The sequence below is a fragment of the Balaenoptera physalus genome (assembly GCF_965194825.1).
Source record: "Balaenoptera physalus genome assembly, chromosome: X".
Lineage (NCBI taxonomy): Eukaryota > Metazoa > Chordata > Mammalia > Artiodactyla > Balaenopteridae > Balaenoptera > Balaenoptera physalus.
In genome coordinates, this window is record NC_138903.1 from 61,849,612 (window position 1) to 61,920,409 (window position 70,798).

The 70,798-nt window shown below is 45.4% G+C and overlaps 2 protein-coding genes across 6 annotated transcripts; one reads left to right on the forward strand and one right to left on the reverse strand.

The window, feature by feature from the left end:
• Positions 1-1,989: 1,989 nt before the first annotated feature.
• On the forward strand, positions 1,990-26,363 carry GCNA (germ cell nuclear acidic peptidase). Of its 2 annotated transcripts, none has more exons than XM_082446030.1 (8): positions 1,990-2,421; positions 9,777-10,261; positions 13,139-16,308; positions 17,463-17,538; positions 21,914-22,058; positions 23,255-23,393; positions 24,387-24,591; positions 24,901-26,363. In XM_082446030.1, exons 3-8 carry the CDS (start codon positions 15,900-15,902, stop codon positions 25,148-25,150), a joined length of 1,224 nt encoding a protein of 407 aa, XP_082302156.1. In that variant the 5' UTR covers positions 1,990-2,421; positions 9,777-10,261; positions 13,139-15,899; the 3' UTR covers positions 25,151-26,363. The 2 variants fall into 2 exon arrangements, with proteins under 2 accessions (XP_082302156.1, XP_082302155.1); XM_082446029.1 differs by lacking the exon at positions 1,990-2,421 and having other exon boundaries at positions 9,735-9,823; positions 10,225-10,261.
• A 110-nt stretch (positions 26,364-26,473) lies between these two features.
• Positions 26,474-52,037, reverse strand: CXCR3 (C-X-C motif chemokine receptor 3). 4 transcript variants are annotated; one of them, XM_082446034.1, is made up of 3 exons: positions 45,777-52,037; positions 38,852-39,371; positions 26,474-29,104 (listed from the first exon to the last, which is right to left on the reverse strand). In XM_082446034.1, exons 2-3 carry the CDS (start codon positions 38,876-38,878, stop codon positions 28,016-28,018), a joined length of 1,116 nt encoding a protein of 371 aa, XP_082302160.1. In that variant the 5' UTR covers positions 38,879-39,371; positions 45,777-52,037; the 3' UTR covers positions 26,474-28,015. The 4 variants fall into 4 exon arrangements, with proteins under 4 accessions (XP_082302160.1, XP_082302158.1, XP_082302161.1 ...); XM_082446032.1 differs by lacking the exon at positions 45,777-52,037 and adding an exon at positions 30,279-32,311 and having other exon boundaries at positions 26,474-29,283; positions 38,852-38,899; XM_082446035.1 differs by lacking the exons at positions 38,852-39,371; positions 45,777-52,037 and adding exons at positions 30,279-30,362; positions 31,819-33,761.
• Positions 52,038-70,798: the final 18,761 nt, after the last annotated feature.

A 70,798-nucleotide genomic window follows, 5' to 3' on the forward strand; every position in this document is an offset into this window, starting at 1 on the left:
TTCTGTTGGCCAAATGCTTAAATTATGAGATGTATGGGTTTTTGCCAGAGAAACGGGCACAATCTAGAAAGCCTTTGCTGCCCCCGTTTGTTTTGCTTGGTGTGTCGGGAGTGAGTGCCAGAATGCTTCAAGTAACTAATTTCTCTTTATCTCCGGAGTTTGGAGGGGTCTGGAAGCAAACATCATAGTTCAGGGTTGCCTGCCTGGCACTTTTGGGTTGCTGCCTCACTCTTATCAAGGGGTCTGACCCCTCCCCCCACCCCCCTCCCGCGCCTCCGCGTTGTTTGGAGGGAGGCTAAGGGTCTTAGTTGGGCAATTCAAGCAAGGAATGGGGCTCGCTTATCCAAGTCCTCACAAGGATGAAACTTTGTTCGGGAGGATTCGACTCGGTTTTTCCCTGTCGCCCCAAAAATTAATTTACGGATCGCCAAACTACAGAAATGAGCTTGTACCCTGTGCGTGAAATGGTACGTTCCGGAAATATTAGCGATACCTCGTGGAAGTGATAAGCTTGATTCCGGAAGCACTATAACTGGGCGCCAAGTTTGAGTTCATAGCCGCAAAATCTCCTGGTTACTGCACTGTGATAGGTGGGTACAGGGAGGGCGGGAATACGTCAGTTCCTACCCGCCCCCCCGCTGAGCCTGGGCTCTATAAAAGCGCTCGCGTTTGACGTGTTTCATAGTTGCTCGGGACCTTGCACACTTTCCACTTCCAGTCTGAGGAGAGCGGCGGCGATTCGATCGGGCCAGAGGCCGCAGAAGCAGGTAGGTGAAGGGAGAGTACCGAAGCGGAAACAATCTTCACCATCTTCACCCTCGTCCTAGTTGAGCTGACTTCTGGACACTGTCCATGAGCCTTGAGACTGAGATTTTGGCAAAATACTTTGCCCATTTCCACTTAAAGCTTTTGGAAGAAGGAATTTTTTTGTGTGTGTTAGTGATATTAACTCCGCAAAAGAAAGGTGGGGGATGGGGGGCAGAGATACCAGTTGGTGCATGAGGGAGTAGAGGCCTGGGAGGTGGTGTACAGTTGTAGGGGGCACTCTAGGCCTGAGTGGTGGAAGGCCAGCCGGCTGATAGAGGTTGGAGTAACGTGTGGAAGTAGGGGCAGGTGGAGGGTGGGTAGGGGTGTGCGTGGGGGGGGGGGTCGATGCCTGATCAGCTAGGGGCGAGAGACGGGCATGGGAGGGGGGAGCGGAGGAGTCAAGGCCTGATTGGTGCAAGGCCGGCTGGGGGCGCTGGGAGGTGAGGTGGGGGGATGGGTCTAGGACATGGTGCAAAGCTGCCAGGAGTGGGGAGGGGTCGAGGCCTGTTGGTGTAAGACCTCGTGGGGAGAGAAGGCGAGAGTGGGGGGGGGGAGTGGAGGAGTCGAGACTTGATTGGTGCAAGGCTGGCTGGGGGCGCTGAGGTGGGGGAGGGGCCTAGGCCTCATGGTGCAAAACTGATTCCAGGCGGGAGTGGGGGAAGGGTCTAGGCCTGTTGGTGTAAGACCTTCTGGGGAGAGGAGGCGGGAGCAAGGGGATGGAGGGGTGTGTGTGTGGGGGGTGAGTGGAGGTGTTGAGGTCTGATGTGCAAGAGGGAAGAGGGGTCTAGGCTTGATTGGTGCAAAGCTGGCGGGGGGGTGTGTGGGGGAGGCGGGGGAGGCGGGGAGGCGGAGTGCGGAGTGTGATGGTAAGCGGAGGGTTTGAGGCCCCGCTGGGGCAGAAGGTGGAGGCGTGGGGGGACGGTGACGTGATTCCCCGTGTGAGTAGGGGGATGGGGAGAGTGTGAGTTGGATTGAGGTGTGTGTCGGGGTGTGGCCTGGTCTGTGTAAGACTGGCTACGAGCAGGAGTAGGGAGGTGGTGGAGGGTACGGGGGTGGCGGGGTGGGGGGGGAGCGTGTGAAAGCCTGATGGAAGACTTCCTTGGGGCATGAGGCGGAAATAGGGGGAATGAAGATGTGGGGAGAGGGGAGGGCCGGTGGCGATGTAGGGGGGGGTGGGAATACATTTGGGGTCAGAAGAGCATTGGGTCGGGGACGGAGTAGTACATGCTAAAGCCTTACAATGGGGAGAAAATTGATCTGGGGTCTGATAAATGAACGATTGTCCTCCCCGCACATCTCTGTAACACATGGCGGTTGAGGCGGCTTAACATCAGGGGCCGCTATGGGATTTGGGCTTTCTAACGGATCAACGAAGAACCTTGGTGGGGCAAGGTCGGAGAAAGATCGGCAATAAACAAATTTAAATACTTCTCATTTCATAGAGCAAAGTTTTGGCTTTAAGTTAGGGTGAAGAAGCTGCTCAAAGGTAAATGCAGAATGTAGAAACATCTAACTGGTTCTGGTTTCCTTTCAAACGTATATCCTTGTCCTGACTACAGACGTGGACATGTCTGAAGCAGAGGATGTGCATTGGAAGATCCAGGATGATGATTGGTGAGATTTGAAAAATTCTATTTTCTCTTAGTTTAGTCTTACTCTGTTGGCAAAACGACTTTCTCAAAAAGTGTATGTTTATGTCACTTAGAGTCTACAGAGTGTATAATTTGGTTAGTCATAAAATGAGAATTGTGAAAAGAGAGCTTAGAATCATGGGAGTCCAGCTTCTATCCAATGCATGAATCCTCTGTATAACAGCTCTTTTAGTGGTCAGGAGTGTACAACTTCATGAAGCAACACAATGCAGTGTTGAATATGTGTAATTTCTAGAAAGTTCTTCATTCTGATGAATTTCAAATCTGTCCTTTTGTTACTCCCAGTGTTCGCAGTGCTGCCCTCTTGAGGTACACAGGTGAAGTATTTTTCTTCTCTGGGATAGGCATTTTAAGATAGTTGCCTCATCTCCTCCAAGTCTTCATTCTCCCAGAACACTGCTCTGTTTTCCTCCTTCACAGGTAAGATAAGCATACAGACAAGTGTCTGGTATGGGAGAAAGTAGAGACCATAGAATAGAGAGTCTGGAAATAGACCCAAATACATATGAAACTTTAGTTCATGATGAAAAAAATGACATTTCAAATCAGTGGGGAAAAGATAGATTCATTGAAAAATAATTTGAAGATAATTGGTTGACCATTCGGGAAACAATAAGAATTGGATTCTTACCTCATCACTCCTTATACCAAAATAAATTACACTTGGATAAAATATTTAAAAATAAAAAAATGGGGCTTCCCTGGTGGCGCAGTGGTTGAGAATCCGCCTGCCAATGCAGGGGACATGGGTTTGAGCCCTGGTCCGGGAAGATCCCACATGCCACGGAGCAACTAAGCCCGTGAGCCACAACTACTAAGCCTGCGCTCTAGAGCCTGTGCTCCGTAACAAGAGAAGCCACTGCAATGAGAAGCCCGCACACCGCAATGAAGAGTAGCCCCTGCTCGCTGCAACAGAGAAAGCCCGCGCACAGCAATGAAGACTCAACACAGCGAAAAATAAATAAAATAAATAAATTTATTAAAAAAATTAAAAAAATTAAAAAAATTAAAAAATGAAACCATTAAAAATGCTAGAAAATATAGCTGGATTTCATTTCCAGTAATTTTGGAGTGGAGAAGGTCTTTCTAAATTTGATATCTAACAAAAGCATAAAAATGACAACAAACTGGAAAAATATTTTTATTACTTATGATAAAAGGCTATCTTCCTTAATCTACAAAGAACTTTTAAAAGCAACAATTAGGGAGTTCCCAGGTGGCCTAGCGGTTAGGATTCCGGGCTTTCACTGCCACGGCTGGGGTTCAATCCCTGATCGGGGAACTGAGATCCTGCAAGCCACGTGGTGTAGCCAAAAACTAACTAAATAAAAGCAACAATTAAAAAAGGTGAACAAGCAGAAAATGAGCAAAAGTTTTAGAAGGTAGTTCTCAGGGAAAAAAATACAAATGGCCTATAGACATTAAAATTTATTCAACTTTTAATTTTATTTAAAGAAATGAAAGAATTTTAAATGAGTGAGATACCATTTTTCATATATCAGATTGGCAAAGATTAAAAAAAAATTTTGATAATACCCAGTGTTGGCAAATTTGTAGGGAAATTTCATACAGTCATGGTGGGACTATAAATTGGTGCAACCTTTTTTGGAGGGCAATCTGGCAATGTCAAAATTTTAAATGCCCATGTCCTTTGGCCCAGTAATTTCACTACTAGGACTTTTTCTTTCATTTTTAGGACAATTTTATTTAATTTCTGTATACATATACTCACATATACATAAGTGCAAAAATGTGGTTGCATCATACATGTTCTTTTTGTAGTTCACTCTTATTTTCTCTTGACTCCTTTTCCCCTTCTCCTTCCTTTCCCCCTTGTCCCTTCTCCCTGTAACTCATGCTCATTAGATCATATACAGACATACACAGGTTGTTTTGGTCTTTGTTCAGTTCTGTGGATGAAGGATGTATGATTAATTACTAGCGCACAGAGAAATGCATACGAGGATGTTCATTGCAACATTGTTTGTAATAGCACAAATTTGGAAGGAGTTTAAATGCCCGAAGGGTGTATTTGAATAAATTACGGTTCATCCAGAACAAAGTGATAAGAGCTATATGTGCTGATAGGGGAAATACTAAGGTATATAAAGTCTAAAACTGCAACCTGTAGACCAATCCATATAGCATAATACCATTTATAAGAAGAAAAGCTTTGTGCACTTGACTTGTGCTGGTATGTGCTTTATGCGTAAGAACTTTCTAAAAGAATAAATACGAAACATTGTTTATCGCTGGGGAGTGGGACTGTTGGAAGAACAGGGACAAAGTGTTCCTCTTCCTTACTCCTCTTTTCAGTGTGTTTTAATCAGTCACAAAACTGTCTGGTAAACATTATTTCATGATAGTCAGTAAAGTGGGGAAGATTAGCAAAAGAATGCAGCAAACATTTGGAAAACATACATCTTAAGAAGTAATAAAAAGAAATGCTAATTTAAGAATGATTTACCTCTTAAATTAGCACATTTAAAATATTTAGTCCTATTATAGTAATATTCCTGACACTGTAAACTAGTACAACGCTTTGGAAACAATTAGGGAAATGTACCAAGAGCTATAAAATTGGTCATACTTTTGACTGAGTAATTTGACTTCTGGAAATCAATCCTAGGAAAATCCAATTTATGAAAGTAATTAAATGCACAAAGATGCTATTTGCAGCATTCAACTAAAGGATCAAAGTAATGTGTATGTGATCAAAAATGCACAAGGTAAAGTCCGAGCTCTCTCAATGACCCTCAGTCACTTGCCCCAAATAGGGAGTGCCCAGGGCATTTGGTTGGCATTAGTTCTCCTGAGAAGTAAGCAGGTATATTCTGCGTTATAAGTCAGCCCCTTGCAAACTTGGTTAATAGGAGTCACTCCTCTAACATTTGATGAAGAATTGAGAAACCTGAATTCCTGAAGCTACAGATGCAAAGCCCAGATGCTGGACTTCTGCTTGGAGATTGCTCTTGAGGTTGGACAACAAACTGCCAGTCTCTCCACCCGCCCTTGTTGCAAGTCAGGACCATTATGTCTCAGGATCCGGGCACTGTATTTTCATTAATGCAGACAATATTGTTAGTTGTTTGTTTGTTTTTACTTTGGGCTGACTCTGTACCTCAGACTGTCACATAGATGGGCATATATGTGTAATTAAATTTTTAAGTGGAGAAAAATATTACTTAGTGAGATCTAATGGGCAAAAAAATCCTTTAAAAACAAGGTTCTGGGCTTCCCTGGTGGCGCAGTGGTTGAGAATCCGCCTGCCAATGCAGGGGACACGGGTTCGAGCCCTGGTCTGGGAAGATCCCACATGCCACGGAGCAGCTGGGCCCGTGAGCCACAATTACTGAGCCTGCGCGTCTGGAGCCTGTGCTCCGCAACAAGAGAGGCCACGATAGTGAGAGGCCCGTGCACCGCGATGAAGAGTGGCCCCCGCTTGCTGCAACTAGAGAAAGCCCTCGCACAGAAACGAAGACCCAACATGGCCATAAATAAATAAATAAATAAATAAAAATTAAAAGAAAACCAAAAAACAAAAACAAGGTTCTATGGGGGTGTGGGTGGGAGGGTGGAAAATAATGAAAGGGGTCCTGGGAACCACTTTTTGAGATTCATTCATTTATTCAACAAATATTTATTAAGTACTGGCTTTGTACTGAACAGTATGAAACAGATACACTTCCAAATCCTTGCCTAGCTTACTGTCTGGAATGGGAGATAGAAGCATGTAAACAGGCAATGACAGTATAGTGTGATAAATGCCATGATGGGGGAGAAGTACATGATCCTGTAGGATCTTGTTTAATTTTCACAATAGCCCTATGAGATAAATGGTTCTTTTACAGCTGAGGCCTAAGAGTTGCATTTACAGAAATCTAGGTGAGAAGTGATGGTGGTTTAGAGTAGAGTGGTGATAGTGAAGTTGGAGAGATTTGGATGAATGTAGGATATATTATCAGTTCAGAGACTACCCACATTTTAACATTTCTGAGATTGGGATGCATCGTATGTTTGATAGCATGTCATCATTTAGTAGTGTTTTTTCCTTTCTTAGAGGTACATATAATAATGTATCAGGTTAGATGAAATACACTCTAGAAGTAGAGCCAAAAGGTCTTGCTCTTGGATTGGACATGAGAGTTGAGAGAGAGCAAAATCAAGGATGACTCCTAAATTTTTGATTTGCATTTCTGGTTGGATGGTGGTGCCATTGACTGAGATGGGTAAGACTGTAAAGGAACAGGATGAAAGGAAAAAAATGAAAAAATCTGTGTTGGCCATGTTACATTCTTTTAAAATTAATTAATTAATTAATTTATGACTATGTTGGGTCTTTGTTGCTGCGTGTGGGCTTTCTCTAGTTGCAGTGAGCAGGGGCTACTCTTAGTTGCGGTGCGCGGGCTTCTCATTGCCGTGGCTTCTCTTGTTGCAGAGCATGGGCTCTAGGTGCGTGGGCTTCAGTAGTTGTAGTGCGCGGGCTCAGTAGTTGTGGCTCGCGGACTCTAGAGCGCAGGCTCAGTAGTTGTGGCGCACGGGCTTAGTTGCTCCGTGGCATGTGGGATCTTCCCAGACCAGGGCTCAAACCCGTGTCCCCTGCATTGGCAGGCGGATTCTTAACCACTGTGCCACCAGGGAAGTCCCCTAATATGATTTCTTAGTCCTTTCATGATAGAGTTCTGGTTAAGCAACGAAGACCCAACGCAGCCAAAAACAAATAAATAAATAAATAAATTTATTTTATAAAAAATTAAAAAAAAAATCAGTGACATGAGTCTTGAAACACTGTCTAGGGACTTGTATTCCTGGTCGTAAATTTTACTTGAGAAGGGTGTCTAAAATCTGCCTTCTTTTTGACCTCCTATTTCTTCCTTAGTGCTGTCCTCGGACCTTTTCACTTTTCCTGTTGGTTACTAGCCAGGCTGGAATTCGATATTTTCTCTTTCGGGATTAGAGTGGGACTCTCTGTTGTGTAACTTTTTGTGTCATGTTTCCAATCCCTGATTCCTTTTGCCTGACCTCTAAAAAAAAAAAAAAGTGTGTGCGATATATTGATAATAGGTTTCAAATAACCAAGGTCACGTTTTGACCCATACCTAGGAAACCAAGAGTTTTCTTTCTTTTTTTTTTTTTATTTTTTAAATGATGCGATCTTTTTTTTTTTTCTTAAATTTATTTACTTATTTATTTATTTTTGGCTGTGTTGGGTCTTCGTTTCTGTGCGAGGGCTTTCTCTAGTTGCAGCAATTGGGGGCCACTCTTCATCGCGGTGCGCGGGCCTCTCACTATTGCGGCCTCTCTTGTTACGGAGCACAGGCTCCAGATGTGCAGGCTCAGTAATTGTGGCTCACGGATCTAGTTGCTCCGCGGCATGTGGGATCTTCCCAGACCAGGGCTCGAACCCGTGTCCCCTGCATTGGCAGGCGGATTCTCAACCACTGCGCCACCAGGGAAGCCCGAGTTTTCTTTCTTGATTAAAAAAAAAGAAAGGGACTTGAAGCCTACTACTGAATAAGTCCAGTGTACAGTGATCAATAAATGAATAGGAAACTTAATCAAGGGGGTGAGCCAGCATGTGTCTTGAAAGAATGTATATAAAAGGTATATAAGCAATCCAGTAATCAACCTCAAGGCCAAAATAAAAGTCCACAAGAAGTGGGTAAGGCTAACTTTTTATATGTAAAACCTTATAAATGTTATGTAAAACCTTATGTGTGTAAAACCTTATAAATGTTATGTAAAACCTTATGTGTATAAAACCATATAAATATATGTAAAGCCTTATAGCTATTATAAGGCTTTCTTCAGCACTTTGGTTTCCTCTGTTAGCTCTATTGTCACAGTAATTCATGATAAGATTACCTATGGGTAGGTCCTACAGCTGGAGCCTGGCTCCAGCATGGAAGTGATGCTTATCGCAGTATGACTTTTCTGAGCTGGATCTTGAGTCCAGTCAAGATAGCTGACAGTGTTCAGTCAGCTGCTACCTGGTGAGCTAAAGGATCCCCAGCTGCGGGCTTCCCTGGTGGCGCAGTGGTTAAGAATCTGCCTGCCAATGCAGGGGACACGGGTTCGATCCCTGATCCGGGCAGATCCCACATGCCGCGGAGCAACTAAGCCCGTGAGCCACAACTACTGAGCCCACGTGCCACAACTACTGAAGCCCATGTGCCTAGAGCCCATGCTCCTCAACAAGAGAAGCCACCGCAATGAGAAGGCCGCACACCACAACGAAGAGTAGCCCCCACTCGCCGCAACTAGACGAAGCCCGCGTGCAGCGACGAAGGCCCAACGCAGCCAAAAACTAAAAAAATAAATTAAAAAAAAAAAAAAGGATCCCCAGCTGCAATGTGTTTTGGTGTCACCTCAGATAGTACAGTTTTCCCTCAGTATCCGTGGGAGATTGGTTCCAGGACCCCTCTCAGATACCAAAATCCTGGATGCTCAAGTCTCTTATATGAAATGGTGTAGTAATTGCATATAACCTATGTACATCCTCCTGTATACTTTAAGTCATCTCTAGATGACTTATAATACCTAATACAATGGAAATGCTCTGTAAATAGTTGCCAGCGTGCAGCAAATTTAAGTTTTGCTTTTTGGAACTTGCCGATTTTTTTTTTTCCTGAATGTTTTCCATCTGACGTTGATTGAATGAGCAAATGTGGAACCCGTGGATACGGAGGGCCGACCATACTGCCAAGCTACAACAACAGGCCAACTAGGCTGCTGCCGGTGGGGGTAGGATGAGTACTAGGGCCTCTGGCAAATTGCGAGGCAGAGAAGCAAGCGACCCAACACCAAGGTTCACTGCAGGGAGCAGTTGCAGCTTTGAAATCACACTCTGTTTGCTCCCCAAGAAACGGACTTCAGCATTTGTCCATTTACTCAGGTAGCAGTCCCGATCAGTAGACCCTCTTCAAGCAGCAAAGCCCCAAAAGGTGTCCCCCTTGCTCTTTTGCCCTTTTGATTTTTAACTGTAAACTCTGCATCCTCAAGTCCTTTCCCCTGTGGTCCCTTTCTCAGAATTCACTTTCATATCTTTAAATAGAAATATACCACTTGGCAGAAAACAGGCTTCTCACTGATAGCTAATGATACTCAACTAACATTCTTGTGCAGTACGGACTGAGCAGCTTGTGCCTTCTAATTTTTCTTCTCCTCCCCTATTGTGATCTTCATTTCATAAGCCTTAAAACCTTTTTGCATTTCAGAAACTCTGATTGATGGTTCTTTTCATTTGAGATTTTTGACATTTGGTTGCTTATGACGTTAGTAGCCTTCCTTTAAAACAGAATGTATTTTATTTTTCAGTTCCATTCTTACTGTGGACTCAAGCAGTGATGAAGAACTTGATTACTGTAAGTAGAGTCCCCTCAAAGCAGTAATTTACAATTTAAAGCATAATTTAGCCATGTCTCCGTAGAGATGACTAAAATGTGATTTGGGACATTTGGTGTAAGCTGTCCTAGGTTTGTCTCCTCTAGGTCTCGTTCTAGATTGGCAAAGCAAAGTTTATTTCCCTACTGTGAGGAGCAGAGGAAGTTCTTTGTGCTTCTTTTCCAATTTGCTTCCTTTACTTTTTTCATTCAAGGTCTCCTTACTTTTATTTCTTCTCTCTCATGGGAGATGTAAGAGTCCACCATAAATTTTGACCAGCTCTAATTTATGGACTTTGGTTTTAGGGAGTTAAAGACATGGGTAACCAGATTTGATCATGCTTCAGATGCTTTCTGATGCCCTCTTTCTTTCTCTGTTTCAGTTGTGTCTGGACTGAACGTGCAGAAAGGGAACATCAGGTGGGTAGGAGAATTAATGAAATTTGACGTTTTTAAGGAATGATGTTCCTGGTAAGATGACTTAAGAATAAACATCACATTTTCTCTGTGAATCCTATGTTCAGGGTCATAATGGGTGTTTGGTCTCACAACTGGGTTCAAAATATTAGATTTCTTATCCTTGGCCCATTATTTAATTGGTCAGTTTCTTCTTCAAAATGTCTCTCTGAACCATCCCTTAACTTCCAGTCTCCACTACTAAGGCCTTTATCAGTTTTTACTCTTGTATCTGTGTGGAGCTTTTTTTTTTTTAAATAAATTTATTTATTTTATTTATTTATTTTTGGCTGCGTTGGGTCTTCGTTGCTGTGCGCGGGCTTTCTCTAGTTGCAGCGAGTGCAGGCTACGCTTTGTTGCGGTGCGCAAGCTTCTCGTGGCGGTGGCTTCTCTTGTTGCGGAGCACGGGCTCTAGCTGCGCGGGCTTCAACAGTTGTGGCTCACAGGCTCTAGAGCGCAGGCTCGGTAGTTGTGGCGCACGGGCTTAGTTGCTCCGCAGCATGTGGGATCTTCCTGGACCAGGGCTCGAACCCATGTCCCTTGCATCGGCAGGTGGATTCTTAACCACTGCGCCACCAGGGAAGCCCCCGTACAAGAGTTTTTTAAGTGGGCTCCTAACCCTGATTTCTTCCTCCTCTGATCCAGTCTGTATCCCACTTCCAGATTAATCTCCTGAGACACTGCTTTGATCATATTAATTGTCTATTCAAGTTGCTTATCATAGGGAAATCAAACTGGTAAGCCCAGTAGTTAAAGTCCTATGTGATCTGGCCCTAACCTAACTGTCAGCATTGTCTACTACTTTTCCTATTTAGGAGCCCTCTGCTAGATGAAGGGGTGTTGCCCAGGTGCCAAACTATAGGAAGTGCTAAGAAAAAAAAAATTCCTGGAATAAAACTGAAATAACTGTGGTTTCCACATCAACTCCTTGAATTCCTGTAGAAATATGAATTGATCATTCCTGTCCCCCACCCACCCACCCAAGGCGAAATAGTGCTGTCAAGTGGGAAAATGTTTTTCTAGCTAGTTCTGATTTATCTCTGTTGATTATTTTTGCAGCATGCAAGCCACCAAGCTTGACACCAATGTGTGAAAGTGATTTAAAGTCTGCAGTTGCAGTTAGCTGAAATTCTAGAACTGAATAATGCATTGTATAAAGCTATCTATTAGAAACTATCAGTTTTATTATTTATACTTTTACAGTTAGGTTTATTGAGGAATGACTTAACATACAGGAAAATTAACCCTTTTTGGGTATACAGTTTGATGAGTTTTGACAAACGTATATGGTAGTGTAACCATCACCACAGTCAAAGATGCAGAATTTCCATCACTGCCCCTTACATTTTAAATGGTATGGCATGGATCCTTAGAAATATTCTGGTTTACAATATTATACATTATAGAGCCCTTGTTTGATAATAAATTTAAAAGTATCCAAATTTTAAGTAGAAAAATTGGTTTCTTCCTGCCTCCACTAGGTAGATGTTGAACAAATATGTAAAGAAAATCCATTTCAACGGGTCTCCCAGGAGTGCCCACAGATCTTGGTCCAGTCCCAGGAGGCTTCTATATATGGGATATTGTAGGAAGGGTGGGTTTGGGGAGGAAGGTGATGAGTTCAGTTTTGGGTATGCTGAAATTGAGGGGCCTATTAGGCAGGGCTGATATTCAAAACATTTACAGCCAATAGATACAGACAGGGATTAGTCAGGATGGCTGCCTGACTGGTTCGAATAGACACCATCAATAAAACAGTTGGTGAGGCTGTACCTGTGGAGACTGACTAAAAACCGGCCCTCCCCACAGGATATCCAGGTAGGAAGCTGGCACTGTGGAGCGAGAAGTCAGAAGCAATGTTGGGCTGGCGGATGGATAATGTTTACCCAATCCTTAGGAATTAATTGGATTGGCATGAAAGGGGTGTGGATTAAGCCTGGGAATGAGTGAGGAAGAGAATTGAGTGAGAAGGAGTGGGCAAAAAAGGTGAGAAGAGAACCAAAACCAAACAGTATCCCAGAAATCAAGAAAAGAGAGAATTTTAAGGATGGAATGAATGGTTAACAGGAGAGCAAAGGCCCATCAACTTGGCAGCTTAAAAGTGGTGAATATGGTGGAAATGGATGAATGGATTTGTGCCTGTAACGGGTGCAGACAAGTCCTCTAACAGTGTTTTAAGTAGTTTTCTGTCTCATCGTAAAGGTATATCACACTTATCGTACACTGTTTGGGAAATACAGAAAGGTGGAGAATTTCAGCCTTCTGGAACCTCTGACCCAAATACCTGGGCCAGCTGAGAACGATGGTCCCAGAGGCGTGCTCACCACCAGCATCCTGGGTGGCACAGGGATACTGCTGAGTTGGACTCCTGCCAGAGCAGTCCGTCAATTAGAGAGGGCGGTGCTGGCTTCGGGCTGCAAAGAGTGGCGCCCAGGAGAAATCTCCCTGCTGAGGCTGCCTCTCTGTATCTGTGGCAGGGGGATCTCAACGTGGATAAAGAGAAACGGCAATTAACTAGACCTCTCCTTAATCAATTTCCCCCTGCGCCAAAACTATTTGAACACATACCGTCTGACAGCCCACTTCACTCTCTCCGTACTTGACACATTCCTCCTTTTGAAAGGATTGAGACAGATGGAAAGGTTTGGTACGAAGATAGGAAAGATGGAAAATCAGGAATAACAATTGAGTAGTTGCAGAGAAGGGGAACAGAGTTACTGTGGGAAACCAACAAGTCATTTCAAAGTGATTATGCTCATTGGAGCAAAGGTAGAAAATGCCATGAAAAGAAGAATGTTGCATTCATGCTTCTCTTTTGTTTTTCCCTGTCTCATCACTCAGCTACATGGTGATCGACTCAGACTCTGATGATGGATACGTCTGTAAGCAAAAGAGAGCTAAGATAGCTGAAATACATATCGATAAAGGCAAGTATACTACTAACTTAGAGAAGGTGCAGCCTCACCATGCACAGTCATCTCAGGATGAAAGTCAGCAAATGTTCTATTCTGAATCATTTCGTAGCGAGTGCCACTGTTTTTTCGTCCTATGTGCTGGACGTGGATATGGCTGGGTTCCCCGCACCGCCTGGTCAATTTCCTAACATAGCAGCAACTGTTCTTGCTGCCTTAGACCCCAGGCATCGCCCTCAGTAGAGTTCTTAGCTACCCAGCGTTACATCACGGGAGCAGAGGGAAGTCAGGAACTCAGCCTGATTAGCGTGAAGGTTGCCCTGCTCCTCCGCCTTCCGCTCTTTTCCTCTTTCTCTGTGTGTGGGGATGACAGAGAGGAGGAAGGAGGAGTAAGAGACAGGGGCTCATTCTTTCCAGCCTGATGGAGACTCGTGTGTGAGGCTTACGGGCCAGCTGACAGTGACTTCTCAGAGGAATGCTTGTTTTCTCTGTCTAGCTGTTTGTCTTTGCCTTTTGCTACCCCCTTTATATTTTCTAGAGAGTCCTGTTTTTCTTAGAGCCTGTTTCCCATAGCAGGTCCATGCCTCTTTGGATTCAGAGGCCCTCATCACCTTTCGGGAGGCACAGAGTTTTACTCGCGGTTCAGAACCCGCTCAGTGGGTGTGAGACTTGGAAGACTAGGAGCTTCTTAAGCCTTTGGGATAGTATTTTATTGATCTCCGTTTGCTAAGTACCTGGTGTAGGGCATTAGACACAGGCACCTACTTAAAGTACTGGCACCCTTAAAAATACTGGATACTTCTTTGATAACTACCTCAGATATACCATTGATATCAGAGAAGGGAAAGGAGAGGTGGCTTGGAACCCGCATTTCCTACTGTTTCACCACCTGTCCCCTCTCATTTCCTTTTTCCCTCCTCTCTAGCTCTGAGTGGATTGCCTGAGCAGGACAGAGGTCCAGGTGCAGAGTAGGGGGTGTAACGTGACAAGCTACTGTAATGCAGAGGGAGCCCCGAGGGAGGTAGCTTTAGAGTAGGGGCCTGAGTGACAAAGCCAGAGGCCAATTTATCACCATAGGCCACCAGTTGCTAACTCTTTGAATCAGAAGATCCATTGTCTTTTGAGGATGAACTTTCAACTAAGACTGCTCTGACTGGTAGCATCCATCCCAGTAGTGGGATGAAGAATGCTTCAACAGGACTGTCTTTGTATGTTTCTTTACTCTTCTCCACATGCCATTTCTTTTGCTATGGTAATGAATTTAGGCAGTTTTACAGAAAAAAAAGGCCCAAGGAGCTTAAACACATACTTCCAACCTCACTTGTAACCTTTGTCAATGTACAGAGTCATTTTTTATAGATTGTAAGCAGTGTGTCCCTACTTTTTATTTATTTATATTTTATTGAAGTAGAGTTGATTTACAATATTGTGTTAGTTTCAGGTGTGTTAGTTTCACAGCAAAGCGATTCGGTTATACACACACGCACATATATATATATATATTCCTTTTTTCTATTCTTTTCCATTAGAGTTTATTACAAGATATTGAATATAGTTCCCTGTGCTATACAGTAGGTTCTTGTTGTTTATCTATTTTATATATAGTAGTGTGTATATGTTAATCCCAAACTCCTAATTTATCCCTCCCCCCAACACCTTTCCCCTTTGGTAAACAGAAGTTTGTTTTCCAGGTCTGTGAGTCTGTCTCTGTTTGGTAAATGAGTTCATTTGTGTCCCTACTGCTTAGAATTTCAGCTGCAGGTGGGAAATCTTTAACTCTTCTAGGAAGGATGACTTTTTACCATAGGAACACCCACTGCTTTCTCTTTCCTTATTGCATATCTGAAATTTTTTGATAATTAATTTAAATCATAGATGAGACTCAAAATATATTATCCCAAATCTGCAATTTTAGGATACAGAGTTTTTGCACCATAAAGATATTTTCACAACTTGCTCATGCTGTGGTTTATATTTTTTACATCCAGAATCATAGATACCTAGAAGTTGAACTCTGAGCAGACTGCAGAGAGCTTGAGTCTTAGACACGTTGCCCCTTATATCCAGATGAAGGGATGGATCCTCAGTGAGGGCAGGGACAGTCTCAGTGTTCCCAAGGCCTCTCAGTGCTGGCATCAGAACTTAACTCCTCACTCTCACATCAGTGGTTTTGAGAGCTTCGGACTTATGGACTAGTTAAAACAAGAAATTTTGGTGACTAACATAGAGTTGGCAATTTTTAATTTGTCTAATGATGGAAATAAACTCCATCTACCATCTGTCACCATAATTTCATAAGGTAAAGAGCACCAAAAGTTTAGTCAGGACATAATCTCAAAATAAAGGACAGTCCTTTAAATTATAGAAAGCTAGCTTGATAGGGGAAAAAAAAAACAAACCCACTTTATTATTCTAATTTCTCTTATTTTGCTCTGGCCCAGTGAAAATATACACGTTTCGGACCTGTGGGAACCCCTGAGCACCTACAGAGAATGTGATTTGAAAATTGCCTCTGGGTTTGGATTGCTATTTTATCTGTCACTGTTCTCAGTAAAATAAAAAAGTAATAGAGGGAAAATCGTCTAAATAACTGATTCTTACCTAGAATTCATTACATCACAGTTCCTGACTTGTTTAATTTGTGCTCAATAATCTGAACTTGAGTTGGGGGTGTGGGGTGTAGAGGGAGTATGTTTATACGTCATTGTGTCTCTTGGATTTCAGATGAGATTGTGGAAGTGTCTGATACCGATGAGCAGCCGCCCCAGGACTCTCCAATACTTATCAGTGATGATGATGATGATGATGATCGTAATGACTTGGAGGGCCCTGTGCTAATAGAAGATGATTCGTGTGATGAGGACCAAACTCCCTCAAATGAGACAAAGAGGGATGAGTTTGTTATCTCCCAAAACAAATCATCTCATGATGTTGGTAAGCAGGATCTTGGGGAAAATGTCTGCCAGCCACCAAATGACGATCCTAAGGCTGAGCTAGAGATTTCAAAGGGAAAGTTGTCAAGTGATGAAGAGCCTGTACTTGTGGTGGCACAACCAAGGAAAAGGAAAAATAAAACCAAAAACATACCTGTGACACCTGGTAAGCCAATCAAACCAAGTATGCCTGTCCCACGAAGGCTAGCGCCACAAGTGGGTGCCCTTTCCCCCGGATACGTCTGTCTTGTCGAGTCTGCTTGTCCTGTCTACTAACCCTCCGCTATGTGTCAGCAGCTTCCTAGTGGCCGAGGGAGGCAGCCATCCCAGTGAGAAGGCTCTTTCTGGGGAAGGGTGAGGAACACCTGTGTCGTCCTCATGCTCCAGTGTCTTAGTATCTGCCGTTCCATCCATTGGCAGTGCTTTTTCCCTGCAATTTTTTGTCCTGAGGATATCCCATTTTTCTTAGGATCCACCCCAATTGCCACTTGCTGTAGGAAGCCATAAGTCCGAGGTGCTCCTCCCTCCCAGGTTCCCAAAGTTCCTAGACCCTGTCACTAGTAAAGCACTTACACAACTGTGTTAAGTATGTTTCTGAATCTGGCCTCCCAGTAGATAGTGAGCCTTTTTTTTTTTGTCTTGGCCACATCACATGGCATGCGGGATCTTAGTTCCCTAACCAGGAATTGAACCCGTGCCCCCTGCAGTGGAAGCACAGAGTCTTAACCACTGGACTGCCAGGGAAATTCTGATGGTGAGCCTCTTGATGGGAGGGCTCTCACTCATCCTTTACTCTCTCCCGGAGTCTAGCCTGGTACTTGGCACGTACTAGACGTTTAATAAGTTTTTTAGATAAATGAATGAAGGGCACTCACTCCTGATACGTGAATTTCTGGCTAGAGCAACCGGCAGTATGGGTGCTAGACAAAAGGGGAAAGATTTGGCTTGCACATTGGATGAAGGTGCCGCCTGGGATGGGGGCCATTTTCCTCAGAGTGAGTGCGTGAGCTATGCCACACCATTCCTGGTACTGCACGTGCCTCAGTCGCCCCCACAGTCTAACCTCCAAAGGCATATTCATGTAGCCTCATAATAGTCCTCAGCGCCTAGGACAGAATCCTATCCTGCTTACTCTGCTTACTCGCGTGGGTGAAATCTTGCATGCGGACTAACGGAGGAGGGTGCCCACTTCCGAGAGAAGCGTTGAGTGTATATGTGCTGCTCTGGGCTTGGCTGTGAGGGCTCCTCCTGAGATTACCTTTCTGTGAGTTGCTGGTTGGTACCAGTTTTCAGGGTACAAATGAACTACTCCCTTTTCAGTTGTTAAAAGAGAAAAGGAGCATGGGACTTCAAAGAAGAATCCCAGCGCAGCAAAATTTGAACAATGCGAGCCTGGGTATGTATGTACTGCTCACGGTCAACGGCACAGGAGTTGACTGCACAGTTGTCACGTGCAAAGCTGTCCACTGGGCACGTGTGGGGGTTTTCAAGGGGATGAAGAAGTCTGCTGGGGCGGGGGGGCGGCACAAGTTTTACCTCCCTGAATGGGGAGGGCAGAAGCGGCAGGAGGAGGAGAGGAGGAAGGGAGTGGGGAGGAGCCTCGGTGCCCCCCCTCCCCCTCCCCCAACAGAGCCGGGCGTGGGCGCTCTGCACAGATCTCAGCAATTCCGGGCAGACTGGAGCCCTTTTGCCCTCCCCCGCGACAGGAGCTCTGGCCTCTGAGGTTTCCTTTGTCCTTCCACTCAGATTAAACAATGATGTGTAGCTAAAGATCCTTTTTTTCAGGCTAGATACAGCCTCATGGCCACCAGTTTGCACTGAACTAAAGGCAAAGGCAGTGGGAATGGTGAGAAGGCAGAACAGATGCGTTCCCATCCATTGGAATTGGGGGGAGGCAGTCAAGATTGTCTTCCAGGGTTTTCTAGTGTTCTGGATGAACCCTTATTTTTTTAACCCTTATTCTTTTAAAGAAAATTTTTTTAAATTGAAGTATAGTTGATTTACAATATCATGTAAGTCGCAGGACTACAGCACAGCGAGTCAGTATGTATATATATAGATAGAGATACTCTTTTTCAGAGTCTTTTCCATTATAGGTTATTACATAATATTGAGTATAGTTTCCTATGCTCTACAGTAGGTCCTTGTTGGTTATCTATTTTATATGAACCCTTAGTCTTACTACCTGTATTTGCAAATGAAGCAACTGACAAAGGATTAATCTCCAAAACTTACAAGCAGCTCATGCAGCTCAATAACAAAAACACAACCCAATCCAAAAATGGGCAGAAGACCTAAATAGACATTTCTTCAAAGAACATATACAGATTGCCAACAAACACATGAAAGAATGCTCAACATCATTAATCATTAGAGAAATGCAAATCAAAACTACAATGAAAAAAAAAAAAAAACTACAATGAGATATCATCTCACACCGGTCAGAATGGCCATCATCACAAAATCTAGAAACAATAAATGCTGGAGAGGGTGTTGAGAAAAGGGAACACTCTTGCACTGTTGGTGGGAATGTAAACTGATACAGCCACTATGGAGAACAGTATGGAGGCTCCTTAAAAAACTAAAAATAGAACTACCATACGACCTAGCAATCCCACTACTGGGCATATACCCAGAGAAAACTATAATTCAAAAAGAGTCATGTACCAAAATGTTCATTGCAGCTCTATTCTTGCACATTTTTTTTAAATTTATTTATTTATTTATTTTATTTATGGCTGTGTTGGGTCTTCGTTTCTGTGCGAGGGCTTTGTCTAGTTGTGGCTAGCGGGGTCCACTCTTCATCGCGGTGCGCGGGCCTCTCACTGTCCTGGCCTCTCTTGTTGCGGAGCACAGGCTCCAGACGCGCAGGCTCAGTAGTTGTGGCTCACGGGTCCAGTTGCTCCGCGGCATGTGGGATCTTCCCAGACCAGGGCTCGAACCCGTGTCCCCTGCATTAGCAGGCAGATTCTCAACCACTGCGCCACCAGGGAAGCCCCAATTCTTGCAAATTTTTAAAGCTTAAACGTTCAGGTGAAATAAATAGTCTCTTTATCTTTATTAAGCTATATGTTAGATATTATATTGATACTGAAAACAACAGGTCATTTAGACCAAAGACATGTTAATGCTCAAAGGAAGCAAAAAAAAAAAAAAATTGTATTTTCTCACTTAGATTCCAGAAACTTCTCACTTTTTCTCTTAAAAATATGATATAGTGAGCATACTTTTCTTTGTTTTTCTTTGCATTCAGGAGTAATTTATACTTACATCTGAATTATCTTACAAAAGAAGGGATGTATTTGAAGGACTACGTTTCTTTTTTTAACCTGTATTTTGGGGCAATAAATGCATCCTTTTTTTAAACATATGGTGTTTTCCTTTTAAGAAATTTATTTATTTATTTATTTTTGGCTGTGTCGGGTCTTCGTTGCTGCGCACAGGCTTCCTCTAGTTGCGGCGGGCGGGGGCTACTCTTTGTTGCAGTGCGCGGGCTTCTCACTGCGGTGGCTTCTCTTTCTGTGAAGCACGGGCTCTAGGCGCACGGGCTTCAGTAGTTGTGACTCGCGGACTCTAGAGCGCAGGCTCAGTAGTTGTGGCGCACGGGCTTAGTTGCTCCGCGGCCTGTGGGATCTTCCCGGACCTGGGCTTGAACCAGTGTCCCCTGCATTGGCAGGCGGATTCTTAACCACTGTGCCACCAGGGAACTCCAATAATTGCATCTTAAGGGGAGAAGAAGAATGATGTGTCAGGCGTAGGGGCAACAGAGAAACTTGGACTTGAGCAGAGAAGCTCTCTGTTTCTGCATTTCTCTTTGGTTTGGCGTGTCATGTCCTAGATGGGTCCCCTTGCAGCAAAGCTTGTTCTCTGGATTCCTAGATCCATATTTAAGCTGCTTTGCCTCTAAGGGACATGTGTCTTGGGTAGGTCCCAGGTTGCTTTGCTAAAGAGTGTGACAAATGAAGGAAGAAGCTGCTCCTTTGTGTCATTGTCCTCTGCCTCATATCAGGAGGCTGGCCTGTTTGGACTCTTCTCTTTTGCCTTGCTGCTTCCTGTTTCAGTCTGTAGGCTTCCTGTTGTGCTCAGCATTGTTCCTGTGCAGGCTGCTTGCTGGTCATGGTGTCTGATGCATGCGTCTGGGGTCTTGTTGGTTCCTCTGATGTGGAGATACTCAGTCTGCAGTAAAGCAGCATTGCCACTGAAGTGAAGGCTTGCTAAGCCACAGGCTGCTTGATGTGAGCACAGACACACGCAGAGATCATGCTCTCTGCTGAGGTCTGCAGATGGTTTAGGTTTTTATCTGCCACCTTTTCTGATGCAAATTTGCTTTCAGGACTAAATAATTGGAGGCAGAAATATTAGTCACCCATATCAGACTGTGGGGCAGAAGTCCCTTATTTTAGCTGCCTATATCTTCTCTGGTACTTTCCCTCTGTCTCCACCCCGGGCAACTCTTATAGGGTTTTATTTTGTGACTTAAGGGTTAATGAGTGTCTTGGCAAAATCTCGGTCTCAGGGGTTCTGTTAGGTCAGAAACACTTCCCTCTGTTTGCTACTGGTTTGTCATCTTTTCAGCTCTGTGGGCTCATCTCTTTGGACTCGTGAATTGTTCCAGCCAAGATAAAAATGTTTCAGTTCAAATAAATAGATATTACACGAGTGAGTTTTTTATGGGCTCAGCACTATTCTTTGTGCATTTGAATTAGGCCTTGAAAGATGGGGCAGCAATAGTGGTCTAATGGAAAGACCATGAGGTTTAGGTCAAAAGATTCAGTGTCTGTGAAATTTGGGTAAGTCATTTAACCTCTGAACTTAAGTTTCGTCATGTGCAAAGTGGAGATGGTAAGAATAGTAGTAGCTTCTTTGGAGGGTGGTCGTGAGGATTAAATATGATGATGCAAAAGGAAGTTCTTAGCAAATGATGAAGTGCTCCACAGAGAGTGGGTCTCAGTAGAGGTGGAGGTGTGGCCATTCTAGGCCATGGACAAATCGGTTCATGTCCAGGGAACATTTAAGTTGCCCAGTTTGGCCAGAGTGGAAATGATAGCTGGAAACAGAGGTTGGAACCAGGTTGACCTGGGCCTTGAATGTTAGGCCAGACAGTCAGTGAAAAGCCAGGGAGGGACATCATTGGAACATGGCCTAGGAAAATTAATCTGGAGATGTGTGTGTGTGTGGTTGGATTAGAAGAAAAAGAGCCTGGAGGTGAGGAACACAGCGGGATGCTGTAGTAGCAAGGCACAGAGGGGAGGACAGGAACTTGACCTAGAGTGGTGACAGGGTGGAAAGGAGGGGCTGGCTGGAAGAGATGATGCGAAGGAGACAGTGGTCTGTCTGTCTTTGTGCCTAGTTGAATATGGGGTGAGGGAGAAAAATGAATTTAAAAAGTCTCTGAGGTTTTCAGCCTGTTATAACAGAAGTTGAACAATTAAACACATTTAGCTGGAGACATACTCCGGTTAGTAAGTTGGAAATTTGCACTGGGCAGTTGTAAACGCAGATCTTAGGAGAGAGATGGAGACTGCAGATCCAGATGTGGGATCACCCCTGTTGAGGTTGGAACCATGGGCTTCACATCTCTGACAATGTGCGGGGAGTGACGAGAAAAAGGCTATGAATGGAACCTTATAAGAGATGCCCCTGTAGCAGGAGCTGGAAGGAAGAGAGACCAGCAGGTCTTCTCTAAGTCTCTCTTGACATGACCTGTATGTATGCATTTCTTCTACTGATTTCTTTCCCTCTACAAAACTCAGTTGAATTTACCTTTGCAGGAATTCTGAGTGCAAAATACCTGGATGTTTCTTGCGTGGCATTGAGAACTCAAAGCAGTATTCTGGAAAGAATTTCAAGCAAAATAAGGATGAACTGGTTCAGAAAATCTACGCTTTGTGTAACAGCTCTGTCTTTGATAAAAAGGTAGACTCGATGAAATAAGCACTTACTGAGCACCTGCTGTATGCCCAGCTCTCTTGGGAGCTGGGAGGTGTGCAGATGTACTAACTGTATATTTCCTGCCCTTGAGACATACATACTACTGTATATTTCCTGCCCTTGAGACATACATACGTGAAAGACACGGAGAATGTTTTGTGGGTTATAGTATATGGTCCAGACTATTACTACCACAGGTGATCAGCAGAGGGAGAAATCACTGAGAGCCTGAGCGGTCGGGAAATAGGATTGCCTGGAGGGAGTGAGACTTCTTCTGGGTCTTGAAGGATGGTAAGGGGAGAGAACAACAGTGGTGGGAAAGAGGGCAAGTGTTGAGGCTTGACTATCTGGAAGAGCGGGTTCGTGTTGAAGGATACTGGGAAAGAGCTATGGGACCTTGGGCAAGTTACTGAGCCCCTGTTTGCTCATCTGTAAAATGGGGGCAGTCCTAGTACCCTAGTCCCTACCACCTACTACTTCACAGAATTACCGTTAGGCCTGGGTAAGTGAATGCCCCTGAAGTGCCTAGAACAGGGCCTATGACATAGTGAGCAGTACATGTTAACTAGCGTAGGGCTGGTTAATGGAGGGCCTTGGGAGTCGGGTTGGAAGAACTTAAATTGAAATCAGTAGGCACTGCTGCCCATGGATGTGATGTAATGTGGAGTACCTGCTGAAAGAAATCGTTCTGTCAGTAGCCTGTGGTGTGGACTGGGTCGGAGAGAATCTGGAGGCAGAGAGACCTGCGGTCATTAGGTTTTCCAGACTTTATTGTCTCTGGTGACAAAACTTCCTGCAGGGAAAGTTCTTAGATCTTTCTAAAGGTTCCCAGCCTTTGGTGCCCTTCCTGATGACAGTGGTGTTACATCAGATAACTGATGAGTGGAACCTTAAGTGTTCTGAGTTGCAGTTTTAGTTTTGCCTCATGGCTCTCATGCACGGGCTCCATCTCCTAGCCCAGCAGAAGTGTCCTTCTCTCCTTGGCTGCCCCTGAGTTTTGTCTCCATACAGGGGAGCACAGGTCCTGCATTCACGTGCTTGCAACAGTCTTGTCTTTACGTGGGCTTGAGCTTAGGTTTTATTCTCCCCAGAATGTTAGATTTGCAAAACTCTTGAGTTGATATTTTCTGGTCTGCTTAGAACCGCTTTCTGATTCGCTCTTGTTTGCTTTTTGTTGTCAGCTGCCGGAGAAAATTGACATCTGCTGGAGTAAAAAGATGCTGAGAACTGCTGGTTTATGCACCACTGGCGAGACTCGACACCCGAAGAGGGAGCGTTATGCTAAGATTCAGATTTCTCAGAAAGTCTGTGATTCTGCAGGTGATGGCAGGAGCTGGGCAGCTCCCCTGCCGCATTTACATCCGATACGGCACCTGGGAGGTCACTCTTGGGTGCTGGTGTTCTCTGGCCGCCTGTGTCACAGTTTTCCCTGTCACTCCTGGGTGGTCAGGCCTACTGTGTGTTGCTTAGAGGACATTATCATTGGATGTCTCACCGCCACCGAGAATCCAGTTCATCCATATTTCTACCGGGCCTAACTTTCTCTCTGCAGCTCCCCACTGCCAGCAGCAGCATCTCCATCCTCCCAGTAACTGAGGTTCAAGGTCCCCTGTATCTAGCCAATCACAGGATGTTCATAATGACTCTCCTATTACCATCATTCCTTCTCTGTCTTTGCCTCTGCCCAGCTATGGACCCTCATCACCTCACTTTTCTCCCTGCTCCATGCAGTTTCTTGCTAGGAAACCTTGGGCTTGCCAATGCCTCGAGTGTGGCTGTCGAGGCCATCGTACTTTGCCCCCCTCCATGTGGCCAGTCTTGTCTCTCACTACTCCACCTGTGCTCCAACCAAGCTTTCTTCACGCTGGCTTTCAAAAATGGACCACACGCTTTCCTGACCCCAACCTTGGCTCACCTTCTCTACCACACCTAGAAAGACCTTGATAATTTTGCCAATCCAGTCAATTGTTAAGGGCCCAGCTCAGATCCCAGCTTCTCCACGGAGCTTCTCCTGACCAAACCCCACTTTATGCTCCTGGAGGGTGGCGACCGGATCTCGGCTGGATGTATTTCTAGCAGTGTCTCACAAAAAGAGCACATTGGAGCTTTTCCAGAAACACTTGCTCTCTGCCATTAATAAAATCGGGTTGAATTCGGTAGAAATTTCACCTTCAGAATCCTGGGGCGATAACACTCCTGCCTGCCCACATATGCTTATGTGTCTGGTGGGGTGGAGAGTCTAGGGGTGGTTGGGTAACAGCCTGGAAGGTAATCGGTTTAAGCCTCATGATTTCTTTTCATTCCTCTTCGAAGACCGACTCCGGGATACTTTGATCCATGAGATATGCCACGCAGCCTCCTGGCTGCTCGATGGCATCCGTGATTCTCATGGTGTCGGATGGAAGTATTATGCCCAAAAATCGAATATGGTGCACCCAGAGCTGCCCAAGGTCACCCGTTGCCATAACTACAAGATTAACTACAGGATTCATTATGAGTGTACTAAGTGCAAATTCAGGTAAGACCCTTCTCCTCAGACTTTTTCCAATTACGTTTTTACTATGGCCTCCACGTGGCTCTTCAGTGATTTTATCAGGAAGTACAGGGCTATCTGACTTGAGGAGTAAAACTTCTCTACTCCTTTCCATGTCTTCTTTCTCCATTCTCTTCTGCTTTGAGCCAACCTGACCACGGCCACTGCCTGGTGCCCCGCTTGCTGAGATCCCACAAAAGAAGTCTGGCTGTGGGCTCAGGGGCAGCAGCTCCAAGAAGGTGCGGAGGTACAGTGACTGATTTGTTTGCTGTGTGGTGTCTCTTTCCTCCTTAGGGTCGGCCGCTACACCAGATCATTGAACACCGACCGCTTCATCTGTGCCAAGTGCAAGGGCCCTCTGGTCATTCTGCCATTAACTCGGAAAGATGGAACCCCCATTGAGCCCCATGTGAGACCATTTGCCAAGTATGTGCAGGAGAATTACAGAATAGTCAGGAAGGGGATGGCAGGGATAAGTCATGGGGATGTGATGAGAAAGCTCAGCAAGGATTTTAATGCCAAAAAACAAAGCCAGGGTCATTGAGGTTATCTGAGAATGTATTTGTGTGAGGCGAGTCATCTATTGGTGAGGAGTTTTAGAAAGATATCTTTGATGCTGTGAAGTTATGAATATTAGAATTTAAATCCTTCTTTAAAAGCTTCCTGCTGTTAATGATGTTTGTTCTTCACTAAGGGTTCTGTTGCTAACCATTTTGTGCTGATACCCAAAAGCACTTTGGATCTACCTTGGGTCTTACTTAGATGCTGTAGTTTTAACATGTAGAACAAAATGCGAAAGAGAAATGAGTTCTGGAGAGTGGCACGTTGAGAGAATGAGAGGCATGCTGACAAGAGAACAAGTTTTAAAGACAGTACTTCAAAACCAGGGCTGCTGTCAGATGTAACCTGTTACACCTATCTGGAAGTGAAATACAGACATGTTTCATGAACTTAGTTGCTCTTGACATTGTATGAAGCCACCTGAACAATGTAACTGTTCATAAAATAAAAATAAATAAATGTTTTCTGCAGTTCACTTGTTAGCAAAGTCTGTTCATTGACAACCCATGTCCAGAGCAGAACAAACCCTTGGGTCTTTGTCTAAGACCCCGGACCTCTCAAGCTCTCCAGGATGTGTCTGGAAGAACAGCCTCCGTTTAGGGTTTCTTTTGGATTTTTGTGACTGCGCATAAGCACTTCAACAACCTCCCCACTTTTGGGAGCTGTCTGGGATGTAGACTGGAATCAACGTTGTATTTGTTTTCTATTTCTGCCAAAACAGTCTGCCAAAGCAGATTACCACGAGTTTGTGACTTAAAACAACACAGATGTATTATCTTACAGCTCGGGAGGTCAGAAGTCTGGTGCAGACCTCATAAGTCTAAAATCAAGGAGTGGGCAGGGCCACATTCCTCTCTGGAGGCCCTGGGCGGGGGAATCAATTTCCTTCTCTTTCCAGCTTCTAGGGGCTGCTTGCATTCCTTGGTTTGTGGCCCCCTTCCTCCATCTTCAAAGCCAGTGACATCTCTTTCTCTGACCCTCTCCCCTTCTGCCTCCCTCTTTCACTTTGAAGGACCCTTGTGATAACACTGGGCTCACCCAGATAATCCAGGAAAATCTTATTTTAAAGTCAGCTGATTAGCAACCTCAATTCCCTTTTGCCACGTGAGGTAACATATTAACATATTCACAAGTCCTAGGGATTAGAGTGTGGACATTTGGGGACTTGTTATTCAGCCTGCCACAAACATCTTTACTAGTCTAGCATCACTGATACTTTTTTATCGGCAGGATGTGTTATTCTGTCATCTGCCTTCCATCCTTCCTGCATTTTGCAGATGCTGAGAGTGTTCTTTCAGTGGCCACAAACTGAAGCCTAAGCACAAGTCTACATGGGATCGGATATGTGCACAGGGTGGTACGCGCTCCCCCGGCTAAATCCTTGGGTCCCTCTTCTCCAGTCCCACCTCCAGCCACATCTGCAATCTTAGCGAAGCCCAGCTGGCCTGTGAAACTGGATCATGGCACATTGGTGACTTCATTAGGGAGAACTGACAGTGCAGTGGTTCCACCCCTGCAAAGGGAGGGTCCAGCCCTCTGCCTTACCTCAGTGGCCCTGGTCACTTCCCCCACTCACTTCCACCCCAGCTATAGCCATGGGAAGATGCTCCCTGCAGCCCACACATGCCTCCAGGTGGCCTATGTGCTAATGACTGCCAAGTCGTCCGATCTCCTTTTTTTCCAGTCCCACTTCTATCTCCTTAGTAAGAGCCTGCGTCACCTCTAACATGAATAACCACTACAGCCTTGTAACCTATAATACCCTCACCTGATCCCAAACTAACTTTCAGTCTTTTCCACCCTTTCTCTACCTGAACCCTTAATTCTAGCCAGTTGGGACCACTTATCATTCCTCCAATCAGCATTGCTGTTTCCAACCTTCCCACCTTTTCTGCTGCCCTCCCATCTGCCTGGAAATACCAACTTTCTTTCTCTTTGCCCTTGGAAATACTACTTGCCCCTTAAGTTCTTACACATTCCTCTGTCTTCAAGAAGGCTTCCCAAATGGCTCCAGCCGCAGTGCTCTGAACATGTGCTGCACATTTGCCTCGTGGCATAGACTGCTTGGTATTGTCACCTATACATTTTCCTTGCTGGCCTAAGCTTCTGGAGTACAGGGACTATGTCTTATTTATGTCTGAAGGCCCCTTCCCCAAATTATGCCTAGACAGTGTCTAGCCAGCGGGTTGGCTAACTGCTTACCCTGCACCCACGTCCCTGGGTGCTTCCCTGTGAGTGACAGGTGCGCCCAGGAGGGCAGAGAGGAGGGGAGATAGAGACAGAGGCAGCATTGTTTGGCACAGACCCAGGGCCAGACAAGGAGAAGCAGGAAGTGCATCCCCAGAGCCTGGGCAGGGCTGGCTGCAATGATGCACTAACACACCCTGGTCCTGGTTAGCTTGTTTATTGAAAAGTTTGAAGCAGAGTTTTAGACATAAAAATCAAAGTGAGCAAACACAGAGGTCTCGGGAACCACAGCCATAGTCACTGCGGAACAGGAGGCCCGGCCAAGGCAGCTGCCATTATGCTGTTGGCCTCATGCTCCCTGCATACGGGGAAGGCTGAGGCCTGGTTACTGAATTAGGAGGGTGGTGGGGTTCCGAGCGGCCAAGGTAAGAAGGGCCTGAAGGCAGCCACCTCTGAAGCGGCGGGATGGGGCTGCGCAGCTAAGGAGCAGTGATGGCGCAGCCCCCAGAGCCGGGAGGGCGGCTCCCTGGGAGACCCGGCAGTACTGGGGTGGGGCCATCGGGGACTCCAAGGAGTGTGTGTCTGGGGAGCGAGCGAGGGAGGAGCCTGGAATGTGGGGGGAGTTGGGCTGCGTGGGAAAGGGGGATCCCCCATCCCAGCCTCACAAGCCTGAGTAGGAGGCCTCTGTGGTCTCAGACCAGGATGAATCCCGGCGGGAAGCCGGCGGCTGCCGCTGGTGGCCCCTCTGGTCAGGGCAGCCCAGGCGCATGAGTAGGATCCACATGCGCTCTCGGAACTTGACACCCACAAAGGCATAGAGCAGAGGGTTGAGGCAGCAGTGCATGTAGCCCATGCCCGACGTGACCGACTTGGCCACGTCCACACTGCTTTCTCGGCCACAGTTGCGGGCCACGGCCCCCAGGTCCATGAGGGTGTCCACCAGCACCACCAGGTGGTAGGGGGTCCAGCAGAGGGCAAAGGCCACCACCACCACCACCACCAGCCTCATGGCTCTGAGCCGCCGCTGGCCCCTGGAGACCAGCAGCACAGCCAGGATGCGGGCATAGCAATAGGCCATGACCAGCAGGGGCAGCAGGAACCCGGCGACCAGCTGCAGAACGCGCAGGGCCGTGCGGCCCACCTGCGGGAAGCTGTACTGACAGTGGGTGGCGTTGAGGCGCTTGTCGTGGTGGGCGGACAGGAAGATGAAGTCCGGGAGCGCAAAGAGCAGACAGAGCCCCCAGACCGCCACACAGGTGAGGGCCACGCGGGTCGGGGGCCCCCGGCGGTAGAGCTGGGTGGCGTGCACGATGCTCAGGTACCGATCGAAGCTGATGCAGGCCAGCAGGAGGGCCCCCGCGTAGAAGTTGATGTTGAAGAGGGCACCCGCCACTTTGCAGAGGCCGGAGCCGAAGACCCACTCGACGGCCGCGTCCACCGCCCAGAGCGGGAGCGTCAGCACCAGCAGCGCGTCAGCCACGGCCAAGTGCAGCAGGAAGGTGTCGGTGCTGCTCAGGGCCGCCCGCTGGCTCAGCAGCACGGCCGCCACGGCGCCATTGCCCAGCAGCCCCAGCATGAAGAGGAGGCTGTAGAGGACGGGCAGGAAGGCCCGGTCGAAGTTGAGGCTGAAGTCCTGCGGGCAGGGTGGGGAGGCACAGCAGGAGTCACTCTCATTTTCTCCATAGTCATAGGAAGAGTTTTCCAGGAGGAAGGCAAAATCCGAGGCTGGGAACTCCTGGCGTTCACTCATCTGTGGAGGGAGGGAGGGCACAGAGCCTGTGAAGGCCTTAAAAGTCACTCCTTCGATTAGGAATTTGAGATTAACAGATACACACCACGACATGTAAAACAGATAAACAGCAAGGGCCTACTGTATGGCACAGGGAACTATATTCAATATCTTGTAGGTTATCTATAATGGAAAAGAATCTGAAAAAGAATAGATATATATGTAAGCATAACTGAATCACTTTGCTGTACACCTGAAACATTCCTGTAAATCAACTGTACTTCAATTAAAAAACATCACTCCTTCAAGATTTAGTCTGAGGAGCCTTTCTTGAAGCAACTCCTCTGTAAGGCAGGCCCGGAGGCCTGGGCTGTACCCTGTAACTGTCCTGCCTTTCTTCCGAAACCACGCCCTCTGAGCTCCAGGTGCCCGGCCTGGGTGCTGGGCTGGTAACTTCCCTTCTCAAAGGCTGCTTCTCTCTCTCCCTTCTGGGTCATCCCATCGGCCCAGGGATTGTGGACTGGAGGGAGAGCTTCCATCTTGTGCCCAGAGCCCTCCTGGCCACGCCTAGTTCCACCACCTCCGTCCCCTGGCGCCTATCCGCAGTCCCCTCTCCCAGTCACTGGCCCTTCTCTTCCCTCCTCAGCCCTTGTCTGGGGACTCCTACTTCCTGCCCCCCACCCCATGGGGCCCCTCTACAAATCACTGCAGCCCCCCAACACATGCTTTCTGCCCCTGTCCTTCCCCTCCCCTACACTGAGGCCTGCCACCTGCCGGGGACTTGCCCAGCAAGCTCTATTAGAAACATTCCTTACCCCCTTCCCCTGCAAACCACCCCACAGCTGAGGGCCTCCCAGGGGCCAATTCAGTCCGGCATGGAAGATCAAAGTTCCAAGTCAGAGCTGAAGGGAGCCTTGGGGACCCTGCGGGGTGAGCCTCAACCTCATGCGTTTCGCAGATGAGGCACCAAAGCCAGAAAGGGGAGGGGGTCTCGCCTGTGGTCATTCACAAGTCAGTGGCCAAGGTGGTTTCCCAATTCCCGGTCCAGTGCTCCTTCTACACAACCCCTGCATTCCCTACCTATTCACCCAACCCTCTGGTGGCCCTGGCTTGTGGGCCAGCCCTCACGTTCCCCTAGTGTCCTAGGCTCTCCACTTGGAGCTGTGGTCTGGCCTGGCTGGACAGCGGCACTTACCTCGGGGACCATGGCTGGGCTGGTACTCTGGCTGCCTGGCCGTGTGCTGCCTGCCCCTCTGCTTTGGTGCTTGTGGTCGGGAACCTGCGCTACACAGAGGAAGTCAGGGTTTCACGCGGTTCTCGGCAGCAGCCTCTTCCAAGGGGTTATCTATACCAGAACTCCCTAGACCCAAGGCCACGGGGCTCCTACCCCAACATCCCACTGGCCCTGGGAAGCTGCTCTGGGAGTTGAACACAAGCCTGGGACCAGAAAGCCTGGGGCCGAGGGAGGGGAAGGGGCAGGTGATTTGAGGGGAGAGGTCTGAAGGAGAAGCAGGGCAGCTGGCAAGGGCAGGGGTAAGAACTGCTGCTCATCCGTCCTGGGCTGGAGCTGCTCTCGCACGATTGTGGACTGGATAGCTAAACGTGTTAACTCTATAAAGGAGATTAACCTTCTTAAAAAAATGAAAATATTTGAAAGCAATCCATCACACTAATTCTAGTCCTTTACCATTGCCCCTCCCTGTTAAGCAACAGGGGCAAGGAAAGGGAACTGCTAGTAATGAACTTGCTGTGTGCTGGGTGTTGCTTTAGGCGTTTTCTCTGACACTGCCTCATTCCAACCACACCACTCCCTTGTAGGGGCGGGGGTGGGGGGGTTGGGCGGCATCCCCATGGCTCATCCAGAAAGGGGAAAGGCCTTCGCCAGACATAATAAGCAAGGGTAGGTGCTAGGATTGAACCCACAGCTGTCTGACTCTCCTTTTACCACTCCGCACACTGCCTTCAGTTGCTTTCTAATGGATAAACAATGATATATTCACATAGTTAAAAACAAATGAATTTAAAGCTATATATTTTAACATGGATGCATCTAGAAAAGTCAATGACCAATGGTGGAAGAGGCAAGTTAGGGAATACTGTGTATAGTTTGACACCACTTAGGTAAATTCGAAAAAACACACACACACAAAACAATACCGTGTTGTTTTGGATACAGCTATTTGTCCTAGAAGTTTAAAGTAGGGACTGGACACACCACACATCCATGAGAGCAGTTGCTTCTGGAGTGAGGAGAAGGGGAATAGGGTTGGGGAAGACTACATGGGGATCTCCCTATTGCCCTGCTCTCATTATCAGAGGGAAAAGGCAGCCCCTTGCCTCTCCCAAGCAGTTTCCCTCTCTCCTCATAGGTGAAAAGGACAGAGAGAGAGAGAGAGAGAGAGAGAGAGAGAGAGAGAGAGAGAGAGAGAGAGAGAGAGAGAGAGAGAGAGAGAGAGAGAGAGAGAGAGAGAGAGAGAGAGAGAGAGAGAGAGAGAGAGAGAGAGAGAGAGAGAGAGAGAGAGAGAGAGAGAGAGAGAGAGAGAGAGAGAGAGAGACAGAGGCTATGGCATTGGGGTCCAGTTTTCATCCAGAATGCGTCACCTGAGCCTCCAGGCTTGGGTCTGGAATTCAGCTCAAACTTAATGGACAAAACACACACTTGTGAGGCAGAGAGGTCCTTCCCTGCCTCCTGTGGCCAGAAGATGTGACTATCCTTGCTCTAAGCAGTTTGTCACCTGCAGGATCCAGGCCAGAGGGAACTAAGGGCTTGGAGGAGGTCAGGAGCAGCACAAGTGGAGGGGCCTGGGAGGATTCCAGAAGCCACAGCAGTTAGGATAGGTAGGACTTGGCAGGTGACTTGCCTGCAGGTGGAGGAAGACGGGTGGGAGCCGGGAGCACAGCTTCCGATGCTGGTCCATGAAGAGTTTCCATTCACTGGGCTTCTACAGGTGAGAGAAAGGAGGAGAACAAACAGCTCTATTTGTTCAACTTAAAGGAGGTTCTTGTATTCTGCAGTTATGGCCTTCATCCCCTTTTTGGTATTAAAAGGATCTTCTCTTTATGAAATGTTGGTGACAATAGCATCCTGTGTTAGCAGGAGTTGACAGCCCAGTGTGGGTCTTCCAGATACATGTGAAATTTCTAAGTTTAGGGACCTCTGGTCTCCTTCCTGTGTCCCAGTCTCCTCATTTGCCACATGGGGACCAAGATCCCCACCTTCCTGGGTTGCTGGAAAGGAGAAACGAGATGAGGTCAGCTAAGAGTGTTGGAAAGGTGCAGAGAGCTTTCCTTTCTGCGTTGGGCCATATCCTGAGAGGCCAGCCTGGGCTGTGGTGCGGACTGTTCCCGCTTCTCCCGGTGTGGCCGTGATGCAGTGGGAAGAATGGGAAAAATGCTGAATTTGTCTGGCTCCAGCCCTGACTGCACCCCGTTCGAGGTGTGTGACCTTGGATCTATGACATAACCGTTTTTGAGCTGGTCTCAGCAAGGGTGTTATAAGATGATCTGAGGGTTTCCCTGGTGGCGCAGTGGTTGAGAATCCCCTGCATCGGCAGGCGGATTCTCAACCACTGCGCCACCAGTGGTTCGAGCCCTGGTCCGGGAAGATCCCACATGCCGAGGAGCAACTAAGCCCGTGCGCCACAACTACTGAGCCCACACACCACAACTACTGAAGCCCGTGCGCCTAGAGCCCGTGCTCCGCAACAGGAGAAGCCTCCGCAATGAGAAGCCTGCGCACCACAACGAAGGGTAGCCCCCGCTCGCCGCAACTAGAGAAAGCCCGCGCACAGCAACAAAGACCCAACACAGCCAAAAATAAATAAATAAATAAATTTGTAAAAAAAAAAAAAAAAAGGATGATATGAGATGACCAAGGCTGTGAGGTCTCCACACAAGGCTCAGCCCTTAGTAGAAGCATATCTGAGAATGCTGAGTGTGAGGGATACTGGCCACAAACCCAGAGTCCCTGGGAGCCCTTCCATGTCAGGGGAGCCCTGGGACAGAGTGTGCTGCCCTGTGGACGTGGCTGGAGGACGGATCCTTCGGGAAGGCTGCCCCATGCCTTAGCTGGGAGGGTTTGGCCAGTCCTGGCCGAATCCTCTGGCTGCCCCACTGTGTCACCTTAGGCGAATCATTTTACCTCTCTGCCTTGGTTCCCTCATTTGGAAAGTAGGGATGAAGCTAGTCCACCTGTGTCAGGGCTGCTCTGTGAACTGTAAACGATACATATGGCACAGGGTAAAGAACACAGCGAGCAGCAGTTTCCTCCCCTTCTAGTAACTTTCCAGACCAGCCCCTCCCAAGGCCACAGAAGGTCAGGTCTGCAGTTGGCCACTGCTGTCTTTCACAGCTCACATGCCTCAGAAGGTGCCGAGCCAAGAACCTTGTCTGGCCCACTAACTCGGCCCTCTCCTATCCCAAGCAGCCCCCAGACCAGCTTCCAAGCAGGCCCAGCCCTGGGGAAGACCCACCTAGCCAGGAGCCTGCACCCTAAGCTCTGGTAGCTGCACCCTTCTGCTTCTGGCCTCCCGAGACACCAGTGGGGAAGCTTCAGAAGGAAGTTAGTCAGAGTGAAGCTGCTCCGAGCCCCACCTGTGGTCAAGGTGTGAAATGTGCACCTGTCTCTTCTCTGCCACCCCTCCCCCTGTTTTTTTTTTTCTGTCTTTCACACCTCTGGGCTGTGGTTTGGGGAGATGGGAGGCTTGAAGGTCTGAGCCCTGGGCCCGGTCCCTCACAGGAAGGAGGGCCTCCACAGCTGTCTGTCAGGCCAGCCAGGGAAGGGGGCCACTTCCTCTTCCTCCACCCTCTCAGTGTCTGCTGTTTCACAGCCTCTCTCGCAGCTTCTCCGAATGCCCCTGGGAGCCCTGCTCCCAAAGCCCCTTGGACTAGGCTGCTAGCGCCCAGCTGTCAGGGGGGCAGGCTCAGCGAGGCCCAAGCTTTCCGTGGGTCTCAGGTGGTGGCCCAGACTGGGACAGAGCCTTTCTTACACAAAATGAAGAGTCCTAACCCCACGAAGGGGGTGTGCGTCTGCCCCAGACACCACTGGGACCCTGCGCTTCCTTCTGCCAGCTGTGGATTTCACAAGAGAAGGAGAGCTTAAGTCACAGGGAGGCCCAGGGACTGGGAACTGCCCCCTCCTCTGTCCTTTTCCCTGCAGCTCTGAGCCCTACAGGGAGGCAAGTCCTTTCCAAGTGCTGGGGCCTCAGCAGTCCAGGCCCGTGGGACTGAGCCCCCAAGCTATGGGGGTGCTCATTCTTTTGGGGACCAGGGAAGGAGGATGTTGCTGCCATCTGTCAGGTGGCAAGGGGAGACAAGGCAAGTCAGGCCATGGGACCAGCAGGTGCCAAGGCCAGGCAGCGAGGAAGAGCTTGTCAGCCCAGGAGCAGGCAGTCTGGTTGGAAAAGAGGGTATGTGTGAAAGTAGGGGGATGGAGTGGGCTGGAGAGTAGTTCAGGAGCCAAGCCCTGTCACCAAACACAATGACCTTCCTGTCATCCTGTCCGCAGCAGTGCCTGGGAACCAGTAAATAATAATAGCTTCCACTTGGCAAGCCCTTGCTTTTGTACACACGATCTTCTTTAAACCTTTAAGCCTCCCGGGGAGCCAGAGGTTGCTGTACTCATTTTGGAGAATGGAGCGGAGGTTCAGAGAGGTGAAGTGACCTGTCCTAGGCTAGTCAGCCAGCAGGGTTTGTGACAACATTCCTATCCGGGCTGCTTTCTAATGTGCTCTCCCAACCCCTGCAATCATGCTGCCGCCCGAGGACTGGATCTTTCAGGAGCCACACCTTACTCACCATGCCGCCCCAAGCAGGCATCTTGTGTGAGGGCAGGTGCTCACCTGGCGGGGATTGTGCCCTAGAGGGAGCTTTGGTAGACCTCACCACATCCCCATTCTTCTGCCCTGCTCCTCCCCACTTACTAGGGAGAAGAAATGTCAGAATCTCCAGGACGAGGAGTCTGGAGGACAAAGCAAAAATCCGCCGAGTGCCAGACCCCTTTTGCGACGTCTCCAGGAGGATCTGTGGTGCTTCCAGAGGTCTCCCTCCCACCACAGGCTCCTGAAGACCTGGCTTGGAAAATTCCCCACCTCTGCGGTTGGTGTGCATCTGTTCCCATCCCCCGCCCCGGTCCCTGGGACGCCACCTCTGCTCTCGGGCCTGTCCGGACTCTCCAGAGATGCAGGTGGTAACACTGGCAACGCACAAAAGTTCTATCATGGAAGCCTGACCTTGATGAATTCTTTTTTTTTTTTAAATTGAAGTATAGTTGATTTATAATGTTGTGTTACTTTCTGGTGCACAGCAAAGTGATTTAGTTATATATATTATATATATATATATATATATATATATTCTTTTTAAAATATTCTTTTCCATTATGGCTTATTACAAGATATTGAATATAGTTCCTTGTGCTATACCAGTAGGACCTTGTTATCTATTTTATATATAGCAGTGTGTATCTGCTAATCCCAAACTCCTAAATTTATCCCTCCCCCACCCCTTTCCCCTTTGACAACCTAAGTTTGTTCTCTATGTCTGTGAGTCTGTTTCTGTTTCATAAATAAGTTCATTTGTATCATATTTTAGATTCCATATATAAGTGATATCATATGGTATTTGTCTTTCTCTGTCTGACTTCACTTAGTATGATCATCTCTAGGTCCATCCATGTTGCTGCAAATGGCATTATTTCATTCCTTTTTATGGCTGAGTAATATTCCATTGTATACATGTACCACACCTTCTTTATCCATTCATCTGTTGATGGCTGCTTCTATGTCTTGGTTATTGGAAACAGTGCTGCTATGAACATTGGGGTGCATGTAACCTTGATGGATTCTTGAGTCCCCATCACTCCCTCAGTTAACAGGGGGAGGATGTCCCCCTGCACTGCTCAGCTGGGCTGCCCCGTGGAAGTCATTGGCAGGCCCAGCGTTTGCTTCTTGCACTTCCTTGGATCATCCCCACAGAGTGAGGTCAAATGGGACAATAAGAACAGCTGACATCTATTGATTACTTACCTATGCGCCAGGCACTATTCTAAGAGCTTTATTGGGATGAACTCATTTAATACTCAAACTATGTAGTAACTATGACATCGTTACTATTATCAGATGGCAGAAACACAAAGTTTAAGGAACTTGCTCAAAGCCATGCAGCCAGCAAGGGGCAGAGACCTCCTGCTCTCACCTACTATACTATCATGCCTTTTAAGGTGAGAGGGACTGGGGTGGAGGGCGGTGTTCAAGGAGGATGGCTTTGGCCTTCTTTGTAATGTTTTACAAGGAGATTGGATTCACGTATTAGCTATGTGATTAAAAAAAAAACTATCCAAAAGGAAAATAAAATTAAGCTAAAAACCTGGGACAATTGGTGAAATTTGAACATGGCCTGGAGATGAGATAAAAACCTTATATCCATGCTATTTTTCTAATGAATGTCTTTGTTTGTAGAAATTATGATTGAGGAATTTATGGGCAAAAGCCTATCACATCTGCGGCTTTCTTTCATATGACTTGGAAAAGAGATACGCAGAGTGAGAGAGGATGCACAAAGGATAAAGGCAATGGGGCAGCGTGCTACTAACTGGTGATACCGGGAAAAGGTATAAAGGAGGTCTTTGTACTATTCTTGCAACTTTTCTGTAAGTTTGAAACTATACCAAAATAAAAGTTACTGAAAGGATCTCTCTCACGCAGGATGGGTTTGGTGTCAGACGCTATTCCCAGGACCAGCTTAGAGGTCTTGTGAGAAGAAGATGGGGCCGAGGTGGTCTGGAAACAAATGCTCACTGGCTGTGTCCTCTGGCGTCGTCCCCAGGAAGCTCCCTCCCATGACTCAGTCCCCTCCCCTTCTCCCCTCCAGCCTCACTTTACTTCTGGACTCCTGGCTTCTTCCCTTTTCCCACAGTCTGGCTACCTCCAGCCTCTTGGCCTGGAGTTCCTCCCAACTTTCCCCTCTGCCTTTTGAACCAGGAAGGGAAGCGCTGCCTGCTTTCCAGGTGGAAGGCACTGGCAGCCCAAGCACTCCTTCTCCAAGCCCCTCAGGGCCCCTCAAAGAATACAAGCCGTGCCTGAGGCTCTCAGGGTGACCCCATTCTTGCCTCAGACTGGCTGAAGAGAAGGGATTGGGGCTTGCGGCCTTCAGAGTGTCACCAGCTGAGGGTCTGGAGTTCTTGTTTCCAAATGGAAGTGGACCTGCCAAGTTGGGTGAGGTCCCTGTCTGGGAGGCCGCTCTCCCCGAACAGCCGGCAGTCTGGGCAGGGGTTCTTGGCTGCTGCTGGGCCCCCACGAAGAGGAAAAGGCACACGCTGGAAACTACGTTGCCTGCCGCTAAGGCGCTCCACTGAGCAGGAGCTGCTGGGTGATGGTGTCCCTCCCTGCGTGCTTACCTCGAAGGGAACCCCGTTGTGCGTTAAACTGGCCTCCCAGGACCCTGCACAAGGCCCCTTGCTGATGGGCCTGACTCTGGTCTGAACTCTTCCTGCCTGGACTCTCTGGCCTTCTGGAAAATTCCTCAGCCAGCTAAACGAATTTCCCAAAATCCCAGTGGGGTATGGTGGTGGCCTGGGGGGCTTTGTCCACATGTCCTGTGCTGCCATGGCCCTGGCCTTGCCTTCCATTATTGTTGGGCCCATATTTCTCCAACTAGGCACTAAGTCATCTGCATGGGCACAGGCATTGGGGCTCGTCTGGCCAGAGCTGAACTGGCCCCATGCCAGGCAGTCCAGCAGAGCAGGTCAGCACGCGGACTCTGGAGCAGCCTGCTATTCAGGCTGTCTGAACTGGATTCCTGGCTCTGCCATTTACTAGCTGTGTGACCTTGCACTGGTTACTTCACCTCTCTGTGCTTTGGTTTCCCTCTCCGGATGAACAGAGGCAGTATGCTGTATATGTCGAGTTGCTCCGGACAAGGCATGGCACGTGGTCAGTGCTATATCTGAATCGTGAGCTACCCTCCTCCCTGTGGCTGCCGAGATCCTTCCAGGACTGGACACACCCCCGGGGGTAGCTTCATTTTTAAAAGTTTTTATTTATTTTCTTTTTTATAAATAAATAAAAGTATAGTTGATTTACAATGTTGTTAGTTTCTAGCGTACAGCAATGTGATTCAGTTATACATATATACCTATCTATTCTTATTCTTTTCCATTATGGCTTATTACAAGATGTTGAATGTATTTCCCTGTGCTATACAGTAGGACCTTGTTGTTTATTTTATATATAGTAATTTGTATCTGCTGATACCAAACTCCCTCCACCCCGCCCCACCCCATTTTCCCGTTTGGTAACCATAAGTTTGTTTTCTATGTCCAGGGGAAGCTTCATTTGCATTGAGGTACTGCACACCCCAAACTGGAAAGCCTAAGCCTTGGTCCTGAGTTGCCGAATTGGTCAAAGCGCTGATGCCTTTGGCTGTGGGACCTGAACAACAGTTTGATCCCTGTGTCCAGGTCTTCATGGGTGATGGGGTGAGAGGTCCCTTCCAGACGCAGAGCCCGGCTGGGTGGGCTGTCTGCTCTGTTCTGCGGCTACAGAGGGGACTGGGTCTAGAAGCTGAGCCTTGCTTCTGGGGCTCAGGACTTAAAAGGACCTTGAGGACACACCAAATTGGAGACATGCTTTCCCCTGTGATATCCACAAGTTCCTCACTCACAGAATACCACTTTAATTGCTGACTCAGCCAAAATGTCTGTCGATGATGGGACCGACAGAAAACAATAACAACAATAATACTAGTCAGTAATGCTTACGTAGCACTTACCAGGCCGTTTGAAGCACCTTTACACATACATATCCTCCTAACAAGTCTTTGAGAGGTTCCATTTTTATTCCTGTTTTAAAGATGAGGGAACAGACTCAGGTCAAGTAACTCGCCCAGTGAAACAGCTGATAAGTGATGGAGCCTGGCTTTCAAACCAAGCGGTCTGGCTTCGAAATCCACACTCTTAACCACCTTGCTCTACTGTCTTGAGCTTGAAAAGGCCATTATGTGATTTTAAGAGAAGCAGAGGCACCTGAAGGTGAGCCGCCGCTGGGCCCAGGATGGGTGCGCTGTTCATTGTGCAAATCCCCAACCCCAACGGAGGTTCCAGAGCGTCTGGGCCAGTGCGGGGGCTGCGGTGGAAACCAAAACAAGGCCGCCCCTGCGACAACGGTGCTCCTCAGGCATATCTCACAGCCGGTGGTGCCAGGACGGAAGGGAAGGACGGGAGTCAGGAACTTGCGGTGGTTACCATGGGAACCAACAATGTGGTAAAGCTCCAAGCCGAGCCTGTCTGGGTCTTAAAAAAAAAAAAAGAAAAGCAAATGATATTTTTTAAAATTCTATATTTTTTGGAGAATGGCTTAGGACAAACCCTCTGTGGAACTCAGATGAATTTTTAGCCTGTTTGCTAGTGAGTAGCAGTCTTTCACATAACTACCCAGAGGATTTATAAATTACTGTAGTGTACAGTACAGCTAGAGAAGTGCTTGCGTGTGAAGAGGCATAGGATGGGATGGTTGAGGAAGAAGGGGGTGGTGCGGTGAGGGAAAGAGTTGGAAGAGGGGTGAGAGTTTGGGGCAGGTAGGCGTAAGGAGACAAGTTAAAGGGGCGGCAGGGAGGGGAGAGAGAAGGTGATTTAGAGCTGGAATCCACAACACTGATTGGCCACCCCCAGCCCAGTCTGCCTCTCGTGGGTTTCCATCCATCTTTGCCATGAGGATGGCATCCACTGCGGCCCCTCGGTTTGTCCTCTGCCCTCATGTCAGGTCTGGGAAGTTTGGCATAAAAGGGGTCTGTTTAGCCTCTGATCTCCAAATTAGTGACAAGGAAACTTCGCATTCTCACATAACACCCCTTCTTGTGCCTGCTATTATTATCCCCAAACGTGAGTTGTCTGCAGGGCACACTTTGGCAAACACCAGCCCAGAGAATGGAGACTATTCTCCCGGCCTGGCCTTCAAGGCCTTCTGTGATCTGGCCCCAGCCTCCTGCCCAGCCTGATTCTCCTTTCTGCTTTGTGCATCCTGTATGGTAGCCAAACTGAGCCTCACGCTGTTGCAAGCATACCCCAAGTTTTCACTGCTTGGCTGGTCTCTACCTGAGTCCTGCCCACTGTCTAGGACTCAGAGGTACAGCTCAGAGCCATGAAGGCATTACAAAGTCCCTTTATCTGGACCCCATGGTTCTGCCCTGAGGGCTCTAGCCAATGAGGCAGACAGAAAGGAGAGGTGAGAAGACCCAGGGGAGGAAGCAGGAAGTTTCAGTACCCTCTGCCTACCTTCCAAAGATAGAAATGGGTTGAAGTTATTCTGCGGGGCAAGTCTCTGACTAGAAGTATCCTTTGCCATCTGATCTCTCGCCTTCAGCCTTCTTCCCCTTAGAACCACTCACTCCACTGGGGATCACTGAACAAGCATAGACAGGCCAAGACAGGCTCTGGAGGATCTCAACGGGAGTCCTACTGAAGACAGGAACCATGCAGCATGGTGGTAGTAAATGGGCTTTGTTTGGTGTCCGACAGGCCTGGGTTTCGATCTCGTATTGGCCACTCAACAGCTGTATGATTTGGGCAAATCACTTCACTTCCCTGAGCCTTACTTTCCTCATCTGCAAAGTGGAGATAATACCTACCTCATATGACAAGGATGAAATGCTTGTTGAAAGGATTACATGAAACAAATTTAGGAAAAATCACCTGGTGAAATACCTGACCTTCTCTGACACCCACTCTAAAGTAGCCACCCCCCATCCCTCTCTATCCCTTTAGCTCATTTTATATTCATCACCACCTGCTATTTACTTGCTTATTTGTTTACTGACTGATCACTCCATTAGAATATACTTTTCACTAGAGATATAATTTTCTTTTCTTATTTACTATATCCTCAGTGCCTTGAATAGTTTCTGACTCATAGTAGGTGCTCATAAATATTTACTGAGTTATAAATGAATGGCTAGTGGGTTCTGAAAGGGTAGATACACAACGGATACATACGTATGGCTGTAACTCTCTCTCATGCATACGACCTGTAACACTGTGAGTTTGGGGTATTGCTGCTGTCAAGCATGTGACCTAGCACAAGGTGTGTTCTGGGGAGTACTTTTCTAGGGCCTGTGTTTGGGAAACAATGCCTATTAGCATAAAGCTTTTGGGAAGTCCTGCTGTAAAGACAAGAGTAGCCAAACTCATTTGGTTACCATATTCGATTCGTAAGGCTGCCATAACAAATTACCACAAACTGGGTGGCTTAAAACACCAGAAATTTATTCTCTCATAGTTCTGAAGGCCAGCAGTCCAAAATCAAGCTGTTGGCAGGGCCACACTCCCTCCAGAGGCTCTAGGGGAGAATCTATTCTTTGCATCTTTTTGCTGCTGGCTCACATGCCTTGGCTTGTGACCATCACTCCAATCTCTGCCTCCATCTTTATATGGCCTCCCCCTCTTCTGTGTGTCTAATCTCCCTCTATCTGTCGATGGCATTTAGGGTCCACCCAGATAATCCAGGATTGTCTCCTCATCTCAAGATCTTTAACCTAATTATATATGTAAAGACCTTGTTTCCAAACAAGATAACATTTACAGGTTCTGGGGTCTAGGACTGGACAGATCTTTGGGGGCTATTATCAGCCAACCACAGTCACTATCTCTCCTATTTCCCACAACTCCCCTACTATTTTGAGAAACGGTGACTTGAGAAAAATGGGTTTTTAGAAAGGATGGGGATGGAGATGGGAGTAGAGTACAGGAAGAAACAACTTCTTGAAAACGTGAAAGGATACTACAATTGTCAGGCCCTCCTCAGGGTGGGAGGAATGGGGCTGGATATTGGCCAAGCTCTCCTGCTGATTCTTTTTGTGTGTCAAGGACATGGACCCACTGCATGCAAAGACATGGAGAGGTAATTACGCCTGATGGAGAGTAATGAGTGCCGCTGTACTTCTCACTTAATTAGGCCGGGGAGGGTGTCTGGATATGGGTGGTTTTCAAGAGCTCTCCAGGTAACTGTAATGCATAGCAAGAGTGGAAAACCACTTGGACGATAGTGTCGAGGCGGTGAGAATGTCAAAATACAGCTGTTGGTGAACATTATCTTTAAGAGTAGTTACAAGGTTCATAATGTTTACATCCATAATTAATCCTCTTGACCTTTTCAGGGAGATAATAACGAATGTGAAAGTTCTGGGAACACTGGCTGCCTCTGTGCGGGGAGGGTGGGGAGATGCTCAGCAAGTGTGAGGTGCAGATAGAAAGCAGAAATCGTCTCTGGAGCCACCGATGTTGGAGAGCCTCAGGCCCTAGCCAGATTCTACAGTGCCGGGGCTGGCCGGACATAGGGACTCAGCAGAGAGCTGCCAAGAGTTGCCGGGAAGAAAGAGAAGGTGGTGTTTATTTAATAAAAAAAAGGGAAAGCCCTTGGTCTGGGCCCAGCCTCTACTCCCTTCTGGCCCAGCTGGAGGGGGCAATCTTGCCATGGCTGCAGAAGCCAGGGTGGGCGGGGGGTGGGGAGGGGCGGTCTTTCAGCAGCCCTGCTGGCTCTTGAGGTTCAAGCTACCTGGTATGAGGCCTCACGATGATGGACTAAACCTTTCTGTGGTTGCGGCTTCCAAAAAGGAATACTTCCTTTCTCCATGGGGTCATTTTAAAAAAAAAATTTCTTTTTAAAAATTTATATTGGAGTATAGTTGATTAACACTCCGTGGGGTCTTATCCAGAGCTTTTCTGTCCACTATCTCCTTAACCCCCTCTAGCTCTCTGGGGAGGCGAGCCAGGCAGGCATTACTGCTAATTTTTTCTCATTTTAAAAATTGTGCTAAAATATACATCACATAAAGCTTACCATTTTAACCATTGTTGGGGACAAGGAATCACAGATACATTTTTATGATAGGTGATAGATTCTTCACATGTAGAATATCATATTTAGCCTCAAAATTCCAAATCGTTTCAGTCTACTGAAAGGATAAAATGAGATGTTGGCTTTGAAGCTGCCTTTTGTAAACTTTAAAGTTCTAACTTGTTTTGAGTAATTATAAATATCAGGAATATGCACTGTTTACTGCATTTTATGTCTGACTCTCAGCCTTCACCCCCACAGTAATGGGATGGAGTAAGAACGGTATGTCAATGTGGACTCAGACTCTTCGTTTTGACTCGTTTAATTTAGACACATTATTTTAACATGAGTGCTTTTAGTTTGGCAGCTGGCATGCAGTTTTTAAAAACTGTGGCAAAATACACATAACTTAAGGTTTACCCTCTTAATTATTTTTGTCTACAGTTCAGTGGCATTAAGTATATTCGAAGTTTTGTTCAACCATCACCACCATCCATCTCTACAACTCTTTTCACCTTTCTCAACTGAAACTGTACCCCTTAAACACTAACTCCCATTCCCTCTCCCCCTAGCTCCTGGCAACTACCACTCTACTTTCTGTTTCTATGCGTTTGACTACTCTAGGTACCTCATGTAAGTGGAGTTATACAGTATTGTCCTTTCTTGACTGGTTTATTTCACTTGGCATAATGTCTTCAAGGTTCATTCATGTTATGTGTATTTAGTTATTTATTTATTTATGGCTGTGTTGGGTCTTCGTTTCTGTGCGAAGGCTTTCTCTAGTTGCGGCAAGCGGGGGCCACTCTTCATCGCGGTGCGCGGGCCTCTCACTGTCGCGGCCTCTCCCGTTGCGGAGCACAGGCTCCAGATGCGCAGGCTCAGTAATTGTGGCTCACGGGCCCACCTGCTCTGTGGCATGTGGAATCTTCCCAGACCAGGGCTCGAACCCGTGTCCCCTGCATTGGCAGGCAGATTCTCAACCACTGCGCCACCAGGGAAGCCCCATTCATGTTATAAATGTGGTAGGACTTCCTTCCTTTCTAAGGCTGAATGCTATTCCGTTGCACAGATATACCATGTTTTATTTATCCATTCATCCATCAGTGGATATTTGTGTGGTTGCCACCCTTTGGCTACTGTGAATAATGCCGCTATGAACAGGGATTATTATTTTGCAGGAGAGGAAAGTGAGGTTCAGAAAGGATCGTTCAGCAAATAAGTGGCAGGGCCAGAATTCAAATGCTGGCTTGGCCCAAATCCTATTCATCGGCTGGGCTAGGCAGGCTCCAAAGAGACTGTTGCCCCGCTCTCCACCCTTCCACCTCCAACAGCCCCTGCTACCCTGCGAGCTGGCCATTCACACTCCCTGGGAGCTTGGAATGGGCCCCCGTAGTAAAGATTCTCACGGAGAAGGCCCTTTCTTTACCTTGCACAAGCCCCAGGAGCCAGATGGCTAGATTCCTCTGCTTGGGTGACATTTGTGCCTGTTTCTTACCAAAAGGAAGATGTTGGGCTCTCTCCTCTCCTAGTCTGTGTCCTGCCTCCTAGGGCTTCCTGACACCCTGGCCTCCAACAGGGCACGTTTATTCTTGGATAAGCATCACCACTAAGCCCCCAGGAGGAGCTGGAGAGAGGAAGAGACAGGCACGTTCCTGCCTGCAATTTTCTGTCCAGGCTAGGTCTGAGAAGCAAGTTTCTTACAAGCTGTATGGCCTTCACTTCTTTCATCCCCCCCAGCTGCTATCAGACATTTAGAAAGCAAATACCTCATCAAAGCTTTGCATGACACTTTTGAAAGCTCCTTTGCATCTAAGCATGTGGGAAAACCCCTGAAGGTAACCCTATCTTTCTTGACTGCTTCTAAGGAAAGCCAACCCCTCCAATAAGCACGAAAGTTAGAGGAATCAAAATTCCCTAAGGACGGGTATTAAACCTTCAAGTGGTCTTTCAGCCACAAGTCACACTCCATTTTGTGTTTCAGCTATGCCATAACCCAGGCAGTCATCTCACCAGGAGTGTGGGAAGGAGCAAACCCACAACCCAGTGAATCCAAGTGTCACAGCTGGTGCGGGAGAGAAGCAGGCTGAAGCTTGGGCAGACAGGTGTTCTGGCAGACTCTGTTGGCTGTCTGCCTGACAGCCATGCCCCTCCCCTTCTTTCCCACGGGAAGAGCCTTTCTCCCACAAAAGAGGTTGGAAATGCCAGAGACTCAGTTTCTCAGCCTCCCTTACAGGTAGGAGTAGTCGTGTATGATGGCTGAGTTCTGAACCACGATACGTAAGGGGAAATCAGCTAGAAGGCTTCCCTGTCATAAAAAGAGAAATCGGTGAGGAGTGTCCCTCCTGTAGCTTCTTGTCTTTGGACATGGCTGTGTGAAGCAGCCATCTTACAGTTATGATGTGACAAACCTGAGGACAAATGTCAACATGCTTAGCAAACCGGAAGGATAGAAAAAGTCTGGGGTCCTTGATGAAGTCTTTGTGCTCCTGAATAATCCCCGGGACCGCTCTGGATTTATGAAGTGAGATGAAAAAAATCCCTATCTTGTTTTACTTGCAATCAAAAGCTTCCTCACTGATGCGGTATCCCAGAGTAGACCATGGGAAAGCAGAGGTCAGTTAGTGTCAAGTGAGACAAAGGGCATGAGGCTGGGGCCAGAGTCCATGTTGCACAGGTTCATGCCTGAAGTGAAGAAGGCTAAGGCTCTACCTCTCTTGTGGCCACTTGAGTAAGAGATCGACTAGGAGAGAGAGCTACGGACAGGACCCAGGTTTGTCAGCACAGGCTAGACTAAGCTATGCGTTGGTAACAGCAAAAATGTCCAAACTTCAGAGGGTTAACCAAACAGAACTTTATTTCCCACTCACGTTAGACATGCAACATGGGTTGGCAAGGGCTTGGCTCACTGTAGTCACTCGAGGACCCAGGCTGATGGTGGCCCCATCTCAGCACACGCTGTCATGGTCACCACAGCCGTGGGATGAGAACAAGATGAATTGCACACTGTGTCCTAAAGCTTCACTGGCCAAGGCAAGCCACATGGCCACGTATAACTTCAATGGGGATGAGAAGTGCAGTTTGGCCATGTGCCTGAAGGAGGACCCATTTGTAGACCCAGCAGCTTTCAGCACGCATCTCTAGTCAAGACTTGGCTTTTAGATGGGTTGGAGGGCAAGGGGAAGATATTGATTTCTCAGGGCCCACGTGGCCAGGGCCAGAGGTGGGTCATCTGTTCTACTCACCCTCTGCCATCCAAGTACAGGAGCAAACATGATTCCAGTCTTGCCCAGTGCTACCTTCGAGCCCTGGGATGGAAACAGTTACACTGGAAACAATGTCAGGACATTAAAAAGCATTGTTTTCCTCTGTCAGGCTGTATTCATTCCCTATTGCTGCTGTAACAAATCATTACAAACTTAGTGGCTTAACTTACATTTCTGGAGGTCAGAAGTCTGAAATGGGTCTCACTGGACTAAAATCAAGGTATTGGCAGGATTGCACTCCTGGAAGCTCTAGGGAAGAGTCAGTTTCCTTGACTTTTCCACCTTCTAGACACTGCCTGCGTTCCTTGGCTCATGATCACTTCCTCCATCTTCAAAGCTAGCAATGTCAGGCTGAGTCCTTCTCAGGTTGCCATCTCTCTGGTTCTTTCACTCTGGCTCCCTCTTCCACTTACAAAGACCCTTGTGATTATACGGGCCCACCCAGGTAGTCCAAGAGAATCTCCCTATCTCAAAGCCAGCTGAATAGCAACTGTAATTCCATCTCCAAACCTTAATTACCCTTTGACATATAATATAACATATTCACAATTTCCGGGATTAGGATGTGGACATCTTTGGTGGTGGGGGAATCATTCTGCCCACCACACAGGCCTAGGAGGAAAAGAGTCTCCATCCTAGGAACAAAAGTGTCAATATCACCGGGGAGATGCCCCGTGAATACACGATGTGGGGCTGTGGCCCCATTTAAGTGTCTTAAAGTTAGATTGGATGTTGCCATTTCCAAATTATTTTTTAACCGTAAGCTCTAAGATTGCTTTACTCTGATATTATATCAGTTTTAATAAACCTACTCAGCAGCTCATTAGCCCATCCCTTTAGGTGCCATAGGCTGAAGGCTGTATTTTTCCTTCTTGTATTTTCCCCTTTCTCCCCACATCTGACCCAAACGAAGCCAGCTCTGCACTTTACTGCCTCGGGGGAGGTAATAGCCTGGTAGAGGGAGGAGAGAGAAGACTGTGGGTCCCTAGACCCTGCTTCTTAGTAGTGCTCTGAGGAGCTGGTAATCCCCCAAAGTGGAGTGCCCCCACCAATCCTGGTTCACCCAGAAACACCAGGGCTCCCAGCCGTCTGGCAGATTTCCTCAGCTTCCTACAGAAGCAGCAATGGACAGGGGACAATGGGTGGCTTGTTGGCAGCTTACGTACTACAGCTAATCGATGACCAGATGGGGCTCTGTCAGATGTCTCACACTGTGGAAAGTTCCAAGATCTAGTTTTGATCTCAGGGAGGCAGGAACTGAAAGAATGACTCAGGTAGAATTTCCCATCCCTCTGCTGAGATGGGGTGAAGAATCGAAATTAAGTTGATTTAGAAAAATACTAAAGAGAGGCACTATTTCTTGCATACTTAGAATTATGGTTTGGGACTGACAACAAGAAAGAAACACAGCTTTCAATCTGCTGAGGAGCTTGGGCGTGGTGGAAGTGAAGGCAGAAGGGAGCCACGTGATTGCTTGGGAAATCACATGCTTAAAATGAAGGTTTTGGTTTTCTTTATCCACAATCAGAGAATACAATCTCCTCTATGGAGCATTTTATATGAAATAGCGTTATAGGAAGACTGAGAAAATGGAAAATGTTTGGGGTACTCTGACGAACATTGCCTACGTAAAATTTTCTAGTCTTTTTGGAGAGCAATTGGGCAATATCCAGGAAACAGGTGCATCTTCTATGAATCAGCAACCCCAGCAGCACAAGTGCTCAAAAATCTATGTATGAAGATGTTCTCAAATAGGTTTCCTCTTCTCTAGCCTTCCTCCCAGGGCTCAAGCTGGCATCTCTCACCTGGTCCACTGTGACAGCCTCCTATCTGATTTTCCTGTGCCCAGTCCTGCCTCTCTATGGAAAGACTGCTCAGAAGTCAAACCTAATCATATTACTTCTCTGTTGAAAACTCCACGATGGTCTTCTCCACTGTCCTCTGTATACAGGCCGATGCTCCGAGCTTGCCACACAAGGCCCCATGACCTGGCTCCTTAACAGCGACCCCACTTTCCAAGCATGCTGCAAAGTTCATTCACCAAATGGGTCAACGGGCCCTTCTCTGTGTCTCTGTGCGTGCTGTTCCTATCTGCTCTGCCCTAACTCAATTGCCTCCTTACCCATCGGGAAGGTCTTCCTTTCAGAAGCTGGCCTTGAGTGCCCTACGCAATAGTAGTTGCTTCTCCCTTGGGCTCCCATGGTACAGTGTGCATCAGGATGGAACATAAATTAGTATATTGGATTGTTATTTTAGAAACAATTCTTTCCCCTCCACGGATGCCTGTTATCTCTATATTTCTGACATTTAGTAAGATTCTCGGTAGTTCTCTCCGAGGATATGGTTTCAGGCACGCGGGGTTCCTCATTCTCCAAGGCCACCTCCCTCTGGTCACAGTCACCTCAGGCTGGAGGTGCTGGAGCTAGAGATTTCCTCAATACCAGTGAGATGGTGGGGGGCAGTAAATCCTACTTTCACCTAGATGGCTCAACAAAAGACCCCAATATCTGGATGGCATGCCTGTATCTGTCACTTTCTATGTGATCATGGGCAAATCGTAGTCTTCCAGCCTGTTTCTTCTCAGTAAAATGGACATAATAATAATAGCTACCCTCAGAGACTGTCATGAAGGTACTGAGGGATGAAGTCATGTGCTAATAACTTCCAAAGGACCAGTTTAGTTCAAAGTGGCACAGAAAAAAAGAGATATAAAAAAACTAAGTCCCTAATTTAGGAACCTGGTTCATACATATGAAACCCTCCTTATTCCATTTCCACTGTTCAAACTAAGTACGTGCTTAATTCTGCCTTCACCCGTAGGGCATTGTTCTCCTCTCTCCATGCCATCTTCTTTATCCCCAGTGACAGAAAAGCATCATGTCTCTCCCATGACATGGTCAACTGGATATTAGAGTCACAGATCTGGATTCAAATCTCAACTCTGCCATTTCCTAGCTGCATGGCTTGGGGGCTGGCTACTTAACCTCTCAGTGCCTCAGTTTCTTCATCTTCTATTTGCTAAGTATGTGATGAGGAATAAATAAGACCATGTAACTGTTCCTTTCGTTTTCAGTAATCTCCATCTCTGCTCTTATTCAGCCTCCCACACATTTAATCACACCTAGGATGCCTTCTACCAGAGTTTCATTTTGAAGATTTTAAACTTGAAAATCCACTTTTCTGAGTATAACCTCTGTTTCTTTCAGTTCTCTTTCTTGTACCAGAGTCAGTCTGTCTTCATTTTGGCTTCTAGCCCCTCAAGCCAGCCTAATTCTCCCAGGCTACCTTGGTCCGGTCTCAGTCACCTCTCTGCCAAGCCAGAACCCCATGGCTAGCCATATCACCATGCTTTCACCTCCACCTTGTATTTCCACACTCCTTTCTCTGGTTGACCTCCGGGCCCTGGATAACTGTCTGCTTACCGTTGTAGCTTACAAATGTCCAAATTTGCAGGAGAAAGAGTCTTTTACTCCTATGCTATGGGAGTAGAAGACTCATCACCGGAAAGTCTGTCTGCTTCTCCCTGATCTCCTCTTGCCATGGCTGGGGAAGAATTGTCTCCTTCCTTGCCAACAGTCTCTCCTCTGACGGGTACCCTGACTCCTACCCCATATCGTCTCCTCCAGATCTTGCTCCAGTAATGATTCCCTGTATCATTCATTTACCTCTGCATTTCTACATCTCCCCTTCAGCATATAATACACTTGGACCTCCTCCATTCTAAAACCATCTTCTCGCCTTCCATGCCAGATACCACCCTACGCCAGTCCCTCCCAACATTAAACGTCTTCAGAGAATAGTCTATGCGAGCTCCCTACCTGCTCATCACCTACTCACTTGTTAACCCCTTACAATCTGACTTCTGTTTCTGCCGCTCTATTTGGTTGCCAACCTAATGACCACTAATAGTCTCCTAGCTGCCAAACTCAGATGGCAGTTGTCACTCTCCGTACAGCACTTGATACTCTGGCCTAGCTGTCTTTTTCTGAAGCACTCTTCTTCATTGATCTTCATTGCTACTTTATTATGGTTTTCCCTCTGTCTATTCTCTTCCTTACCCATGATGCTCTTCCCTTGACACCACTCGCTTGGTGAGCACCTGAACTCTTATGGTTTCAACCGGCCATTGGCAAACTTTTTCTTTTCTTTTTTTAAAATTTATTTATTTATTTTTGGCTGTGTTGGGTCTTTGTTGCTGCGCGCGGGCTTTCTCTAGTTGCGGCGAGCGGGGGCTACTCTTCGTTGTGGTGCATGGGCTTCTCATTGCGGTGGCTTCTCTTGTTGCAGAGCACGGGGTCTAGGCATGCGGGCTTCAGTAGTTGTGGCATGCGGGCTCAGTAGTTGTGGTGCACGGGCTTAGTTGCTCCGTGGCATGTAGGATCTTCCCGGACCAGGGCTCGAACCCATGTCCCCTGAATTGGCAGGCAGATTCTTAACCACTGCGCCACCAGGGAAGCCCTGGCAAACTTTTTCTTAAAGGTCAGAGAGTAAATATTTTCAGCTTAGTGGGCCAAAGGGCAAAATCAAAGCGATTATGTGGGTACTTACATAAACATTTAAAATGTAAAAGTTGTTTTTAGTTTCCAAGCTGCACAAAAACAGGTTGTGGGTTTGATTTGGTCTGTGGGCTGTAGCTGACCCTTGGTTTCAATCACCATCTCTGAGCAGAAAACTCCCCAATCAATACCTCCAGCTCCCACCTCTCTGGAGGGAACTCTCCAGAGTTCCAGACTTGTGCTTCCAATTACCTACCGAACATCTATACTTTGCTATGCCACACACAACTCAAATTCAATGTGTTCGAAACAAAATTCATTTCTCTCAAATCACCTCCTTTTTCCTGAATCCCCTATTTTTGTTAATGGTGTCATGATTCTCTCAGTCACCCAGTTCAAAATCTCAGCCACCTCTTACTTTTTCCTCCCTTGCTAAACTACTGGCAGCGTTACTTCCTAACCACCTCTTGAAAACCTCATCTCTTCTCCATTCCATTTAATTTGTCCTGGTCCAAACCCTTAACATCTTTTCTGTGGACAATTGTCACAGCCCCCTCACTGGAATCCCTGTCTCCAGTCTGTGTGTCTATCCAAGCCAGGCTCCATAATGCAGTCCGGGATTTTCTTTTTTAGGTCATTTTTGTATTACGGTAAAAAACACGTAACATAAAACGTAAGATTTACCATCAGTTCTTAAGTGTACAGTTCAGTGGTGTTAAATATATTCACAGTGTTGTGAAACATCTCCAGAAATTTTCACCTTGCAAATCTGAAACACTATACCCTTTAAAGAGCAGCCTCCCTCTTCCCCTTTTCCATAGCCTCTGGTAGCCACCATTCTACTTTCTGTTTCTATGAATTTGACTACTTTAGATACCTAATATAAGTGGAATCATGCAGTATTTGTCTTTTTGTTACTGGCTTATTTCACTGAGCACAATGTCCCCATAGTTCATCCATGTTGTAGCATATAACAAGATTTTCTTCTTTTTAAAAGCTCAATAATGTTCCACTGTATGTATTTATCACAGTTTTTTAATTCATTCATTCATCAATGGACACTTGGGTTGCTTCCAACTCATAGCTATTGTGAATAGCGCAACCATGAACATTGGTGTGCAAATATCTTTTTGAGACTCTGCTTTCAAATCTTTTAGACATATACCCAGAAGTGGGATTGCTGGATCATATGGTAGTTCTATTTTTAATTTTTTGAGGAAACACCATACTGCTTTTCATAGTGGTTGCACCATTTGGCATTCCTGACAACAGTGCACAAGGGTTCCAATCTCTTCACATCCTCCAACACTTGTTATATTCTTTTTTTTAATGGTAACCATCCTAATGAGGGGATATCTCATTGTGGTTTTGATTTGCATTTCCCTAATGGTTAGTGACACTGAGCATCTTTTCATATGCTTGATGGTCATTTGTATATCATCTTTGGAGAAACATCGATTCAAATTCTTTGCCCATTTAAAAATTGGGTTATTTCATTTTTTTGTTGTTGAATTGTAGGAGTTTTTAATATATTCTGGATATTTATTACTTTTCAGATATATGATTTGTAAATATTTTCTCCCACTCAGTAGGTCGACTTTTCACTTTTTTTTTTGGCTGTGCCACGCAGCTCGTGGGATCTTAGTTCTTCGGCCAGGTATTGAACCCAGGGCCCTGGCAGTGAGAGCACTGAGTCCTAACCACTGGACTGCCAGGGAATTCCTGCCTTTTCACTTTTGATTTCGTCCTTTGATGCACAAAGCTTTCTAACTTGGGTGTACTCCCATTTGTCTATGTTTAGTTTTGTTGCCTGTGCTTTTGGTGTCATAGTCAAGAAATTGTTGCCAAGTCCAATGTCATGAAGCTTTCCCCCTATGTTTTCTTCCAGGAGTTTTATATTTTTAGGTCTTACATTTAGGTCTTTGATTTATTTTTAGTTAATTTTTGTATATGGTATAAGGTAAGAGTCCAACTTCATTCTTTTGCATGTGGATATCCAATTTACCCTGCATTGTTTGCTGAAGATACTGTCCATTCCTCATTGAGTAATCTTCAAAGATCGTTTGATGATAAGTGAGGGTTTATTTCTGAGCTCTCTATTCTATTCCATTGGTCTATTTGTCAATATGGCAGTGCCACACAGTTTTGATTACTGCAGCTTTGTAATATGTTTTGAAATCAGGAAGCGTGAGTCCTCTAACTATGCTCTTTTTCCAAATTGTTTTGGCTATTCAGGGTCTTTTGAGATTCTATTTGAATTTTAGGATGAATTTTTCTATTTCTGCAAAAAATGCCATTGGGATTTTGACAGGGATTGCATTAAATCTGTAGATCACTTTGGGTAGTGTGTTAATCAGAGGAACAGAACCGATGGAATGCGTGTGTGTGTGTGTGTGTGTGTGTGTGTGTGTTAAGGAATTGACTCATGCAATCATGGAGGCTGGTGAGTCCCAAGATCTGGAGGGTGAGTTGGCAAGCTGGAGACCCAGGAGAGCCAGTGGTTTAGTTCTAGTCCAAGTGAGAAGGCCTAAGAACCAGATCAGGAGAGCCGATGTTTCAGTTTGAGTCCAAAGGCAGGAAAAGAAGCTGATATCCCAGTCCAAAGGCTTTCACACAGGAGGAACTCTCTCTTACACAAGGAAAGTTCAGCCTTTTTGTTTTATTCAGGCCTTCAACTGACTGGGTGAAGCCTACCTACGTTAGGGGGGGCAACATGCTTTACTCAGTTGACTGATTTAAATGTTAATCTTGGGCTTCCCTGGTGGTGCAGTGGTTAGGAATCCGCCTGCCAATGCAGGGGACACAGGTTCAAGCCCTGGCCCAGGAAGATCCCATATGCCATGGAGCAACTAAGCCCATGTGCCACAACTACTGAGCCTGTGCTCTAGAGCCTATGAGCCACAACTACTGAAGCCTGTGTGCCTAGACCCTGTGCTCCGCAACAAGAGAAGCCACCACCACGAGAAGCCCATGCACCTCAATGAAGAGTAGCCCCCACTCACCGCAACTAGAGAGAGCCCGCGCGCAGTAACGAAGACCCAACACAGCCAAAAATAAACAAATAAATAAATTAAAAAAAATAAATGTTAATCTCATCAAAAAGCACCCTACAGAAACACCCAGAATAATGTTTGACTAAATATTTAGGCACCCCGTGGACCAGTCAAGTTGACACATAAAATTAACCATTACAGGTAGTATGGACCTCTCAACAATATTAAGTCTTCCAATCTGTGTACACAGATGTCTTGCCATTTATTTGTGTCTTCTTTAGTTTCTTTTGGCAATGTTTTGTAGTTTTCAGTGCACGTCTTTATTCATTTATTTATTTATTTTTGGCTGCATTGGGTCTTTGTTGCTGTGCACAGGCTTTCTCTAGTTGCGGCAAGTGGGGGCTACTCTTTGTTGTGGTGCGCAGGCTTCTCAGTGCAGTGGCTTCTCTTGTTGTGGAGCACGGGCTCTAGGGACAGGGGCTTCAGTAGTCGTGGCTCGCAGGCTCTAGAGCGCAGGCTCAGTAGTTGTGGTGCACGGGCTTAGTTGCTCTGCGGCATGCGGGATCTTCCCGGACCAGAGCTCGAACCCATGTCCCCTGAATTGGCAGGCGGATTCTTAACCACTGCACCACCAGGGAAGTCCCAGTGTACAAGTCTTTCAACTCCTTGCTTAAGTTTATTCCTCGGTATTTTATTCTTTTTGATGCTATTGTCAATGGAATTGTTTTCTTAATTTCCTTTGTAGATTGTTCATTGTTAGTGTATAGAAATATAACTGATTTTTGTTGGTGATTTTGTGTCCTACAACTTTGTTGAATTTATTAGTTCTAACAGTTTTGTGTGTGTGTGTGTGTGTGTGTGTAATCTTTTGGGTTTTCCATGTACAAAATCATGCTATCTGCAAACAGAGATAATTTTACTTCTTTCTGATTTGGATGCCTTTTATTTCTTTTTCTTGCCTAACTGCTCTGGCTAAGACTTCCAGTATGTTGAATATAAGTGGCGAGAATGGGCATCCTTGCCTTGTTCCTTATCTTAGAAGAAGAGCTTTCAGTTTTTCACCATTGAGTATGATGTTAGCTGTGGACTTTTCATATATGGCCTTTATTATGTTGAGGTAATTTCCTTCTACTCCTAGTTTGTTGAGTGTTTTTATCATGAAAGAGGGTTGAATTTTTCAAGTGCTTTTTACGCATCTATTGAGATGATCATGTGATTTTTATCCTTAATTCTGTTAATGTGTTTTATTACATTCATTGATTTTTGTATGTTAAACTATCCTTGCATCCAAGGGATAAATCCCATTTGGCCATGACACATAGTCCTTTTAATGTGCTGTTGAATTCATTTTGCTAGTATTTTGTTGAGGATTTTTGCATCTGTATTCATCTGGGAAACTGGTCTGTAGTTTTCTTTTCTTTTGGTGCCTTTGATATCAGGGTAATGCTGGCCTCATAAAATGAGTTTGGAAGTGTTCCCCCTCCTCTTCAGTTTTTGGGAAGCATTTGAGAAAGATTGGTATTAATTCTTTAAATGTTTGGTAGAATTCTCTAGTGAAGCTATCTGTTCCTGGTCTTTTTGTAGGGAGGTTTGTGATTACTGATTCAATCTCATTATTTTTTATTGGTCTGTCAGGCTTTCTATTTCTTCTTCTTCTTCTTTTTTTTAAACAGTCATGAGACTTTTCTTTTCTTTTCTTTTCTTTTAAAGAGCTCCTGACTTATTTATTTATTTATTTATTTATATATTTTTTGCTGTGTTGGGTCTTCGTTTCTATGCAAGGGCTTTCTCTAGTTGCGGCGAGCGGGGGCCACTCTTCATCGCAGTGCACAGGCCTCTCACTGTCGCGGCCTCTCTTGTTGCGGAACACAGGCTCCAGACGAGCAGGTTCAGTAGTTGTGGCTCACGGGCCTAGTTGCTCTGTGGCATGTGGGATCTTCCCAGACCAGGGCTTGAACCCGTGTCCCCTGCATTGGCAGGCAGACTCTCAACCACTGCGCCACCAGGGAAGCCCTCTCTTTCTTCTTGATTCAGTTTGATAGATTGTGTGTTTCTAGGAATTTATTCATTTCTCCTTGGTTGTCCAATTTCTTGCCACACAATTATTCATAATATTCTCTTATAAATTCTGTTTGTTTTCTGTGGCATTGGTTGTAATACCCCCTCTTTTATTTCTGATTTTAGTTATTTTAGTCTTCTTCTCTTTTTTTCTTAGTTAATCTAGCTAAGTATTTGTCAGTTTTGTTGATCTTTTAAAAACCAAATCTTAGTTTTGTTGATTTTTTCTGTTGTCTTTTCTATTCTATATTTCTTTTATCTCTGCTTTAATCTTTATTATTTCCTTCTTCTGCTAGATTTGGGTTTAGTTTGTTCTTCTTTTTCTAGCTCCTTGAGGTGTAAAATTACATAGTTGATTTAAGATCTTTCTTCCTTTTTAGTGTATGCATTTACAGTTATAAACTCCCAGCATTGCTTTCATTGTACCCCATAACTTTTGGTATGTTTTGTTTCCATTTTCTTCTGTCTCAAGGTATTTTCTAATTTCCCTTGTGACTTCTTTTTTGACCCATTGGTTGTTTAAGAGTGTGTTGTTAAATTTCCACATATTTGTGGATTTTCCAGTCTTCCTTGTGCTAGTGCTTTCTGGTTTCATTCCACTATGATCAGAAAAGATACTTTGTGTGATTTCACTTTTCTTGGATTTCTTAAGACTTGTTTTGTGGGTTAACATGTAGTCTATCCTGGAGAATGTTCCATTTACATATGGGAATATATTCCACTGTTGTTGGGTGGAGTGTTCTGCATATGTTGTTAAGTCCAACTGGTCTATAGCATTGTTGGGTCCTCTATTTCCTTGTTGATCTTCTGTCTGGTTGTTTTATCCATTACTGAAAGTGGGATATTGCAGTCTTCTACTAATATTGTGTTGCAATTTATTTCTCCCTTCAGTTATGTCAAAATTTCCTTCCTATATTTGGGAGTTCCAAGGTTTGGTGCATAAGTTTGTATAGTTGTTATATCTTGTTGATGAATTTACCCTTTTAACATTATATAATGTCCTTGGTCTCTCGTTACTGTTTTTGATTTCAAGCCCATTTTATCTGATATTAGTATAGCCATTCCTGTTCTCTTTTTGCATGGAAAATCTGTTTCCATTCTTTCATTTTCAGCCTATGTGTGTTCTTAGATCTAACGTGAATTTCTTGTAGACAGTGTATATGAATCCTATTTTTTTTCCTAATCCATTCAGCAAATATACATATCTTGGGAAGTTTAATCCATTTACATTTAAAGTAATTATTTATAGGAAGGACTTACTATTCCCATTTTGTCAATTGTTTTCCATGTCTTGTAGCTTTTTTTGTCTCTCCTTTCCTCTCTTATTGCTTTCCCTCCTGTTTTGTTGATTTTATTTTTTGTAGTGATATGTTTTAATCCCTTTCTCATTTCCTCGTGTGTATATTCTATAGATATTTTCCTTGTGGTTACCATTGCAATTACATAAAACATCTTAAAGTTATAACATTCTATTTTAAATGGATAAAAACAACTTCAATTATATACAAAAACTGTACTCCTTCACAGCTCCACCCCCTATTTATGGTATTAATAACATACGTCTTTATATATTGTATACCCATTAACATAGGTTTATAATTATTTTTATGTTTTTGTCATTTAATTCTGTGCACCCAAATTACCATAGTGTTTGGTGCATGTATTTGCCTTTACCAGAGAATCATATTTTGACATGGCTTCATATTGCTGTTTACCATCCCTTTGTTTCAATTTGAAGGACCTCCTTTAGCCCATCTCATGGAGCAGGTCTAGCAGTAAAGAACTCCCTCAGCTTTTGCTTATCTGGGAAAGTCTTCCAGTCTTGTTGAAGTGGGGCCCAGTACCTGAGATGGCTGTGCAAGAGCAATAGTGGGCAGCTGTGTGGGTGAGGGTATCTTCCCTTCATCTCTGTCTCTGTCTCTGCCTCTCTTCCTTGTATCCTCTTGGATGATAAACCTTTCTATGAAGAAAGATTAAAAAGCACATACAAGTTTAAAAATAACCTAACTGCCCTACCTACAGTTTTGGTTGGCACAGAACCCACTTTCTAAAGTACCACAGACAATAATTTGACCAAATGTTTCACCACCACATACCTAAGAGTGACAACTTTTCAGCCTGCCATAGCTTTACCATTATGGCTCCAAGCCCAACCCTTTCTAGTCAGCCAATTCTAAAACTTTAGATTCTGTAACTTGCAGCTTGCACTTTTTTTTTTTTTAGAAAGCTATTCTTTTTTTTTTTTTTAATTTATTTATTTATTTATTTATTTTTGGCTGTGTTGGGTCTTCGTTTCTGTGCAAGGGCTTTCTCTAGTTGTGGCAAGCGGGGGCCACTCTTCATCGTGGTGTGTGGGCCTCTCACTATCGCGGCCTCTCTTGTTGCGGAGCACAGGCTCCAGACGCGCAGGCTCAGTACTTGTGGCTCACGGGCCTAGTTGCTCTGCAGCATGTGGGATCTTCCCAGACCAGGGCTCGAACCCGTGTCCCCTGCATTAGCAGGCAGATTCTCAACCACTGTGCCACCAGGGAAGCCCGCAGCTTGCACTTTGAGGTACCAAATTCTAAATCAATTAGAATCTGAATTTAGCTCCAGTAACTGGGACTCCAAAAACAGTGGCTTAAGCAAATTAAGTTAAAAAAATTTTTTTTCCGTTTAAGCTAAAGTCTGAAGATGGGCAATCAAGTGCTGAAATGGTACTTCATGATGTTTTCAGAAATTCAGACTCCTTTTGTATTTCTGCTCAAAGTTAGAATGGTCATTTAGCCTTCACGAGATGGTTGCCTGAGCTTCAGCTTTCACATCTACCATCAAGGCAGCAGAGAGGAAGAGAAGGTAAGGGCAAAAGGAGATTGGTCAATTGATTTAACTCCCCCACCCATGTTTCTTTGCCATAAAATATATTTGTATAATCTTTTAGGTACTTTTAGGTAGGAAAGATGATACTCAGATATCACTGCTAGGTTCAGCAGAGTATAATGTCAAAGAATGATATATCCAGTGTGGAATAGGCAGTGGTACATCGAAACAAAAGTTAAACAAAGAGCACTCAATCTGCAAAGGAATTTATAATAATAATTTAAAGCTTCATGAACTAAGATCATTCCAATTTAAAACACTAAGAAATAAGACCATCATGAAAAACAAAATCAACTTCTGAGGGTAAGAAAAGGAATGTAGGGCAAACAAGAAGAAAATTAACATCTGCTGAGTTATAAGTATGAGCTTATCATAAGATGGACATTAATTATTATTCAGTGGCAAACCTTGCAAATACAAAATAAAATCCAAATCTTTGGTCATGTAGTAAAAATTTTACCTGAAATGAAGGCAAAGTGATAGATTCTGGTTCTGGCTTGTCAAATATTTCCTGCACTAACATTATCTACAGAAGCATCTGGCCAACTTGTACCTAGTGACTCCTTATGCATGTTGAATGGGGTTCAGGTAAAATGATGCTACGTACATGCTGTGTACAAAGCTGAAAGAGCATTCGCCATCCTGTGGGAGTTAACAGTATACAATGGAGGTCTAGGTTTCATATCTTTGTTTCTTTATCATAATTCAAATGCATTTCTGGGCATGATTTTTATTTTGCAAAATGAATATGTGCCCCAGGCTTACACTTAACAACAATGATAAAATAAAACTCTAGCTTTGGGGACTTTCCTGGTGGCACAGTGGTTGGGAATCCGTCTGACAATGCAGGGGACACGGGTTCGAGCCCTGGTCTGGGGAGATCCCACATGCTGCAGAGCAGCTAGGCCCGTTCGCCACAACTACTGAGCCTGCACTCTGGAGCCTGCGAACTGCAACTACTGAGCCCGCGCGCCACAACTACTGAAGCCCGCAAACCTAGAGCCTGTGCTCCACAACAGGAGAAGCCACGGCAATGAGAAGCACACGCACTGCAATGAGGAGTAGCCTCCGCTTGCTGCAACTAGGGAAAGCCTGCACGCAGCAACGAAGACCCAACGCAGCCAAAAAAAAAAAAAAAAAAACCCTCTAGCTTTGAGGAGCTGACACACACCACCCCAGCTGCGGGACATTACCTTGTGGGACATACTGAGATCACCTTGCTTCCTGAGGAATTTCCCCAAAACCTCTATGTACCAACTTCCACTTATGTCTCATTGGCCAGAATTTAGTCATGTGCTTATCCCCCTTTGAGGAAGCCTGGGAAATGTAGCTTTTTAGCTGGAACATATTGCTGCCCCCAACAAAATCAGGGTTTGTTAACAAGGAAGAAGGAAAGAAAACATCTCGTGGGCAACTCTAACTAGTTGGGGCAGAAAGGAATTTATCCCCTGCAGAATTGTTAGAAGGGCTATAGAAGAAGCTCTAGGCAAAGCTCTCAGAAACATTGCTGCTTAATTGGTCTGATTAACCTCAGAAACACTGCCACTGTTGCCATCCATGCCAGGGAAACCGATGACCTCTGCCCAGCTGTTTTCTCATGTCACTTCCAAATCAAAGCCTTCCATGGATGTACCTTATTGGTGAGAACCAGATCACAGGCTTGCAAGGGATGTTGGGAACTGTAGTTTAAGAAAATTACCTGAAGAAGATGGGATTCACAGTAGTGGTGAGTAAGCATATTTCATTGATTCTAACACAGGCATTTTTTTTTTTTTTACATTTTCATGTCTCTGAAATCAGCATACTTTTGATAGTCAGTGATGTCTTTTGGCCATCTGGCAGTTTTATGATGTAGTTGTCATTGCTTGTACATACATGAAACCCCCTTAGAAAGCATCTCCATTGAAAGGGTGCAGATGGGATCTCAGTAGCTCTTTATAAATGCTGTCCCACCAAAGAATTGCATAGGCGTGCAAAACCAGCAACACAGAGTACTCTGAGTTGAAAAAGGACTCATAAAAGTTCTATACTAAATATAAAGGACTTCTAGAAATGTTACAAATAAATAACTGATTTATTTTGCTTTTCTGTGTATTTCCAAGAGATTTACACCTAAATAAATGTAAATGAGATCTTTCAATAAGAACAAGATAAAAAAAAATCTAAATGATAAGGAAAAAAAAAACCTAACTATTGACCCTATTACACCACTCTCAGGAATTTAGCCTGAGGAAATCATTTAAAGAAAAAAATTCTCTATGTATAAGGAAGCAGTGTTATTTATAAGGGCAAAAAACCCCGATAGCAACTTAAATGTTCAACAATGACAACCACAAGAGCTACTAATATCTGTTGAAACTTTACTATGTGCCAGGCCCTCTATATACATGATCTCATTTGATTCTCACAACAGCCATGTGAGGTAGATACTAACCTTATCCCTATTTTATATATGAGGCACAAACATGTGATAACTTGTCCGAGGTCAGACAGCTAGTAGGTGGTGGAATCAGGATTTAAACTCTGGTCTCTGGGTTTATACAGATCTAAACCTGTGTTATGCAACTATTAGAAAATGAAGTATGTTGCAATAAAAAAGATGCACAGTTCTGAGCAGAAACTCAAGAAGTCTGCAAAATATCTAAAAAAGTGTTGTATTAAAACATGAATGTCCAGGATGGGTTTCTGGGGACCAGTGGGTCCAGTGGCTCTGAATCTTTTTTGGGTTATGAGACCTGTGTTAGTTTGTTCGAGTTGCCAAAACAAAACACCACAAGCTGGGTGGCCTAAACAACAGACATTTAGTTTCTCATGGTTCTGGATACTAGAAGTCCAAGATCAAGGTGCCAGCAAATTCAGTTCCTGGAGAGAGCTCTCTTCTTATATTGCAGATGGCCACCTTCTCACTGTTTCCTCACGTGACATTTCCTTTGTGTGTGTAGAGAGAAAGAGAGAGAGAGAGATTTCTGGTATCTCTTCCTCTTATAAGGATATCAGTCCTGTGGGATTAGGGCCCCAATCTTATAACATCATTTAACCTTAATTACCCTCCTCAAGGCTCCATCTCCAAATTCAGTCACATTGAGGGTTAGGGCTTCAAGATAGGAATTTTGGGGCAACACAATTCAGTCCATAGCAGGACTTGTTTGAGAATCTGATGAAAGCTCTGTACACCCTCCCAAGAAGACTGTATACATTGTCTCGCATAATTTTGCACACAAGTTCAGGAAGTTCTTGGACCCCAGGTTGAGAACCACTGTTCTAGGCCACCTTCCTCTTTTCACAGATGGAGAAACAGGGTTCAGAAAGGGGAAGTGCTTTTCTGCAGGTTAGGAGGGAGCCAGGTCTCCTGATTCCTCATCTAGTGCTTGCCCTACCTTACTCTGACTTCTGTTAGGCCTGTTAGGTCAACAATCCGTGGTGACCCCAGCACACCACAGATCCTGTGGACACAGTGAAGGGGATAGTCACTTCTTCACCTGGAATGCTCACGTGAGTTAACAAGCTTCTAGCTGTAACTGACAGCAAATGGGACAGATTTCAGTGCTTTGAACTAGTCGGGAGGTTGGGAAGAAACTGCACCAACTTCGACATACGTCCACAAGAGGTCTGAGTGTGAGGAGATGGAGGCGCTTCTGTTCTGATAAAGGAAAAAGCGGGGACTGAAGAAGTACAGTTGAACTGTCTGGTGGCTTTCACATGGCACTGTCCCTCTACTCTCAGATTCATTTGTACACTGCTCAGGGGTAGACCTATTAGATTTCTCCATGAGATCGTCTAACTCTACCATTCTGTACTTCTATGATTCTGGGGCAGGAACCATGGGGGGAATGATCAGTTGAGGCATTTGGGTTCTAGAATTATGGTCAAAATAATTTTTTTTTCAAAATGTCTTCTAATGGTATAATAGAATTAGCAATAAAGCAAATGTAGCTTAAAGAGATGAAAAATCCCCAACAAGAATCTGAGAAGGGGACTTCTCTGGTGGTCTAGCGATTAAGACTCTGCACTTCCACTGCAGGTGGTGCAGGTTCAATCCCTGGTCGGGGAACTAAGATCCTGCATGCTGCGCGGCCTGGCCAAAAACAAACAAACAAAAGAATCTGAGAAGATCCTTTAAATATTTAGTCATTTAAAGTTTCAACATAAATGCTTCCTTAATTTCTGCTGCAGGTCCATCTTTAAGTAAGGGAGGTGAATTATGATAGCTGGAATTCTAAACAATGAGGTTAGAGGATGGGGCAGTATTTGTAAAGGAAGTGCTATTTATCTTTAGGCAGAGGGCTGGTCCCAGAGAATCATTTTTGTTTCATTTCATCAATCAGTGAGATTTAAAAAAAGAAGACATTCCTCCTATTGACCCTGTCAATGCCACAAACCAGTGTGGAGCCTTCCCTTGGGGGAACACAAGACTAGAAACAAAAGCAGGGGCACTGACTGTGGGGTGGAAGCTAACATTTCAGGAAAATTCTAGCTTTGCTCCCCACAAAGAACAGGGGAAGGGCTTGAAGGGCTGCGCACAACCGCCTGCTGCTTCTCTGCCTGGGTGTGTGTGTGTGTGTGTGTGTGTGTGTGTGTGTGTGTGTGTGTGGAGCACGCCTTGTCTAGCTCATCAATGGTCTCAGTTTCTGTCTGAGGAGAGAGGAAGAAAAGAGTTGTTGCTGGGGGAGCAGGGGTGAAGGTTGGTGTTAAGATAGAAGCGTCAGGCAAAGGAGATGCAGCTCATCAAAACCACCACCATCACCACCACCTTTATGGGTACAAATAACTCCCTCAGTCCCAGGGGTTAATTGGCTAATCACGAAGAACAGGAGAACTCCAAAGGCATGGCATCTGGCCCTTCCCTACAAACAGTCTTAAACACTACTTCCCTCTGCTGGTCAAATAGGTGTATTACAATGCAGGCACATTGCCCTGGTTTTTTTGCCTTCGTTTCTTTTCCGCAGGCTCTTGGTGCTCCACCTCTGAGAGGAAGTGGATGGGGAGGGGAGAAATCTCTGAGAAATTGTAACCAAAGTGCAACTTCTGTGGGTTTCAGCACAAGTTCACAATAATTCTGAATGAAAATGTACTGCCCAAATATGGAATATTTATTAAAAATTGAGATTGATATTATAAGTATGTAAGCATCATTCTTATTATTTTTAGTAAAATCTGTGAGTTCTTGAAAATAAGACTATTAATATAAATGAAATAAGATTACTAATCTCAATGAGATATGTTATAAATAAAGGAAATAATTTTGGTTCTACTTCTGGTTAGAACATAATTACAATATGCTTATACTGGGATGTTATTTCCCTTAGCATTATTTTTTCTCCATTTGTAGTGAAAGGTAACATAGATAGAGAAAAGGTCATAATATATATGCGTAGTTTAATAAATGGTTATTGAGTGTACACCCCCAAGTCACAGAAGAGGATACTGTCAGCTTCCCCCAAGGCTCCTGAAGTTTCCCTGTCTTATCTTAGTCCCATTCCTTCTCCGAAGAAAATATCCACACTCCTACTTTTGTGACCACCCTTTCTTCCCTTTTCCTCAAGGTTTTATATCCTATATATGTGTCTTTAAATGGTATGAGGAAGTGTTGCCAGTTATTTACAGTTATATGAATGGAAGTATTAAATATATCTGTGTTGTTTCTTGCTTCTTTCACTCAGTGTTAAATTTGTAAGATTCATTCCTATTCTGTGTAGTGGAAATTTGTACATTTTTGCTGATGAAATAATAGTTCTTCATTTGAATATGACACAATTTATTGATCCAGTGCATGAAAGTGGAAATTTGTGTTGTTTCCATATTTGGTAAAATGGTAGATCTTAAGTTAAGAGTTCTTATCACCAAAAAATGCAGTAATAAATAACATGGAAGGAGGAAAATTTTGGAGGTGATGTATAGGTTAATGGCATAGACTGTGGTGATGGTTTCACAGATGTATACTTAAGACTCAACAACTTGCATATATAATATACACTTTTTTGTACATCCAAAAAATGCATTGAAGTAAATTTAAATGATAGTAAGATGATATTATGAGGCAACTGAATATTCATAGTATCAAAGTAATGACACAGAAATAAATTGTTTACTACAAAAAAGGGACATGTTAATATAACAATGGAGTCATTTGGAGCAGAGCCCTGAACAAACAGTCAAAGTGAACATCACCAGTTGTGGGACAAACTGACATCAAGAATATCCTGATGGGGACTTCCCTGGTGGTGCAGTGGTTAAGAATCTGCCTGCCAATGCAGGGGACATGGGTTCAAGCCCTGGTCTGGGAAGATCCCACATGCCGCGGAGCAACTAAGCCCGTGCACCACAACTACTGAGCCTGTGCTCTAGAGCCCGCGAGCCACAACTACTGAGCCCACGTGCCACAACTACTGAAGCCCGCGCCCCTAGAGCCCATGCTCCACAAGAGAAGCCATCGCAATGAGAAGCCCGTGCACTGCAACAAAGAGTAGCCCCTGCTTGCTGCAACTAGAGAAAGCCCACATGCAGCAACAAAGACCAGTGCAGCCAAAAATAAATAAAAAATAAATACATTTTAAAAATTATATATATATATTATAAAAGAATATCCTGATGTCAGGGAGGAGTGGCCAAGATGGCAGAGTAGGAAGGCCCTGAGCTCACCTCCTCCCATGGGCACACGAAAATTACGCTATTTACAGAGCAACTATTGATGAGAAAGACTGGAAGACTAGGAGAAAATATCTTACACAATCAAAATATGAAGAAGGAACCACAACGAGATGGGTAGGAGGAGAACAGATGTAGTATAGTCAAGACTCATACCCCCCAGGTAGGCAACACACAAATGGGAGGATAATTACACTTGCAGAGGTTCTTCCCAAGGAGTGAGGGGGCTGAGCCCCACATCAGGCTCCCTAGCCCAGGGGTCCTGCACAGGGAAGATGATCCCCCAGAATATTTGGCTTTGAAGGCCAGCGTGGATTACTTTTGGGAGAGCCAGAGGGCTGTGGGAAATAGAGATTCCACTCTTAAAGGATGCACACAAAATCTCACACACTCCAGGAGCCAGGGCTGAAGCAGTAATTTGAAAGGAGCCTGGGTCAGACCCACCTGATGATCTTGGAGAGACTCCCAGAGAGGCAGAGAACAACTGTAGCTCACCCTGGGACATATAGACACTGGAGGCAGCCATTTTGGGGAGCTAATTCTGCCATGTGGACACTGGGTGCTGGCAAGCACCACTTTGGAATCCTCCTTCTAGCTTATTAGCACCAGTGCCCAGACCTGCCCATCAGCCTTTAGGCACAACTACTGGGATGCCTCAGGCCACGCAGCTAGCTGGGCGGGAACATAGCCCCATCCACCAGCAAGCCAGGTGACTACAGACTTCCTGAGCCCATAGGTCCCCAGGACTCAGCCCTGTTCAGTAGAGGGCCCAGGATCTGGCCCCCAATTACAGTGTGCCAACCATAGCCCTGATGCTGAAAACTTGGCCTCTGTGCACCAGTGCTGAATCAAATCTCAGAGACAGAGTTTTGGGTGAAGTAGAAAAGGATAGCTTTATTGCTTTTCCAGGCAAAGGGTTACACAGTGGGCTTGTGCCTCTCAAAATTGTGTGTCCCAACTCAGGAGGATTTGGTGAGGAGTTTTATAGTAATAGTTCAAGGGTGGGGTTGCTGACAAGATTAGGGTGTGTGCCTGGCCTGCACTCCTTTAATCTGGTCTCGGGCAATATCTTGATGGGCTTCTCTGGTTCCTTTAGTCTGGCCTCAGGTGGTCTTCTCTGGTATGAAGAATGCTGATATCTTCCATTTGTTGGGGGTTTTAGTTATATAAAGAGCTCAAAAGATATTATGTGTATCCCTGAGGCAGAACCAGGACCCTGCCCCAAGGCTGCACTATTGTCTCTTGGCTGCTCCTCCCTTGTCGCTGTATCCCCTCCCTTCCCTGATTAGCAACTGTTTGAATCTGTCCTTTGGGACTCAGGGAAGGTCATGGAGGCTGGAGTCTGTTCCCTACAAACAAGGAGCGGCAGACATGGAAAAGTTTCCATGCCCAGGAGCCCCAAAGGGTCCTGCTTGGTTTCAGCCCTGGGACGACCAGGGTGCTGCAGTCAGAGACCCTGTGACCAGGGTTTGTGCACCAGCAGGCCCAGACCAGCTCCAAGAAACTTGGATGCCTCAGCCAGCTGCCCCAAGATCCAGCCCCACTCACCAGCAGGAAAACACCAGCTTTGAGACACCCTGGACCTGGCACTCACCCACTCCAGAACATGGCTCCACACACCAGTGGGCCAGCAATAGCCACAGGGCCCCATGTGACCCAACCTTGCCCACCAGTGGATGGCAGCTTCTGCACAAGGCAGGGCTTGGCAACCAGTGAGACTGGGGGTCAGCCACCACTACCAGACCACTTATACCAGTTAGCCTGTCACAACAGAAGCACCCATGTGGCCCACATGGGGGGCACCCCTAAAGCACATAGCTCTGGTGACCAGAGGGTAGTGTGCTGCTGAGACACATAGGATGTCTCCTACAAAAAAAGGCACTTCTCCAAGGTTGGGAAACATAATCAACCTACCAAATGCATAGGAATAAAAAAGCAAATTAGGCAGAATGAGGTGACAGAGGAACATGTTCCAAATGAAGGAACAAGATAAAACCCCAGAAGAACTAAGTGAAGAGGAGATAGGCAATCTACCCAATAGAGAACTCAAGGTAATGATCATAAAGATGAACAAAGAACTCAGGAGAAGATTGGATGAACAAATTGAGAAGTTAGGAGTTTTTAAGAGAAACGTAGAACATATAAAGAACAACCAAACAGAGATGAAGAGTACAATAAGTGAAATGAAAAATACACTTCAAGGGTAGGTTGGATGATACAGAGGAGTGGATCAACAAGCTGGAAGACAGTAGCGGAAATCACTGAAGCTGAACAGAAAAAAGAAAAAAGAATAAAAAGAAATGAGGACAGTTTAAGAGACCTCTGGGACAACATCAAGCATAGAAACATTGGGGTTCTAGGGGTCCCAGCAGGAGAAGAAAGAGAGAAAGGGGCAGACATATTTGAAGACATAATAGCTGAACACTCCCCTAACCTGGGAAAGGAAATGGACATCCAGGTACAGGAACACAGAGAGTCCCAAACAGAAAGAGGACCACACCAAGACACATAGTAAATAAAATGGCAAAAATTAAAGAAAAGAGAGAGTATTAAAAGCAGCAAGGGAAAAGCAACAAGTTACAAACAAGGGACTTCTCAGCAGAAACTCTGCAGGCCAGAAGGGAGTGGCACAATACATTTAAAGTGATGAAAGGACGGACTTCCCTGGTGGTGCAGTGGTTAAGAATACGCCTGCCAATGCAGGGGACATGGGTTCGAGCCCTGGTCTGGGAAGGTCCCACATGCCACGGAGCAACTAAGCCCATGTGTCACAACTACTGAACCTGTGTGCCACAACTACTGAAGCCCGTGCCCCTAGAGCCCGTGCTTTGCAACAAGAGAAGCCGCCACAATGAAGAGTAGCCCTGCTTGCCACAACTAGAGAAAGCCCACGCGCAGCAACGAGACCCAACGTGGCCAAAAATTAAAAAAATTAAATCTTTAAAAAAAAAAGTGGTGAAAGGGGAAAACCTGCATCCAAGAATACTCTACCAGCAAGGCTTTCCCTCAGATTTGAAGGAGAGATCAAAAGCTTTACAGACAAGCAAAAGCTAAAAGAGTTCATTACCACCAAATCTGACTTCTCTAAGCAAAACAGAAAAGACACAACTAGAAACATGAAAATGATGAAAGGAAAAATCTCACTGATAAAGGCAAATATACAGTAAAGGTAGTACATCAATCACTTACAAAGCAGAAGGTTAAAAGACAAAAGTAGTAAAATCATCTATATCTGCAATAAGTAGTTAAGGGATACACCAAACAAAAAGATGGAAAATATGATGTCAAAAACAGTAAACATGAGGAGGGGAGTAAAAATGCGGGGTCGTTAAAATGCGTTTGAACTTAAGAGGTCAGCAACTTAAAATAATCAGATAGATACAAAGAGATACGCACAGTGTAGGGAATGTAGTCAATAGCTATGTACTATCTTTGTATGGTGACATATTGTAACTACAATTATCGTGCTGACCATTTTGAAATGTATAGAAATAGTAAATCACTATGTTGTGTAACAGGAACTAACATAGTGTTGTAGGTCAACTATACTTCAAAAACAAACAAACAAACAAACAAACAAACAAACAAACTTGGAGAAAAAGAGATCAGATTTGCGCTTCCCAAAGGCTAGGGGTGGCGGAGGGGAATTGGATGAAGGTGGGCAAAAGGGACAAACTTCCAGTTATAAGATAAGTAAGTACTACGGATGTAATGTACAACATGATAAATATAATTAACACTGCCATATGTTACATATGAAACTGGTTAAGAGAGTAAATCCTAAGAGTTCTCATCATAAGAAAAATTTTTTTCTTTAATTTTGTACCTGTATAAGACAATGGGTGTTCACTAAACTTACTGTGATAATACTTTCATATTGTATGTAAGTCAGATCATTATGCTGTACACCTTAAACTTATACAGTGTTGTATGTCAAATATATCTGAATAAAACTGGAAAAAAAGAGAATATCCTGATGCCACACACTGAGAAGACATCACCTATGTAATATTCCTGACAAAATGTTTAACCTGATGGAATCAGGAAGCAGAAATCAGACAAACCCAATTCGAGAAGCTTTCTGAAAAACACCTGGATTGGATCTTTAAAAATGTCAATATGTCATGCAAGACCAAAAAAAGTCTAGGAAATTGTTATACTCTAAAGGACACTAAAGACACTTGACAACCAAATGCACTGCATGAATTATTTGGAAACAAGATTTATTTAAGAAATCAGGTACAAAAACAATATTGGGACAATCGGACATTTTGAGTGAGGATCATATAGTAGGTAATTGTATTGTCTCAAAGTTAAATTTTCTGAGTATGATAATTGCATTAAGATTTTGTAGCAGACAAATCTTTTTCTTAAGAGATACATGCTGAAATATTTGGAGAAGATATACTGCAATGTCTTAAAGTAACTCCAATGATTCAACAAAACAGAGAGAGAGAGACAGACAGAGAGACAGAGAGAGAAACAGAGAATATGACAAATGTGACAAAATATTAATAACGGGTGAGTCCAGGTGAAGGATGTTTGGGTGTTCTGTGCAATTTTCTTGCAACTACTATCTGTAGGAGAGATATTTTCAAAAATAAAATTTGGGGGAAAAAGAGGATATTATGGGCCATTTTATTCCAAACAATTTGAAAACTTAGGAAAAGGTGACCACTTTTTAGAAAAAAATAACTTGCCAAAACTGACTCAAGAAAGGATAGCCAACCTGAATTGTTCCAGGTAACCATAAAGAAATTATACCAGTAGTCAAAACACCTTTCACAAAAAAACCTCCAGGCTTCCCCACTGAATTCTGATAAACATCCTAGGCATAAATATTTTCAACTTGGCACAAAATCTGAGAACAAATAGAAAAGGTGGGATACTTCCCAACTCATTTCCTGAGGATGGAATAACCTTGATATTAAATCCTGTCAAGGACAGTTTGAGAAAGGAAAATCATGGGTCAATCACACACTCATGGCATAGAAGCAAGAATCAGAAACAGAATATTAGCAAACTGAATCCTACAGGATATAAAAAAGGAAAATACATAATATGCTGTGACTGGATTCATCCCAGGAATACAAACTTGATTTAATTTCAGAAAATAAGGTAATATAACAATCCATGTTATCAGATTATGGGAGAAAACCATGTTTAGAAAAAATAAATATTAAATGTCAATATCTGTTCATAATGTACTTCTAAAAAATTTATTGGGGCGGAGCTTCAAGATGGCAGAAGAGTAAGACATGGAGATCACTTTCCTCCCCACAGATACATCAGAAATACATCTACATGTGGAACAGCTCCTACAGAACACCTACTGAACGCTGGCAGAAGACCTCAGACCTCCCAAAAGGCAAGAAACTCCCCACGTACCTGGGTAGGGCAAAAGAAAAAAGAAAAAACAGAGACAAAAGAATAGGGACGGGACCTGCACCAGTGGGAGGGAGCTGTGAAGGAGGAAAGGTTTCCACACACTAGGAAGGCCCTTCGCGGGCGGAGACTGCGGGTGGCGGAGGGGGGAAGCTTCGGAGCCACGAAGGAGAGCGCAGCCACAGGGGTG

Coding starts and splice junctions, on each gene's coding strand:
- CXCR3 (XM_082446032.1), bottom strand. CDS start 29,197: ATGTCGTGGTGTGTATCTGTTAATCTCAAATTCCTAATCGAAGGAGTG.
- GCNA (XM_082446030.1), top strand. CDS start 15,900: ATGTTTATACGTCATTGTGTCTCTTGGATTTCAGATGAGATTGTGGAA. Junction 22,059..23,254: donor GCTCTGTCTTTGATAAAAAG/GTAGACTCGATG, acceptor TTTTGTTGTCAG/CTGCCGGAGAAAATTGACAT. Junction 24,592..24,900: donor TGTACTAAGTGCAAATTCAG/GTAAGACCCTTC, acceptor TTTCCTCCTTAG/GGTCGGCCGCTACACCAGAT.